General features: G+C 32.6%; 6 protein-coding genes across 6 annotated transcripts; 3 read left to right on the top strand and 3 right to left on the bottom strand.

Annotated features, from left to right (window-relative positions):
* Window positions 1–13,671: 13,671 nt before the first annotated feature.
* On the bottom strand, window positions 13,672–14,004 carry LOTGIDRAFT_58254 (hypothetical protein; the record flags this gene model as incomplete). Its single annotated transcript, XM_009048512.1, has 1 exon — window positions 13,672–14,004. A coding segment is annotated over one exon (333 nt), but the record flags the coding sequence as incomplete, so codon positions are not given.
* A 9,000-nt stretch (window positions 14,005–23,004) lies between these two features.
* LOTGIDRAFT_224775 (hypothetical protein) lies at window positions 23,005–33,211 on the top strand (the record flags this gene model as incomplete). Its single annotated transcript, XM_009048511.1, has 14 exons — window positions 23,005–23,226; window positions 23,695–23,747; window positions 23,909–23,952; window positions 24,161–24,271; window positions 24,690–24,857; window positions 25,294–25,413; window positions 26,344–26,522; window positions 28,077–28,227; window positions 30,228–30,346; window positions 30,820–30,897; window positions 31,110–31,185; window positions 31,455–31,535; window positions 31,909–31,973; window positions 32,812–33,211. The coding sequence occupies 14 exons, from the start codon at window positions 23,005–23,007 to the stop codon at window positions 33,001–33,003; spliced, it is 1,659 nt and encodes a 552-aa protein (XP_009046759.1). The 3' UTR covers window positions 33,004–33,211.
* Window positions 33,212–35,095: 1,884 nt separating this feature from the next.
* LOTGIDRAFT_138224 (hypothetical protein) lies at window positions 35,096–38,345 on the bottom strand (the record flags this gene model as incomplete). Its single annotated transcript, XM_009048510.1, has 8 exons — window positions 35,096–35,189; window positions 35,781–35,861; window positions 36,233–36,347; window positions 36,747–36,876; window positions 37,119–37,220; window positions 37,450–37,555; window positions 37,975–38,089; window positions 38,243–38,345. Coding segments are annotated over 8 exons (846 nt in total), but the record flags the coding sequence as incomplete, so codon positions are not given.
* A 4,291-nt stretch (window positions 38,346–42,636) lies between these two features.
* On the bottom strand, window positions 42,637–44,246 carry LOTGIDRAFT_237930 (hypothetical protein). Its single transcript, XM_009048509.1, has 4 exons — window positions 44,021–44,246; window positions 43,653–43,759; window positions 43,440–43,495; window positions 42,637–43,218 (listed from the first exon to the last, which is right to left on the bottom strand). Exons 1-4 carry the CDS (start codon window positions 44,087–44,089, stop codon window positions 43,097–43,099), a joined length of 354 nt encoding a protein of 117 aa, XP_009046757.1. The 5' UTR covers window positions 44,090–44,246; the 3' UTR covers window positions 42,637–43,096.
* An 8,851-nt stretch (window positions 44,247–53,097) lies between these two features.
* On the top strand, window positions 53,098–53,594 carry LOTGIDRAFT_138203 (hypothetical protein; the record flags this gene model as incomplete). The annotated part of the gene is given in 2 exon segments (XM_009048508.1): window positions 53,098–53,376; window positions 53,388–53,594. 2 exon segments carry the CDS (start codon window positions 53,098–53,100, stop codon window positions 53,592–53,594), a joined length of 486 nt encoding a protein of 161 aa, XP_009046756.1.
* A 58-nt stretch (window positions 53,595–53,652) lies between these two features.
* Window positions 53,653–69,181, top strand: LOTGIDRAFT_138232 (hypothetical protein; the record flags this gene model as incomplete). Its single annotated transcript, XM_009048507.1, has 22 exons — window positions 53,653–53,786; window positions 53,839–53,913; window positions 54,282–54,371; window positions 54,693–54,777; window positions 55,227–55,307; window positions 55,792–55,929; window positions 56,714–56,824; window positions 57,780–57,894; window positions 58,474–58,724; window positions 59,138–59,298; window positions 59,684–59,753; window positions 60,200–60,357; window positions 61,087–61,179; window positions 62,403–62,505; window positions 63,570–63,683; window positions 64,186–64,300; window positions 64,636–64,841; window positions 66,538–66,725; window positions 67,256–67,359; window positions 67,933–67,982; window positions 68,408–68,557; window positions 69,041–69,181. Coding segments are annotated over 22 exons (2,733 nt in total), but the record flags the coding sequence as incomplete, so codon positions are not given.
* Window positions 69,182–72,089: the final 2,908 nt, after the last annotated feature.

The raw sequence follows: 72,089 nt of genomic DNA, 5'->3' as shown, positions 1-72,089 counted from the left end.
TAAATCCATATTGAAAATATTTCACCTAAAATCCAAGATGTCTATCCCAAATTGTTTTTTTACGGTTATCACTATATTGATACAAGTTTACAGTATGTCACACTCAACAATACAAGATATAAATATATTTTGATCTCAATAATAGAGTAGTGGTCTAATTACCAATAATGGCCTATAGGCCATGCTGCTAACACATAATATACTTATTACATCCAACAACTCTTTCCATTGGTCACTTCTGGTTGCAGTAAAAACAATAGATGATTGTCATATGACCCCAGTGGTCGACCTGCTGTGGCCAATAAACCACGCAATCTCCTAAATAGGATTTCAGAAAATTCAAATATTGTTTTAAAAAATAATATGTCTAATCCTTAATGACCTGCCTCAGGGCTGTGCACTTTAATACCAACAGAGTTATTGCCCTTAGGTGTCTCAATATGGTCGTAAAGACCTGCACCCTCCCAACACGCCTGTAGGGTGTCTCTATTATCCTTTGATCCTTTTAACTGAAACTATAACCCTTGACCCCTCTTTAAAATGCTTGTCAATCAATGTCTTGTCAAAATAGTTTTGATAGTTACCAATTATATCTGATAGAAAACTTAAAACAAAAGACTACTTAAAGTTGGATGGACTGATAAGAAAGTGTCATTAAAAGACAACAGGACAATATGAAAACATAATGTTTTGTAAATAGACATTCTAAAAGTTGAAATGTAAACAGAGAGGTTAATAACTTTGATGAAATCTGAATTGTCAACTTTTCAACGAGTGTCAAAACATATCATTTTAAGTAGGCTATTGCTACATCATTTTTTGGAGAGGTTTTGATGATTTTTGATTGACAAGTTTTGTAGTGTTAAAGTGTAATATTACAGGAAAAGATTCACTGATTTCACAGAATTTTTTTACCATCAAAATTTTTTCTTAAATTGTTGTCAACCAATTCTGATGCTTTACAGGGATTTAAAAGAGATTTTGCAGGAAACTTAAAAGTGGTGTTAGCACAGTTCCAGCTTGCTGTGGTTCCTGTAACTCAAGAAAAACTTATAGCCTGAAGAACTAAAACTCTCTAAAATTATGTGGCTTTATCAGACTTATGATTGTGACATCATAATGTGGTCAAGTTCTTCTGGAATAAAAATGAATCCTGGCATAAAATCAGATCATGAAAATAGGAGAGGTAATTATTCAAATAAACTTATAGGATAATGCTAGTTAAAATATTGTTTGAATTACTAAAATACCTAAAATATATTTACTGAAAACGTCCCAAATACTAAAATCATATTCAAACATCAATTCATAAATCAATAAAATAAGTCAATAAAAGTTTGAAATTTGGAAAAAGGTTATGAATGGACTTTCCTTTCCAGTGGAACAAAACAAAATCATTTGTTTCATATAGACTCAAAACCATTAAACTTGAAGAATGACTGTAGGGGACAGTCTTGTTAACTATAAGAGTCAATATCCCCAAGTTCATAAAAACTTTAAATTTATATTCATGGATACAAATTAGAAATCCTAAAGGTGCAGACACACAAGCGGTCTTGGTCGGAGATTTTTGTCTCCGACTTGATCCTTGAGTAAAATCTCACGTGTGCCCATGCTTCCACGACAAGATTTTAGTGTCACCGACAGGATTTATAAAATCAAACAAGTTCGATAATTGTCTCCGATAGTTTTATCGTCTGCAAGACAGCCGGAAAAGAAACTATTATTTTGCAGAAGTTTTTATTTAATCTAATTTCAGATCAGAATAGAATATAAATACTTGTATTTGTTCCATCCTGGGCCGGTACATTTGGGAGAAAAAAACAAAATAATTCCGAAAACACTACCTAGAGAGTAGGTAGAAAGATGGTATTAATTAGTCTGATAAAAAAGTTGAAAACTGTATTTATTAACAGAACTCTATCATCTCATTATCCTGACTCTATGTTTGCTACAAAAATATACATCATTTAAAACGAAACAAGGTACATAATTAGTGGCTAACACATCTTGTTAAAAGTCTATAGCAAGTAATTGGACAGAAAAGCAAGCTAATTTGACAGAACTAATGCAAGGCTAGGTAGAATTTGGTTCCATTTATCATAAAGAACTCCAGCAAAACAGATTCAATAGTTGGAAACTAGCCTTTTTATATCATCAAATAAGCTTTATTTACAAAATTTGGCCGTTATCGGATTCTTGTGTAATGAAAGCAATTAGGCTCCAACATAGTGATATTGAAAACCTTAATTGGGTATCCAACAAGCACACTAATGAGGCCTTATGCGTCATCTAAATACATGTATATCTGGTCTGAATAACATACGCTACGTTAATTTGAAGTGAGAGCACCGGTACTGAAATCAAATCCTCCAACATGTTTTCTCAATAAAATAATCATTAAAATTTTGTTATGAAAGTCTTGCTGATTTCAAGGTTTAAATACACACTAGCAGATGACTAACACAGACACAGCCAATTAATATACACAGATTGTCAGGCCACGTATTCTAGAAATGATCTTAGCGCTAGGATGTCCTAGAATCAATGTACGAAGATAAGAATCTAGGACACCCTAGCGCTAAGATCGTCAGTTTTTTCAATTCGGGAACTTCTGCCAGAGCAAGAACCATAACCCTTACATCCCTTTAACGCAGGGTTGGAACACTGTCTTTTTGTTGTATAGTGGAATAGCTCAGTCGGTAGCAAAATTGATTGTCGTCTGCTAGGCCCTCAGGTGCTGTGTCTTCAATTTCTCTTCAATCTTAGAGACATTCTGATGCCTCTGCCAGTGCTTCAGAGTCGGCCCACTGTTGGCTTTAATGAAAACAGAATGTTTTCCCAATGAACTTTAAACTTCAAAAAGAACTTAAGAAAAAATTTGGGAGCCACCTTGACCACCATATTAATGAAGAAGAATTTTACTAATTAAGATGGTTACTATCCCTTGCATGGGAATGGTTTGATGCAGGAGAAGTGACTAAAGTTTTAAACTCATAAAAATATACTTGCAGGGGATGCTTCTTTAGAAATGACATTAAAATCTTTAAATCCTACTTTTCTGATACTTATCGGCTTTTTAAAGCAGGGAATGTGGTGAATATACAATTAGGGCAAATGTGAAAATGTGAAAATGTGGCATTGGCATACTCTTTTATGAAACCATCAGTGTTAAAGCAGGGAATGTGGTGAGTCTACAATAAGGGTAAATGAAACCATCAGTAGATATTTAAAATGCAAGAATGAACTGCTTTCTGGCTCTCAGCCCTTCAGCAGCCTTCATAGGTTGTCAAATTGTACATTACTGCAACAGTTTTCAATCAAGAAATATGGAAAGCAACTTACTTTTTACACAGAATATTTCCTAATATTTCTCCCATTATTTCTATAGCATCTTTGTAAGAAAGATTTACAATACTAAGTTTATTCTGATGATTTAGTTATAACAACAAGTTGGTGCTAAATTACTAACTAAAGAGAGCATTTTTAGTAATATTCTCCAATTTTCGTGTTAATTTCCCCAATTTGAAGGCACAGTTTTAGACATCAATAATAAGGAAAGGTCAAAATCTCAGCATGTTAATATAAATATTAAGATTATCATAAAGAAACCCTGGATAGAAATAAATATTCTATTCTACCATAATATTTATATAAATTATAAACATTTCATTAGTCTTGATATATTATATTTATATAAATATATTTTATACAAATTGGATGGTCAATACAGCTGGAGCCATACCCGTTGTTTTTAGGAGAAAATTGTTTTTATATTTCTTTAATTATTTCCGGTTGATGGTAAGGCTTTGTAGTGTGCAATAAGGCTTACTGAAACCTAGTTAGAACTCTTTATCATTTGAGTGACAATAGGTCAACATGTCAGTTGCTAAAATCATCCTGAGGAAATTTGTCAGGGCCTCGAATTTCTAAAAGAAATGGAGTTCCTTCTCCTGATTGTCGCACAATATAGACTGAAAGTACAATGTGAGAAATAAGCATTAGGCTACTTCGGGGGCCTATGTGGAGAAATCGTCTCTTACATGCCTGTGCCTGTGCTTTTCGTAATATTACTTAACTGCAATGTTACAACCTAAAATTCCTAACCCTGGATTGTTGTCTGCTATTGATTAGGTAAGATAAATTCTGATGCCTGTGTCAGTGCTTTTGACAGTCAGTTCTCACCCCCTAATACCTAACCCTAGTTATACAGACGGGACAATAACCCAACTGACTATGTGCTACAGGTGGTGCATGTTAAAAAGCTATCGTTAAACAATCTTGGAAAACATTAGGCTAACGCTAAAGAGGGAAAAATTTCCCTCACTGTACATTGCATGGTCTTGCTTGTCTTCATTAGCCTAACTAATTAGGTGCAGAAAAATTTCACCAGATGGTATGATGTAATGGGGCCAAACTATGAAACTTAATGTGATCTAGTATTTATTCAGCACTTTCAAGAGACAAGACGCCATTTGTTTGACCAATCGTGCCTTAGTTTAAAAAATTACACTAAATTTATCAGTTAAAGTGTACAGAGCTCACCATCAAAATTTGTCCAGAATTATCCACATTTGAAAGTTAAAATGACGCGTTATGTGAGACAACGCCATATATAGAAAAGAAATATATATAGAAGAAGAACGTAAAATTCCTAGTTTGAATTATTTTTAAAGGAATTATGCAATTTTTTATAGATTTCTAGTACTTCTGAAGACTATTTACATATATTCACAACCCAAATCAACCGCTGAAAATGGCGAACCATGTCCTTTAATTAGGCTAAATAAGAAGATATATACATATGTTTATTATTATTATAGTTATTGCCTAGAATTATACTCATTAAAACTAACAATACCTCCATTGACTAGAGGTGAAATGAACAGTAAGGTGCTTGTCTTCATATCTTCTAGCTTATGATATTCATCTCTATTCAATTACTCACTAGTTTTCTCACAAATTTTATTTACTTTATATAAATTGAGAGAGATTTTCTTACAAGATACATTATGTAACTAACAGTATTAAAAAGAGTTTTTTTGGTGCATTGGACACTTGCTTGCTAACTTTAGATCAGGATTTTCAACCTTTTTCTTTCTATTATCTCTTTCAAGATCCTTAATCGATTGCATTACCCCATTGTTTCTAAACCATGCCCCCCAGATCGTGGTAATACAAGTGAGAAAAATTATGTATTCATAGCTAAATATTGTCCAATCAAAAAGGCCTCCAGTTGTCTTGATAGTAAAATTTCAGCCAATCAAAACAAATCACTGGTTATGACGCTTTGTTTGCAAAGATAAACAAAACGAAAGCAGCCATTACATATTTTGATTAATATGTCCGATACAGAATTGAGTAAGATTTTCGGTAAAGAATTGAAGCCGAGAGAAAATCAAACCTTACTTTGGAATATTTACTTTGAAAGAATGTGTTCTTATCAATTCAACGGGCAACAACAAAGCGATGTTGTATTTTGTTTACCTGACCTCATTTCTGATTAGTCAGATTCAAATAGCATCAACCACATTTCCACACCCCCAAAATGAAGTGTAGTGGGCTTAGTTTAATATAGGTTAGAATTTTAAGAATTTCAATTCATTTTATTCAAAATTGAAAAAAGATAAAAGAATCATATTTTAAAAAGAAGACATCCTACTACCATGACAGACATACAGCCTAATAACCATTACTGACATACAGCCTACTACCATGACAGACATACAGTCTAATAACCATTACTGACATACAGCCTACTACCATGACAGACATACAGTCTAATAACCATTACTGACATACAGCCTTCTACCATGACAGACATACAGTCTAATAGCCATTACTGACATACAGCCTAATAACCATTACTGACATACAGCCTAATAACCATTACTGACATACAGCCTACTACCATGACAGACATACAGTCTAATAGCCATTACTGACATACAGCCTAATAACCATTACTGACATACAGCCTATTAACCATGACAGACATACAGCCTAATAACCATTACTGACATACAGCCTACTACCATGACAGACATACAGTCTAATAACCATTACTGACATACAGCCTATTAACCATGACAGACATACAGCCTAATAACCATTACTGACATACAGCCTACTACCATGACTGACACAGAGCCTAATAACCATTACTGACATACAGCCTACTACCATGACAGACATACAGTCTAATAACCATTACTGACATACAGCCTACTACCATGACAGACATACAGCCTAATAACCATTACTGACATACAGCCTACTACCATGACTGACACAGAGCCTAATAACCATTACTGACATACAGCCTACTACCATGACAGACATACAGTCTAATAACCATTACTGACATACAGCCTACTACCATGACAGACATACAGCCTAATAACCATTACTGACATACAGCCTACTACCATGACAGACATACAGTCTAATAGCCATTACTGACATACAGCCTAATAACCATTACTGACATACAGCCTACTACCATGACTGACACAGAGCCTAATAACCATGACTGGCATACAGCCTACACCCATGACTGACACAGAGCCTAATAACCATGACTGGCATACAGCCTATTAACCATGACTGGCATACAACCTAATAACCATGACTGGCATACAGCCTACTTACCATGACTAGCATACAGCCTACTGACCATGACTGGCATACAGCCTACTACCATGACTAGCATACAGCCTACTGACCATGACTAGCATACAGCCTTCTGACTGACCGTGACTGACACAGTTTGTTTCAAATATCTTTAGGCCATTCAATAGACACTCCTAAAGTATTTTTAAAACTGGTTGCCAAATTTAGTTCAGATAATCAAATCACCCAAAGTTCTAAGACTTTAATATAGAATCAAAAACACATACATGGTACTTCTTTTAATCAATTTCTAATCCTTGAATTAATTAAATTTCCTGCATACTTCTGGCATTTAATTCACAAATTAATTACAAAACCACACCTTTTTTAACTCTCTTAAAATAACTCTTCAAGTCTTTCAAGTTACAGGTGGTTTTTAAGAGAAGTGGTAGCCATTTTGAATTTGGATATAAATCCCAGATGTTGGTTAAAAACCAGGTGTGGAATGCCACTATCTCATTATTTCCTACTTTAATTTACTGATTCACATCACACATGATTAGCCATTTCCTCCTGAAGAACTAATGATTTTAATAAATTTCACTAACAAGAATTTATATTGAGGGCTGTTTTGAAATAGAAGTTTGCCAGGACAACCGAATTTGCCTACCCTTTTTTGATTTCCAACTGTCGAGGGATTAAACGTGCACAACCTGTACCACAGCACATCGGTTTATTGTCCCATCCAGAAGCTTTTTCAGACCCTCAGACCTGCATCACTGATGGGGAAACCTGGTTGAAGAATCTCAAGGTACCATCTCAACCTATGCCAGGATCAGATTAGCTAAGGACAGGGGAAGCTCTCTCAAAAGTGGCAGGTTAGAAAAGAATATACTTATGCTGTTGTCATGACCAAATATTCTGGCAGATTGAGCTCCGCGATTGTTTCCTATAATCTGTAATGCATTCTTTCAGAAGGGAAGAGAGAGGAGAGCAGAGAGAGGAGTAAAAAAAAAAGAGGATATAAATTTAGCATTTTTAAATATAGAATTTTCTGCTGTAATCCAAGTCATTTAGAAAATGGACAAGAGAAAACTGGTGCCAAGAAGAAAAATGGCAGAAATTTCTCTGCTGGATTTAAATTTTACAAAGTTCAACTTTCTAGATTCTTTTTAATGAAATAGCCACCTTAACTTTCAAGTTTTGACATATTAGGCCTACATTGTATAAATATATACCTGGCGCCAATGACAAAGCACTCTTTCAGGAAATACTGGAATACCGCCTCAGATAAATGTCTGATATAATACAACTCAATTAGAATCTTAAATGACAAAAAAATATATCTTGAAAAACATAAAAAGACAGACAAAGAGTGTCGTCTGAAAAATTTGTTGCCTTACCTTTCTCTACTGTCACAATGAAGTTGACGGAGATCCACTTCCTGAACTTAGCTAAACACACACAGAACGTGGCGCCTTAATGAATGGAATACAGTCTATAGAATACCATTAGATGACACAAGGAAAAAAATGAAGTTGATTATTTGAATGTTGGAACTAAATGAGACGCTACTCCCCTACAGTCTATAGTCAGTTTTATAATGACTCTCATTAGCAATAGTTTCTCTTCTGTATCTTAACACATAATACTCTGAATAAGGCCACTTGTTAAATTTCTTGGTGTTCAGTTCCCCATTAAGACTGTATTGGGACTGTATGATCATCTTAACATTTTAGACAAAATTTTATCAATCTACATAAGTTGATAGACAGAAGACAAAAAAATCAGGCCACATATTCAGTGCATTTGTTTTTGTTTTCAATCTTTTTGGTAGAGTTAAACAAATGGGAGAGCGTCATTCATGTTGCGCAGCTGCGCTTTATTTTTCTCGAAGTGTTGGTTGAAAAGAAAATCCACTTTGAGTGTCAAGAAAGTCATTTCATGACTTATTTTGAGTTATATAGGGTGGAGAGTGACTTATTTTAAGTTAGGATAAGATCATTGAGTTATGATAGGTTTAGGATAGGATCGCTAAGTTAGGATAGGATCGTTGAGTTATGATAGGTTTAGGATAGGATCGCTAAGTTAGGATAGGATCGTTGAGTTAGGATAGGTTTAGGATAGGATCGCTTAGTTAGGATAGGATCATTGAGTTAGGATAGGTTTAGGATACGATCACTAAGTTAGGATAGGATCTCTAAGTTAGGATAGGATCGTAAAGATAGGAAAGGTTTAGGATAGGATCGTTAAGTTAGAATAGGATCGTTAAGTTAGAATAGGATAACTAAGTTAGGATTGGATCACTAAGTTAGGATTAGATCACTAAGTTAGGATAGGTTCGTAAAGTTAAGATAGGATCGTTAAGTTAAGATAGGATCGTTAAGTTAGGATAGGATCGTTGAGTTACGATAGGATCACTAAGTTAGGATAGGATCGCTAAGTTAGGATAGGATCCCTAAGTTAGGGTAGGATCCCTAAGTTAGGATAGGATCATTGAGTTAGGATAGGTTTAGGATAGGATCACTAAGTTAGGATAGGATCTCTAAGTTAGGATAGGATCGTAAAGATAGGAAAGGTTTAGGATAGGATCACTAAGTTAGGATAGGATCGTTAAGTTAGGATAGGTTTACTAAGTTAGGATAGGATCACTAAGTTAGGATTGGATCACTAAGTTAGGATAGGTTTGTAAAGTTAAGATAGGATCGTTAAGTTAAGATAGGATCGTTAAGTTAAGATAGGATCGTTGAGTTAGGATAGGATCGCTAAGTTAGGATAGGATCGCTAAGTTAGGATAGGATCTCTAAGTTAGGGAAGGATCCCTAAGTTAGGATAGGATCACTAAGTTAGGATAGAATCACTAAGTTAAGATAGGATCATTTAGTTAGGATAGTTGGATAGTTTTGAGAATAGGAAGAATCTTAAATTTAGGATATCTTAATACCTGTCCCAAGTGACTAGGAACAGATTGTTTCCAGAATATGCAGTTAGGAAAATAAATCTCAATTTTTATAAATACTTTTATATCCTTATGCATAATAATAATCTATGTATCTATGGTATGTTTAGAATATACTCTAGATCGGGCATTCTTTTCAAGATCTGTCAATGAATTCTAAGTGAGAAAGCACTGATATGTTCAGAATCAAAAGACTGAAAATATGGGGTATTATTTAGAAGAAATTTTATGACAGTTTACAGTTTTCTTATTTGCTGCCAGTTGGAGACAAAAGTCACGTGACAAATCAGCATATGCAATTATCTTTTGAACAATGTCCATCATGTCACAGTTAATGATAACGTGACCACATAGCAATTTTTTTTTTCAACGGACAAAATTTGTAGTGCAAGGGTCTAAAAAATCAAGACTTTACTGACTCACCTTTGCTGTACAGCCCAAGGTCTGATGCAGTTACATAACCTTCAATTAATTTTCAAGTTGTGAAAGGTAAAATTTACATATTTTAGTCCACAAAGTTTTCAAGGAGGTCAAAAAATGCATTCTTTAGTATGGTTAATGCATTCCTTTAGCTTGTGTGGTCTTAAATTAACCAGATTGATGAGGTAATGAGTTTGAAAGGAAAACAGACATTAAACTAAATCATTAGACAGATTTAAAGCATCTTTTAATAACGTAGAATAGAATTGACTCAATAGTTGATAATGAGACCAGAAATTGTTAATCAAGATGTTTTTCTGTGAGAATTTTTTTTTTTAAAATGTCACGGATAACTTACCTTTGGAAATTTCAATTGAGATTCAAAGGCAAAAAAATTTTAATAATGATTTAAACTTATTGCTAAGCCAATCAGTAATAATGTTCACAGCTCACAGTCGAAATTTAAGCCTTCAAATCCATGTGTGTCCAGAATTATCCGTATTTGAATGTAAAAATGACGACTCATCAATTTAAGATACTCTGTGATATATAGAAAAGACATATATAAATAGTTTGAGATATTTTAGAAGGAATTACGTGATTTTCTTATATTTCTAGTACTTTTGAAGACTATTTAATATTTTCGAACCTAAAATCAACCCCTCAAAATGGCGCACCTGTCCCTTTAAAAGTAAATGTTATTTCTACTTTGTTTTAATATAAGTTATAAGCTTTATTTCACAAAAATGGAACGAAAGTCAACAGTTTTGATACACATTCTGGTACAAAAATGCTTGAAAACCATTTGAAAAGTTATGTTATCCTCATGGTCTGATATTATTCTTTTTTTTATTTAAAAAGTTGCTGTCAATAGTGGATACTCTTTCAAGTGATGGAAAAAATGAGTAATTAGTAAGATATATAAACAAATGAAATAATATAAACAGCATGGTCCCTTCATTATAATATAGAAGCATCAGTTTATAAGTAATTGAGGTAAGGTTCTATAGCACAGTCAGTTAGAGCGTTGGTTCTTTACATGATGTCATTTGTTACACTTAGCAAATGGTGGCTGTGAGTTACGATCTTGATCGTTGTGTGAAAGTCGGACGACCTTGAATAAGTCATCTTCAGTCATAATTCAAGTCTACCCAGATGTAAATGGGTGCGGATAATCCAGGAAAGATCAATGTCAAGGGTTTTGGCCAAGGACCAGCTGGTAGAAAGGATCCTTAACTGTGAACTTAAGTTGTTATCCTTGTAAAATATTTGTTTCTATTTTATGTCTCTCTTAATGTGTATATATATAGACATTGTCCCACTTCATTTAATTCAAGATATTTGCTCAGTTATGACAGGTTTTAAAGATTTTTCAGAGTGAAAAGTTGAATAGAAAATTTCAAAATAAAGTCAAGGACACATATAAATTTTCAAACGAGATCCTTTCTACCATCTGGTCCTTGGCCAAATCTCTTGATCTTTCCTAGATTATCCAACCCTATTTACACCTGGGTTGATTGGAATTATAAGTGAAGATGATTTATTCAAGGTCATCAAAACTACCGCTATTAGAACCCACAACCACCATTTGTTTTATGTAACCTATCAAAAGAAGTCTGGAACCAATATTATCTTTCATATATCTGCTTGACTATTCCCTTCAATTTTTTTAATTATGCTTCTGCAAACATTACCATGTACACAAAATGGTGGTCTCCAGTAAGGATGATGCATTCTGTTAAGTATTTTGATCTAATCACATGACTTTGTGGCCAAGAAGCAAATACATAAAGTCCTCTTAAAGGGATACTATGTCTTAGAATAAACATAAAATTTAAAAATTTTAAAATTGGCCAATAAGAGCATATATACATCAGTAGATATACCTGGTGTCATAAATAACATAACAGGATCCTTATATAATCCAATAAATCCAAAAAAACTTAATATAAATGCAATTAACTATTGAAAAACGCTTAATATGATGATTAAGCGTTTTTTCAATAATTACTTAGTTTTATGAATTTTCCAATTTTCTAGATGTTACAGGATTTCTTGTTGTACACCAGATAAGTTCACTGATGAATATATACTCATATTGACCATTCTTGTGAATTAAATTTTATGTTCATTCTAAGACATAGTATCACTTTAATAGGTCAGTTATGTTCGAAAATAAACCATTTAATTTTATCACTTGATAACTATTTCTAATAAAGACTAAAAGAACGCCAAACTCAGTTAATGATCCAAGTTTTTAGAGCGTAATTGGGCCTCATTATAGCAGTAAATCCCACCTTTATATTTCACACCATTTTAATTGGTCTTAATAATGAGATCTTAGAAAAGTTCAACAACTTTTTCACTCTATTTCTCTCATTCTTAATTATACCCCAATTTTAATGACCAATTAAGAAGACTTTGTTTTGTCTTAATTTTTTGTACCCACACAATCAAGGTAACTTGTTGTGGCTTTCTGACATCATGGCCTATGTCAGATACAAAATGGCTGATAAATTGAAGTAGACAAAAGCTACCATTAAAGATACCCACAATGCTGTAGCTGTACAGAGCAATGGATGCTTACAGCCGGCCCATGAATCCATTTCTTAGTTTACAAGTCTTCATCAGTACATTTCTTTCAAGTTTTGATGTGTTGACTAGACAATTTGAAATATTTGAAACGGTTTGGGTCTCTTGCACTTGTCCTAATGGTGCGAATTTATGAACTGTGTCTCTTAAAATACAACTCTTAATTGCTGTTTAAATTATCGAATTTTGCAATGGTAAATTTTTTAGCTACAAGTATGTATCTCGTACAAATGGTTCAAATTGATCTAGAAACAATTCAAAATAATTGCAGCGAATTTTCACCAGATCCACTCTGTTCTGAAAGTGCCAATGCAGATTCAATCTTTTATATGCACATCAGCTTTTTCAATACTAGGGGACCTTGACCTTGACATGGCAACAAAAAAATGTCCAGAAAAGAAGCAGATGTTATTATTTTGACTTGAAAGAAACCATTTCAATTACATACATTGAGCTCACAGAAATGTTTGTAATTTTTGTGAAACATTATCTAGCAGTTAAAGAAAATCAACAAATTTTATGGCTAGTTAACTCCGACTAAATGAGGTGTTAAACAACTTATATCAAATAAATTAAGTGGTGGTGAATGCTGTCCATATAACACCAAGACTAATTATTGGTATCCAGTAGAGGCATTAAAACTGTCAAAATATAAATACCATATAATTAACTCTGTGATTAATGGTGCTACTCTAGTTGCAGGCATCAAGTCTCAAAGAATACCTTGCAGTGCAAAGTTATGGTTCCATTTAATAGCTTAGATATGCCTTCATTGTCAGCAATTGCTTTTATCAATGGTCTTTAGTTAAGATAGTGGATCCAAATTTACCAAAGATAAAGAAAACTTTGAGTTGTAACCCTTTTTACTATTTTCAACACAATTGAGGATCAAGGAGCCAAAAAAAATAAAGCCAATATCAAAATCATTAAGTTCTCCAGAATTCTGTCTACAAAATACTACTTTATTTGATCTTGTTTAAAATTAATAGAAGAACAATATCTGATGCCATTCTGTCAAAAGTTCCTTCCTAAAATTTTGTTGAAATAGCTACTGAATATTCAGATCCAGACAGAAAAATGCTCACCAGACAATTACTCACGAGACAAATGTTCACTACACAAATGCTCAAGGAACAATTGCTCACCAGACAAATTCTCACCAGACAATTGCTCACCAGACAAATTCTCACCAGACAAATTCTCACCAGACAAATGCTCACCAGACAAATGCTCACCAGACAATTGCTCACCAGACAAATGCTCACCAGACAAATGCTCACCAGACAAATGCTCACCGAAAAATTGCTCACCAGACAAATTCTTACCAGACAAATGCTCACCAGACAAATGCTCACTAGACAAATGCTCACCAGACAAATGCTCACCAGACAAATGCTCACTAGACAAATGCTCACTAGACAATTGCTCACCAAAGAAACCAAAGCAACTGCTTACAATCATCTGAAGGTCTAGATGGTGGATTCATTTGAAAAACTTTTGAATTTTCAGAGCTGATAGCTGGGAGCCAAGGTTAAAATCTGCAAGAGTTGGATCGATCTCTGCTTCTACACTGATAACACAGTATCAAGATATTTTTTTTTACAACTAGAATCCTCAAAGAAGCAATCAGAGCCTCATTACACGGCAATTTTTTTTAAAAATTAAATACAAACGGAACTAAATTTAACAGAACTTAGAAATATATAGTTCATGACCTAGGCCCATGCTTTTTATGAGAATTCTATCTTCGTATCACCCTAACACTCTCATGGTGCCTACTTCCCTCCTCTTCAAAATTTTTCCACTCCTACACATATTTCAACCATTATAATTGATAGTCTAATCTCCATCAAGATATGATAAGAGAAAATATAAACAGAGAATATGAGATGTTTTGTACCTCCAACAGGGACTATATTTTATTCGTGGAATCACACAGCAGGCCTTCTCACTGCTGTACTAACATATCACCCTCCTAAAATAATAGATCGCGTGTGGTCAAAAAAACATGTCATATCCTAACTGTTCACTTGACTTCGCCAAATCTATATCCAAGGAGCTGCTTCTTGGAAATTTGAACGAACCTTTGAGTAAAGGTCTGAATTCTGTTCATGTGGTCAAAAAAGCCCTACTCTAATGGTCTGCTTCCTGTTCATGTGGTCAAAAGTCCTACTCTAATGGTCTGCATCCTGTTCATGTGGTCAAAAGTCCTACTCTAATGGTCTGCTTCCTGTTCATGTGGTCAAAAAAGCCCTACTATAATGGTCTGCTTCCTGTTCATGTGGTCAAAAGTCCTACTCTAATGGTCTGCATCCTGTTCATGTGGTCAAAAGTCCTACTATAATGGTCTGCTTCCTGTTCATGTGGTCAAAAGTCCTACTCTAATGGTCTGCATCCTGTTCATGTGGTCAAAAGTCCTACTATAATGGTCTGCTTCCTGTTCATGTGGTCAAAAAAGCCCTACTATAATGGTCTGCATCCTGTTCATGTAGTCAAAAAAGTCCTATAATAATGATCTGCATCATGTTTATGTGGTCAAAGAAGTCGTACTATATTTGATAGGCTAACGGTGTCATCAAACTGACGAAAGTTCAAAAGACTGTCGTTAGACCCTAACTGAAGTGGCTAAATTAAAGATAAAAAATAATTAAAATCGGAATGAAAGTTTGGTCTAATTTTAATTCAACTGTCTGTGATAGTATAATGCTTAAAGTTCATGACAGAGGTTTCAGGGCCCTACGACTCTGATTTTAATCTATTTTTGTCAAAACAAAATTTGTTTTGTCTCTTTTAATTCATTTCGTACAGGTAGGGTGGAGGTCCTGAGAAACACTGAACCCTGAGCCGTTCCATCAGCCCTTGCTTAAATGTGCTATGCTATAATAATCACAAGTAAGGAAACAATCAAATATGTGGCCTCTAAAAGATTTTCCAGGAAGGTTCTCCTTTAAATATATAGACATCAGGAATGGTTCGAAAACAAACAAGCAAATGTCAAATTTCAACATTTGAAATGATAATAAAAACATGCAGTGTTTAGACATGTGTACTTAACCTTACAATCATATGTTACTTTACATAGAACTTACATCTAACATTATAACATTTTATATATACATTGTATCCCAAAATAACATCTTTATTTCAGATATCTGATGCTGTTCCCCAGAATATTTCATGAGTAAACCCATTTATGAAAATACCTTTTTAAATGGTACTTAAAATTCTACAACCTAAACTTGAAGGTTTGACAACATTATTTACAGATTTTGAGATCGTTCTCATAATTTTTGAGATCGTTCTCATAATTTTTTGAGATCGTTCTCTCATCATTTTTGAGATCGTTCTCCTCATCATTTTTGAGATCTTTCTCCTCATCATTTTTTAGATTATTCTCCTCATCATTTTTGAGATCGTTCTCATCATCATTTTTTAGATTATTCTCATCATTTTTACTCATCATTTTTTAGATTATTCTCCTCATCATTTTTGAGATCGTTCTCATCATCATTTTTTAGATTATTCTCATCATTTTTGAGATCGTTCTCCTCATCATTTTTGAGATCTTTCTCCTCATCATTTTTTAGATTATTCTCCTCATCATTTTTTAGATCGTTCTCATCATCATTTTTGAGATTGTTCGCATAATTTTTTGCAATTGTTCAATCTGAATACTAAGTCAATCTATGCAGGTAGCACCTTGTTCATGAAGCGAATTCTCTTTTCGAAAATCCGCTCAATGATCATAATCTATCATAATAATCTTTATATTGTACCAGACTGACAATATTATACATTATAAACTTAAATACCTGACAATAAAATCAACCTTTATTACCTTTCAAATCCCTTCATCTCTGTAAGCTATTATTAAAGGGGTGTTATCACTTAAAATATTTTAAAAATTTTATGGGTTAAAGCCATAGTCTATAAATTTTATTTGAAATATTTGATTTTGAAAATATGACATTTTAAAAATAAAAACCACCAATTAATGCATGCAAGTAATAAAATTCATATTTTCTTTTTTTCTGTATTGTGTATACCATTGCCTATTCCAAATACTTAGCCAATTTATGGAAATCAGTCTCAATAACAGTGAACAACCATTAATATTGCTCAATATCAGCAGGGGATACAAATTTAAATTTATTAATTAAACTTACCGTTGTCTACAAACTGTTGACAGTTCAAAAAATTCACTTGATTAGCACAAATCCAAATTCACTTGATCAGAACAGATTCACTTGATAAGAACTGAACAAATTCACTTGATGAGAACTGAACCAATTCACTTGATGAGAACTGAACAAATTCACCTGATAATGAACAAATTCACTTGATAAGAACAAATTCACTTGATAACACTAAAGTAAAGCATCCAAAAAATGTACAATAAAACTCAAAAGTAGTATACAACAAAACTTTGCTATGTTACCTATAAATTTAATGCTTACCAAGGAATATATCCAATTCAATGGAATCTCTCCTTTAAAAGTCCATGTCTTAATTTAATCCTCAATATGATTTATTATCAAATGTCCTAGTGGGAACCTTTCTTAAAACTTTATACAGTCCATTACCCATCTTTAATCTAAATATACATCTATTTCCTTCAATAACCAATGTAATATTACATCATAAGTTAGGTTTACACTGCACAATTGTTTGCTTTAACAAATTAACTGTGTGAAATCATAATAGGATTAAATTTATCTTTGTATCCAGTACTTGTATCCAATTTCAAAGTCAAATACTGTCTTTTCCTTGTTTCACATACTTTACATATGGGCTGAATGTTAGACAGGACCATGTCCTTGTTTGTCATGACATTTCTTTTGGTGATAAGAATATTTACAAATCAGCTTTTGATTTTAAGAAAGCCTAAATTAAATTCTCTATATTAAGAGTTAAAACTATTTTTAAAATCAATTTACACAACGATTATGAACTTATGTTCAACTATGTTCATGCAAAACATTTCAGAAGATGCATCTAAAGACAACTGTTTGAATCTTGTAATCATCTTTTAGAACGATGAGTCCAAACACACTGGCTATAAAAGTCACATAGGAAAGGAAGCTGTAGGGTAGAAACACCATTAATGGGATTGTAAATTTCAATTTTCATTCCGACGTCTGTGGTTCTTGCAATTCCACCAAAACTAACGCATTTTATGACGTCACTAGAGGGGAGCTATGTATATATTAATAGTAGCTTCCGGTAGCTCCCCTCTTTCAAAGCGTTAGTTTTAATGGAATTGCAAGAACCACAGACATGGAAATGAAAATTGGAATGGTGCAAATTGATGCTATCAGTGTCCCAGATAGAAAACCTCTTTACAATCCCCTAACCTTCTGTATCTGTATTGTTTTTGAAAAATTAACCAAGATATTGTGATATGCTATGCCCTCCAAGCAATTCCAGGCTTTGCTGCCTACAGTCCTAATGGAGATTTCAGAAGCTACCAAAGAAAAGATCACTTACCTGCTAGACTATCCATAATGAAAGGAAAAGTTTGAAAAGATGACCACTAAGAGTGACCACTGTCCACTGTATAACAATAAGCTGTCAGATTGTTTATAAGAACAACATATTAACTTGTCATCTCTCACTTAATTACATCATACAAATACTATCATAATCTACATGATGTCCACCATAGAACTTTACTATAACATTATTATAGTATCATATTACACCACTCTCTGAAATTAAAATTCAAGACTCATTAAGAATTTAAACAAGCATGATGAAGGAAACAAAACAAAAGACACCTGATACCAATTTAATTTGAATAACTCAAAAATTTACATGTGATATTTTTCCTTTGATTAAAAAAATATATCACAGACTATAGTGGTAATAGTACCCGTGGGGCCATAACTAGGCATAGGTTTGAATCCTACTTTGAAGCCGAATTTAGTGCTTTCTATAGATGACTGGAGTGATCTCAAACCTTTTCACCATGTGGCATTTCTAAGGACATGGCTCCCCGCCAGAAAAGAGGTTGGCCTGGCTTTGCAGTAACTCCACTCCCAACTTTCCACTAAATCTGGGTTGGATACAGGTCTGTTACCAGCCCAATGTGCCAAAGAGGGCTGATTTGCAAGGGAGAGGGGGGACAATAGCTGATAGGTACTGATTTCAGCTTCAATTGAGAATTTTGCAAGGGGGAGGGTTGGGGGGAAAGGGCAAAGAAGAGGCACTGCCCCCTTGCACTACCATTGCGCCCAGCCCCCCTCTTAGTTAGTTGCTTGGTTTGATTTGGTTTTAATACCATTAGATGACACACTTCTGCACTTAAAAAAAATAAATTGGAATGCTAATACTGAACATTATGTGTATATCAAAGTTCGCTGCTAATTTAAACAGAAATAAAAATTCTCAGCCCTAATGATTTCTTTTTTCTACCAGAAAGTTCAATAAACTAGTAGCTGTCGATCTCAGGTTGAGAATAGGGGGGAAGTTATTTCAGGATATCTCTAATTGATGAAGATGCAAACTCAAGGAATTTGATCCTAATTAGGCGCGGTGGCCAGGTTGCAGGAAACACAGAGGTCTTATCTTAATTAAGAGAAGTGTGACAAATATAGCAAGTCGTTTATCAATGTAACTATCTTCTGCTCTAGTGCATGCATCATGTCTTTGTTTCAAATCTAATTACCTCCAATTTTCCTCCTGAATTAGCTTCCCAACATATGGTTCAATTCTAATTAATTCTTACTTGGAGAATTCTTTGAGGCTTTTTTATTACTAGCTATTTTCAATGTACAAAGCATATAATATATAACTTTGTAGATTAGAAGGCTAATTTTTTTAGACATTGTATTAATGGATGTATATTGGAAGCATAATTTTCAGTTTTACATATGATTACCCATCTTGCCATTGATCGAAAAATCATGACCTTGGAATACTAAAAATAATAAATTTACTAAGTACTAATGACAACCTAGAAGAAGCCTCAAAGGGAAGCTTTCGCATTGGGAAATAACTTTTATCCTTAGGAATGCCACTTTTTTGGAAATCAAACTTTTCAGTCAAAAACCAACCTATGCCATTCATCAACTGCATAGTAGGATTACCATTATATCTACCTATATACAATATGAAATAACATAGGCCTATTCAATTTGGGGTGAGGGCTCTGCCACTCGAGTAGGTTTGCTGGTACAGCAATCTAGCCATGGTCCAAAGCAGATACAGGGGTAGGGTCATTTTCTTGACATTTTTATTGATACAATGTACTATATTTTCTATATCGAATTATCCTCAATGACGTTTGAAGGTCAGCGAGAGCATATTGATTTTGCTCAGTTTTTAGACGTTTGCAGGCTTTTAAGAATAAGTACCGTTAAGATTAGAATTCCAAAACTGTAACCTGTAATTATAATCTTCAAATTTACAGTTTGACAACTGACAAGCACCCATATATTCGTCTTTTACATCTCCCAACGGCGTGTACTGGCCAAAGGGAAATAACTCCATTTTTACAATACACAGTTAGACCACCTTTATTTAATGTAGATTAAAGTGGGCTTGGGCGACTAAAACGATTGACAAAGCAATCAGGAATCCAGTCATATTAAACATTCTGCTATCATTGCCTACGTGATGTTGTATTTCCATGTCCTTAGAGTTAACGGTTTTCGTTGGATGAAAGAATCTTGACATGTAATTCCAATTTTTCTAGATTTTTTTTACTATTCGAAATTATAGTCTTTTTCAAGCAATGACAGTGCAAGTGTGGGTACACAGGGGCATTTGCTCCCCTAAGAAAATGGTTTGTTGCCCTAAAATATGTCTCAGAAATACCAAATCAATTCTATTTTTCAAAAATTTCTCGGAAGACCCCTCTAAGACGCTCTATGGAAGGCTTGCGACTAGGGCGCTTCTACAGAGCTATTTGGAACCTCACCCCCGACATCTCCCCCCACCCCCATTTTGTCAGCCTGTCGCCTATTTGTAACCTCTCGGAAGATTGGCTCAGCCACTGAATCAAATCATTCAAAAATGTTTTCAAGCCTTGACCTGTTATGTAAATGGAAACTCTCGGGTCTATGGTTTATATTTGTACAATTCCAATTTTGCTAATTCTAGAATTTGGCGTCATCATCGTAAAGACCATGTACCCACAAAGTTAAAGAACTGTCCTTGATAATAATATATAATAACGTGTTTTAAGATCACGTCGATATTACTAGTATTATGTTGACCTATATATATCAGGTAAATATAGATCATTTCATCTCTTTATTAGTAAGTTTACTAATCACGAGATTTTACCTAAAAACACAGGTAGTAGTCATGTGTGACAATGGGATATAAGCAATAGGATTCCTGTGTGAGAATGGCTTTAAATGATGGTGTTAAGGAATTATAGAATACTGTATTTGATTCGTTTTCATGCAATATGCAGTCATAATTGAGCTTGTACTTCTGAAAGTTTACGTACATTGTAAATCTATATCTAGGCCTAGCTATATCACAAATATTGACACTGTGCAACCGTATCAAATTTTGAGAGGTTTATTTCGATTTCATTTCATGAATATTATATGTGTATATTCAGATACCAGTGGTGTGGAACGAATAAATGAAAAAATTAGACGTGTTTAAATATATTGAATATTGATTTGATATACTGCAATCTTTTCAAGTGAAGGTTGGTCTGTGATATTCAACAATGATTTTTGACAGTGTAGTGGTGTGTTTTCATGTGCATAAAATTACAGTAACAAATTAAATTGTGAAAACACAAAGTTTGTCCATAATCGGGCCTTGGATATACCCACAAACTAAACTAACAAGTGTAGTCACCTTATTTTCGAGGATTCTAATGTTGTAGTAACTATTCGTTTGGACAAGGAAATGGAATTTTACAGTTATTTTTACAGTGTAATGTTTTAACATTCATTGTATTACAAAAGTCGTTTTGAATTAGAAGTGCTGTAAATGCAGTAACATTAGTATAACTATATAGGTCTATTGATAATGCTCTCTCGGTCAAAATATTAGGCTATGTCGTTTTATATGTATAAGGTTAATACTTTCTACTAGTATACACTGTAAAATTATCTGTAAAACACCGGGACTTTTTAGTCGTTTATGTTGGATTTTACATAGTGAACTACCAGATTATAATAAAAAAATTTGTGATTATAAGGAAAATAATATGTGACAGTTTCAGAAAAACACTGTTGAAATTTAATGGGGACATATTAATGTGTAATTAATGATACACATTGGGTGAAATAATAAATAGTTTCCCTGTAACAAAGAACTAAATTAGATGAGGAAAGTTTTCATTATGATCGGTAGGAGGTAACAAATGTAAAACATGTTGAAATTTTCAAATAATATCACCACTCTGCGTTTGTACAACATTTTGGAAGATGGTAATAGCTTGCGTGATTCAACGGATGATGTACAGGTAAAACGAATTTCATATTTTTTCGTGAAATAGGCCAATCTGGACTCCTCTTCGACCCAAGCATAGTCCAAACATGAGGACCGGTAGGCCTAGCTTTTTATGTGTATCAGGACCATATGTAAGCATTATACCAAATTTGTGTCAGATTGTTGTAGTTCCTGCAATTACAGAGATGCATAAACATTTATTACGTCACTATCCACAGAACTATATAATATCTTATAACCTTTGCGGTGGCAACGTCTTGAAAGTTTAATATTAATAAATTTGCAAGACCAATGGACGTCTGACTCAAAATTGGAATGCTGCAAATTGATGCTATCAGTGTCCCCGATTTGCATAAAAGTTAAGAAAACCTGATTACTACCCCTTTAAGAGTCAATGTACTGAATTGCTGAATTTTCACATCTGAAGTGGAATGCACGTGTGTTCAGACAGTGCCGGATTATGTCAGAGGTCATGACACTGTTGACGAGTAACGACTACAAGAAGCTGAAGATACGTTGTGATAAAAAAAAACAGCTATGGTAAAATGAATCTGTATAATGTCGTTTCTCTTGGGTAACACAGCATTGAATGATCCAATTCATTTTACACAATTTAATCCATTGAACCTTTCCAGTGGGTCCAGGGGATCAAGACTCAGTGATTCACAACCAGAACCAGAACAAGTTTCGCTTTGTTAGTGTCATCATAATTTGTAAGAAATAATTTGGAGCTCCTAGCTTTAAATACAGAAGTCATCAATTGGTTTTACTATGGCCAAGGAAAGCAAAGACAAATATCTATAACTATATTCTTTTCTAGAAATTAACAAACTAAATCTACACAAAAATGAAATTCATTGGTCTGATCAGGCAGTTCTCTCCAAGGAATATTACTTATTGGCAATGTATGGTGCTCTTTACAGTATGCTCCTATGATTAGATTTCCATAAAATGAGGAATACACTGTGTTAAGACACAAAAAACTAGACTGTATAGTAATGAAGATTAGTAATCTGTCTCTATTTCTATATGAATCTACTAATTTTCTTGCTCTTGCATTTCAGTGTCGAGATTTCCACAAGTTGGACAATATAACAGATATTTGTGATTTTGTGAACCAAACAGCAAGTTGTGCCATTGATGAAGGTTTTATTACATATACCTCATTTATATACTGTTATTTCTCCACAGAGCTGCTACCATTAGCTGTCTTTATATTGGTAAGTATCCAAGCGTTAAGCTGTCTTTATATAAGAAGTAATTACTACTTTTCCTTCACACATCTTTTAACATAGCTGTTTTTATATTGGTAGCTATTACAATAAAATGTTTACCATAAGCTGTCTTTATATGGTAAGTATTTACACAATTTCTACCATTAGCTGTCTTTATACTAGTAGGTATTAAGTATACACTGTCTACCCTTAGATGTCTTGATATTGGTAAGTATCCACACAATTTCTACCATTAGCTGTCTTTATATTGGTAAGTATCCATAAACTCTCTACCCTTAGATATCTTTATATTGGTAAGTATCCACACAATTTCTACCATTAGCTGTCTTTATATAAGTAATTATATAATATTTATTATATTGGTAAGTAGTTGTATCTACTTTGCCACACAATTGCTGATTTCCTTTACATTGGGAAGTATTTTCTTCATACTTCCTTTTTGATTTATTTCAGCTGATCTGGTGGTTATTGTTATTTATTGGATTAGCTGTAACAGCTGATGATTTGTAAGTACATTTACACTCTTCTGATACACCTGATACCACTTCTGTACTGTGTCTGCATTGCAAATGAATTTGGATTGTACCCAGGCCTGTAGCTGAAGGGGGGGGGGGGGATATTTGCCAACAGCAATGCCTTAATTTGAAAAATTTGATTTTATTTTCAGTTTTTGTCCAGCTTTAACTGTGATATCAAAAACTCTTGGACTTAGTCATAATATAGCAATATCCTTTTGAAATAGAAACATCTGTATTTAAAGGGATTGTAAAGAGGTTTTTATGTTTATCGGGGACACTGATACCATCAATTTTCACCATTACAGATGTCTGTGGTTCCTGCAATTTCACTAAAACTAAGTGTTTTGGGGTGAAAATAAAGAAAATGAAAATTAATGAGCCATTCCTTAACCTATTTTAAGGTGTCACATTTCTAGCTTTTGGAAATGGTGCTCCTGATATATTTTCAGCAATAGCTGCTATTGGTAATGCTAAAAATGGAGATGCAGGGTTGGCTATGGGTGCTCTGTTGGGTGAGATTATAAGATTTTTACTGACCTTTCAGCAAGATTCATATATCATCCAATATATTTTGGTAAAATAAATGGTGGAATATTTCATTTCATTGTGGAATACTTCAGCATTATAATTTGTTTCAAACTGACAGATTGTCTAAGATACTCGACGCTCGTCTTTTAATCTCAGAAGCTGTAACAATCTGAACAACAAAACAAAACCTGAAATCCAGAACAATGTATTAGTGAAACATTGGTAGCAGCTAATGAACTTTTTATATGAGGGAGTATATCAATCATAAGTGAGTAAGTATTTCATACTGAAAAGTGGTATCAGGTGTCAAGAAGAGTAAGCATAACCTAGCCTGCCACACCTTCCATTGCTGCTCTGAACCTAAGCTGGTTCCAATGTAACATTTGAAACTACCTCTTCCAGGTGCTGGAGTATTTGTCACAACTGTTGTGGCAGGAGTCATAGCTATAATTTGTCCATTTGATGCCATGCAGCGACCATTTCTACGTGATGTTATATTTTATCTGGCAGCTGTCTTCTGGACATTTTACATCCTGTGGAAGAAGGAGATCACAAAATATGAATCTATTGGTATGTATCTTAACTATTTTAGACAAGCATTTTGATGTTGTTATCTTTGGTGCCACCCTTTAAGTATTCTCTTGATATTTGAAATCTGGAAATCTGAAAAAGAGACTTGAAAAAAGGAACAACAAATTACAAGGCTAACAACTTAAAGATTCACAAGGATCCTTTCTACTAGGTAATCCTTGACCAAACTTCTTGGCATTGATCTTTTCCAGATTATCTCTGGGTCTATTGAAAATAAAGAAAGATGACCTATTCAATAAAAATCTGTACAAGCAAGACAATTCCGTCAATCAAAAATCTAAACTAAAGAATAAGCAAAATCGAGAGTAAAAGTTGTATAGTAGTGGACTCCTTCTAAGAGAAGTATCATCAGGTGTTTCCAAAGGAGTGAGCACAATATTTCAACAGTGAAAATTCTAATTTTTTTGTATTACAGGTTTTATAGGGTTATATGTAGTCTATGTTTTAGTTGTCGTTGTTGGTAGATATATTTATCAGAAAAGTAGGGGACAACCAGCGCCACCTGTAACAGTTGTCACCCAAAATACTATCACAGGTAAACTTTTCTAGCTTTAGTTTAATAAGACACATGCTCACTAATTACATTTAAATGATAAAGTTTTTTCTATACATTGTTGAAACTGCTAATGATGTCATTGATGATGATGATGATGATGATGTAGTTTCATATTGATAAGGGTGATGTCATTATCTGATCATGTATGATCACTAGACTAGACAATTGATAATTCCTGATGATGATGATGATGATGATTGTCAGTATGATATTATATTTAAGCAATTCAGACTAGACAATTGATTAATCCTGATAATGATGATGATGATGATTGTCAGCAATCCAGACTAGACAATTGATTAATCCTGATAATGATAATGATGATGATTATCAGTATGATGTTATATTTCAGCAATTCAGACTAGACAATTGATTATATCTGATCCTGATGATGATACTGCTGATTCTATATCTGTAGATCCTAATTTATCATCAGTTAATACTCTGTTAGAAGGTCAGTATTATAAGATTACAGACTTTCTATGTAAATTGATCAAACTATATTGTTATTATTATGTTTTTGTGTTGAAACACATCTAAATCAAACTTTCCCTTCAGATATCATAAATACATTTCTCATTTTAAGTTTCCCTATCTATGATAGCATTAGTCCCAAAAACTCTGACACTAGCTTTAGGCATTGACAGATATTATTTATAGCTTGTCGTCTGGTGAAAATTCAGAGAGAAATGTATTAGTTTTGCCATAGTGACCTCATATATGGTGAGGTCTTTCTGAAGGAAAATTGGAATGATGCAAATTAATGGCCCTCGATCACATTAAAACCTTTTCCTAACCCTTATTTTTGTCCTACCTGTATATCTTTTTAATCCTTTTTGATGACATGAATTGGCAAACCCACAAAATCCATATTATGGACCTAAAAATATTTCATAATATTTATTGTAGATGAAAGAAGACCATTGTTAAATACAGATCAAAAATTACCAGCATACGTAGACAGCACAGTATCTGTAGAATATCAACCATATAGTTCAATATCTCATTTCTTTAGTTCTCTTAATCCTATTGATAGTGCTGCCTGGCAGAAATCATCTTGCTTTGGTAAAATATATCATATATTTAAGGTAAGAGTTACTCAGTCATTATGGGGGCTTGCTTTTACAGTTTCTTTGATCATTGGTTTCCAACGAACTGTTAATCATAGTTTAGATTATTGAAAGGATATAGACATCAAAATACTTGATTACCAGCAGATGGAGCTCATTGTGAGGTATACATATCACTTATCAAAATTAATATCTGACATGAGGTTCTCTAGAAATTGGACCAAATTGTACCTCTTAAGCTAAGATTCCATGCGGACATAAATGGCCCTTGCGGATCCGTCATGCGTCAAATATGATTCCATGACGGGTGACGCATGACGGGTCCGCATGACGCCTATATGGAATCTTAGCTTTATACTGTTGACTTATGTGTTTTGGATATAAATTCATGATCAGGACAATCTGACATTTTGTTCAATTGTTATTGATTGATCTATGTTTGACTTAAGTAGACAGTTTCACCATTTTCTTGACCAATTGTACTTTAGAAATGGGAATTTTTAGCTAAGCTAATCAGTAACATTGTTCACAGATCATGCTCAATGTTTTAGCCTTAATTTCCATGTGTGTCCAGAATTATCTGTGTTTGAATGTTAAAAAGACAAATTTTCTTGAGACACTGACATATATAGAAAAGACTGCATCTATAAAAATAGAAAAAGAAATTCCCAGTTTGAGATATTTTTGATGGAATTGTTGGTTTTTTGTACATTCCTTGTTCTTCTGAAAACTATTTACAAATATTCAAGACCTAAATCAACACCCAAAAATTCTGAACCTGTCCCTTTAATGTGATAATATTGTTCTGAAAATAAGAGTCAACATATTGGGATAATGTATGGTGCAACAGAGGTTGGGAAATTTGATATTTTTCATTTAATGTAATAATTTATACTTAATGTCTGACGGAGGCTATTTTTGACCGGCCATTTTAGACTGACAAACGGACATGTTTGGCAAATATTACAAACTCAGCATCCATGTGTTACGCTGGCTAGGCAATATCTGAAATTTGTTATCTGAATATTTTAGTCATATGTAAGATAACCTTGATTATATTCAAGTAAGGGTCAATATGATATCTGATAAAATATGTGTTTTATCAACTACTCCTGATGATTGTTATATAGTTTTTTTAAAGATGAACAAATCAATATGATGTTAATCACAAGTGTCAAGATAATTTTTGAATAGATGTATTGCCTGTAGTGCTTACGATCTTAGTGTCAAGAGCAACAAAGCGCTTTTTCTTTATCATGTAACTGTTTAGAGAGTTTCTAGATATTCCCACCATATTACCCTTTGTCAATACTTTAAGCTTTCTTTATTAAACTTTGACGGGTTTGGTCTTGAAACTGACTCTGGATGTTGATTTCATATCATTTTATATATTGATGAGATCTTGGATATTTAGAATTAAGTTGGCCAGTGACAGTAGGAAAGCTAAATGAATTTGTTGATACCTAATGGAGCCATAGTTTTAAGCACATGGATCCAATGTAGTTCTGTTCTATGTCTAGGGTATTTTCTAGGAAGTCATCCATTTGACTAATCGTAGGTCTTATTTTTCAGAGTCCAGCGGTATTTATGTTAAAGTTAACTATACCAGTTGTAGATTATGATGTAGAAAATCATAACTGGTGTCGATATTTAAATGCTCTCCATCTTACCACTGGTCCTATGTTTGCTATATTTTCTACTAAATGTAAGTATTACAATTTGAGTTAGAAAAGGAAACAAATGCGTATAAATATGCAAAAATAAACAACATTAGGTTTAGAGACACTCGGTTTCAGAGTAGCGCAAGAAGTGCCAAAAATTTGAACATGAACTCTCTCGTTAAGAGTACTGGTTATAGTGGTATGCCAGTCATCACATTAAAAAAAATATCATATTCGAATACTCTATGTAATCAGTTGATTAGAATACAACTCAAATTACAATCTATAAGGAGAAAAGCTCAGTAATCTAAATCTATTAAACTTGAATAAAACTGATAGTGAGTTGTATTAAATTCTACTCAGGGTAATCAGTTGATTAAAGAATACAACTCGGTAATCTAAATCTACTAAACTTGAATAAAACTGATAGTGAGTTGTATTAAATTCTACTCAGGGTAATCAGTTGATTAAAGAATATAACTCAGTAATCTTAATCTATTGACCCAATATGAAATTGATAGTGAGTTGTATTAAATTCTACTCAAGGTAATCAGTTGATTAAAGAATACAACTCAGTAATCTTAATCTGTTGAATATGAAATTGATAGTGAGTTGTATTAAATTTTACTCAAGGCAATCAGTTGATTAAAGAATACAACTCAGTAATCTCAATCTGTTTAACTAAAATAAAATTGATAGTGAGTGATATTAAATTCTACTCAGGATAATCAGTTGATTAATGAATACAACTCAGTAATCTTAATCTGTTTAACTAAAATAAAATTGATAGTGAGTGACATTAAATTCTACTCAGGATAATCAGTTGATTAATGAATACAACTCAGTAATCTCAATCTGTTTAACTAAAATAAAATTGATAGTGAGTGATTTAAAATCAGTTGATTAAAGAATACAAATCAGTAATCTAAATCTAACATTGATAGTGAGTTGTATTAAATTCTACTCAAGATAATCAGTTGATTAAAGAATACAACTCAGTAATCTAAATCTTTTAAACTTGAATAAAATTGATAGTGAGTTGTATTAAATTATACTCAGGGTAATCAGTTGATTAATGAATACAACTCAGTAATCTAAATCTGTTAAACTTGAATAAAATTGATAGTGAGTTGTATTAAATTCTACTCAGGGTAATCAATTGATTACAGAATACAACTCAGTGATCTAAATCTGTTAAACTTGAATAATAATTGATAGTGAGTTGTATTAAATTATACTCAGGATAATCAGTTGATTAAAGAATACAACTCAGTAATCTAAATCTAACATTGATAGTGAGTTGTATTAAATTCTACTCAAGGTAATCAGTTGATTAAAGAATACAACTCAGTAATCTAAATCTATTAAACTTAAATAATAATTGATAGTGAGTTGTATTTAAATTATACTCAGGATAATAAGTTGATTAAAGAATACAACTCAGTAATCTAAATCTATTAAAATAACATTGATAGTGAGTTGTATTAAATTATACTCAAGGTAATCAGTTGATTAAACTCAGTAATCTAAATCTATTAATCTTGAATAATAATTGATAGTGAGTTGTATTAAATTAATTAGGGGTTGCTTCATCTATTTGATCAATTTGTCAAACAAATACTTATTTACCTATCAGTTTTGCTTTACCACAGAAGAAAGCTCAATTTAGCATATCCTTATCACTTTCAAAATGAAAATCTGATATACGGGTTTACCTCAATTGAATAAAATTCTTGGCTGTCCTTAATGCCAGTGAGATTGTTGATAAAGCAACAAGAGTTTAACTTCCATGGTCTGTTTTTTTTAATTGTGGTAGTACAGGATATTGGATTTCGATTCTAAAAAGTGACACACGTAGCAGAAATTGAGTTTTATCACCTTGCAATGTAATATTCAGACATAGTATCTATTTAATAGGTTCCTAACTACTCGAAAAGTAAAATAAGTTCTACTCATCACAGTTCTGTATGGATGCAGGCTAAGAATAAGTCAGTTGTCTGAAGAACCCTGAGTAACATGATTTAAGTTTTAATATTTTTAATATGTTTTCTATTAAAAGTAGGACTGAAGTATATATTTAATGTATATCCAGTATGGGCTATAATATTACCTATAGGATTATTACTAACATTATCAGTTATATTATCATCTAAACATCATCCTCAACCAATATATCATCCTGTAAGTTATTTTACATAGTTTAATATTATATATCAATGTCTACAATTGACAACCTTCTTCTTTATCAAGATCTACAATTCATGACCTTCTTCTTCTACTGTTGAATGACCACTGTGGGTGGGTTTTAAATCCTAACAGCCCTACTGCCAACCGCTTGATTTTTTTTAGAAATATGTGATTCCTATATTGATGTCACAAAAAAATCTGCCAAATTGAAAATGTTTCGTATGACATCTGCTATCCTTAAAATGAACAATATTTTTATTAGCGGTTGGGGCGGTTGGTATTTTAAACCCACCTGACCGTCATCATCATAATAATCTGTCACTTTAGGGTGTGCGCATGTAATGCATGCGAAAAGACGCTGCATGGCGTTGCTCATCTTCGTTAGTCCAATCAGGTGCTTAAAATTCCAAATGAACTTCTTATAGGAATTACAGTTCATGTTTAATAATGTATATTATATGTTTCAGTTATTTGCCTATTTAGGATTTCTAGTAGCTGTTATATGGATATATTGTATAGCTAATGAAGTTGTCAACATTTTACAGGTATTTTATAAGGTTTTTCTGCAACAATATCAAATAATGTGCACTATTTTCCCAACACAAAATAGTAAATGCTTTTTATATACAGGTATATTATATCCAAATTTTAAATAATATTAACTTTTCTCTCAATACACACTTCATGATGTTGTCTCTTAAGCAGCAGAAAAAGAAAATTGTTTCTCTCACAATGTGTTATGATAATTTATTTTCAGACTTTTGGTATAGTATTTGATATAAGTAATGCTATTCTAGGATTAACATTTTTAGCTTGGGGTAACTCTGTTGGAGGTAAGAAAATATACTGCAAATTTGACCTTTTAAAGGGACAACTTCACCATTTTTGTGACCAATTGTACTTTTAAGTCTCAGAAACGGAAATTTTTGAGCTAATCTATCAGTTATAGTGTTCACAGCTCACCGTTGAAATTTGAGCCTTCTAATCCATGTGTGAACAGAATTTTGACAATGAGTTTCAAAGAGCATTTTTTTATGTATTTTATAGAGCATATCCATTGTTGGCAGTTCCATTAAACATAATGTACTGTTCTGTATTACAGATTTAATAGCAGATACAGCAATGGCTAGACAAGGTTATCCTAGAATGGGAATATCAGCATGTTTTGGTGGACCATTATTTAGTATCCTTTATCTTTTTATTATAAAAAAAATAAATTTCTGGATAAGTTGATGACTAGGGGTTAATTTAGAGGTTTCAAATAGGCAATAATATTGGTCATAAAATGTTTGAAGGAATATTATATTATTGTATAAAATTAGCAAAGAAGGCCAAAGATGTGGGAGCTCCAAATTTTTTGGCAGAAAAGAGGATATCTGCACAAATGATTTCATAAAAATTACCAGAATTTCACGCAAGTTTTTTTCTAGTTTCAGTCCAGTTTTCCTAAGATCTTTGTGGCTTACCCCTACGAAGCAATTCATAATCAAATTATGATTTTGAAACTGGAAACACAAAATTTGAAAATTGCATAATACTTCCTTAACTATTGTTAGATTTATTATTAGGTATTGGTATACCATTTACTATTGGTACTATCAAACAAGGTGGTAGTTATAAGGTAAGATTCTTAGTAATTATCAATTGACTTCACTTTGGTCCTTTATAAACACATGAGCTTAGTTATTTGTTTTAAAATATCGCAATTAACTGACATACACCAATCATAAGTTAAATTCAGATGACAAATTCTATAAGATGATCTAAAACATTATTTGGTATACTGGTCATGTATTCTCGAAAAGATCGTAGCGCCAGGATATCCTAGAATCATTGTTAGAAGATACGAACCTAGGACATCCTAGCGCTAAGAACGTTTCGAGAATACATGGCCTTGAAAATGGTATCTTTTGCTTACTTAGCATGCATTATCTTCTGTTATCAGATGATTCAGGGAGGAAGGTTTACAATATAGTGTGTGCTTTCTTAAACTTGATTCTTTTTACTCACCCATATCTCTCTTGGTAAATTTACATTGTCATTTCCTTTTAAACGCCATAGAATCTAATCTAGCTTTTTTATGTTAAAATTTAAGCATTTTAAAGGGACAGATGCACCATTTATTTTTACCAATTGTAAATTTGTCTCAGAAACAGGAATCTTTTATTTGAGCTAATCAGTAATAGTGTTCACAGCTTACTGTCTAAAGTTAAACCTTCAAATCTACGTGCTTGAATATTAAAATGACGACTCGTCAATTTAAGATACTCCGTGATATATAGAAAAGACATATAGAGAAATAGTGAGTAAAATTCCTAGTTTGAAGTATTTTTAAAGGAATTATGCGATTTTCTTACGTTTCAAGTACTTCTGAAGTCTATTTACATATATTCAACACTCAAATCAACCCCCCAAAATGGCTGTAAAACATGTATTTTTTAACTTGATTGTAATTACAGATCAATCTGACATTAGAAGAATATGTATTAGCAGGATTCCTGGGATTCAGTCTGGTATCATCTCTATTAATAGTATCATTATCTAAATTTAGAATGTCACGTGGTTGGGGAGTTTACCTGATGATTCTCTATGTTGTATTTCTAGTCATAGCTATCTTGGCAGAAACTGGTGTCATAAACGCTCAAGTTTAATATGTGTAATTTGGTTCCTGCAATTCCACTCAAACTACATGTTTGATGATGACACTTATTGTATAATGTATGCTTTATCACATAAGGCCCTTCGTAATTAATTAGTGACATCATCTAACACATACATTAGTGGAATTGCAGGAACCACAGAAGCCTGATTGAAAATTAGAATGGTATTTGTGTTAGTGCAAATAAAATGACACTGGATATTAAAATTATGGCCAGTGCTTAGTGCTCAGTTTGCAAATCTTAACTGCGCTCAATTTCAAAATGTATTAACGCATTAAAACTTGAGATGCTCTATGCAGCAAGTGAAACCGGCGTTACAATGTGATGTCATATGCTTATAATGCAATATCTTCACAATGTCAAGCTATTACCAACTTTGACCTATACCTTGACTGCAATAGCCACCTTTCTTGTATCATGGAATACAGTGATTTGATTGGATTGTACGCCAGTAAATACAGTCAATCAAATTCTCAACAGACAGTAAACATTTTGGTTTACTTTTTTACAGAATTTCTGTCGAGAGCTTTTATTCGCTGTATTTGCTACAATCCAATCAAAATGCTGCATTTTGTAATACAAGAAAGGTGGCTATTTCATTCAAGTATTAGACAAAGTTTGTAATAGTTTGTTATTGTGAAGATGTTATTACAGGGTATATAATATTTATTTACTTACAGTGCTTAAAGTATTAAATTGTTATTTTGTTATAATGAAGATGAATTCCATATTTATAATATTTTTTTGTAATATTTATATTTGTTGAATTGATGATATATGTTATAGTCAACAATAAAACTTATTGTGACCTCTCATTGTGTTTACACTTACTTGGTATTAAACTTTATTTCTAAAGTTCTCATTGCTAGGCAATGATTGCTTACTATGAAAAAAATGAATTAGATGAAATAAAAGGCCTGCATTTGAGATTCAACTTTACGCGCTAAATCTTCCAGGATGGAACTTGATTGTTGAGTTCTGAACAGGTTTCCGTCTTTTCAAATTCTGGCCTTAATCAAATAGTACAGAATTGGTTGTGTCACTTTTTAAAAGTTCCCACCTATTTCTTTCTCCATTATTGAATTCTGTCTACATGTATTACTATGATGAAACTCAATATGAACCTAGTTCCAAATTGTTTTAATGAACATCAATTACAGGAATCCTGAATGTGCAGAACTCTCCAACCACCTTATCTCCTTTAGCAGACTTGCCAGATTAATGATGCAGTGTGCAATGAGATGTCGTCGTATATTTGCTTCATAATTATATAATATATAAGCTCTATGATTCAGCATGAGGCCTTGATGTAGTTATGGCTCTGATAGTTTATATATGCAGCACTCTTATTTGGCAAGAATTAAAGCAAACCATATAATATAAATGATGTTTAATAAAGACAATTTCATTGTTTAGATATAATATGAATCAAGATGTTTCTTCAGGTATAGTGACTTTCTGACCAAATAAACTTTTATATAGATCATCTCTGAAATAACAAAATAACTTGGATTTAAAAAAGTGCTAACGAAAACAATTTTTATTTACATATGGGGGCTACCATTTCAGGAAATGTTTGTTTCTACTACATAATGTTCACTATAAGGAAATCAATAATGAAACTGCTGAGCTTTTTAAAGAAAAGGAAATAAAAGGGATTAATGCATTGATTGTGACCTTCATTAGTCATTTATCTTAAAGGGACAATTGCCCCATTTTGGAGGGTACAAATATCACATTATTCCTTTAAAATACCTGAAACTAGGAATTTCACTTCCTATTTCTATTATGTCTTTTCTATATTGCAGTGTCTCAAGAAAAGACATATTTTTAACTTTCAAACGCAGATAATTCTGGACACACATGGATTTGAAGGCTCAAATTTTGACAGTGAGCTGTTTGCACTATTACTGATTATCTTAGCTAACAAAATGGTAAAAAAAATGGCGAAATCTGTTCCTTTAATGCACTGATTTCATACTTTTATAAGTAGCCTAGCTTAATACTTACAGATTTTCAAAGTAACCCTATAGTCTATGTGGACTCTCAAAATACCGTTTTTAGTCACACAATAATAATTCAGCTATAACAATAAAAATACATACCTAGCATCATCATTCCAGTCTGTAAAATCTACAGGTGCCATAAAATTAACTAACTTAGGATGTACATTATATCTGAAAATTATTATTGTAGATATTAACAAATCATACAGACTGTCACAGCTTAAACAAGCTTTTATCACAAAATTCCTAAATTATTTTAAGCATATTGTATCATCTTCACATTGTCTAACTATTACCAACTTTGTGTTATACTTAGACTACAATAGATCTTATTCACACGTCGGCCATATTGAATTCAGAACGAGGCTCATTACGCAAATCTTGAAAAGGTAACCTTATGTCACTGCAGTAAAATCGCCACCTTGACGTCTTTAAAGCCTCCTTCTCCAATTCCACTAACTCAAAACTAATATTTCACATCATTAAATTTAGAATTGATTAAGTTATTTAATGATACTATCAGATGAATTTTGCCTTCACACATTTTCTAGAAAGGAGAGTTTTAAGGCCATTTTTTTGCTGTTTAGTAAGTGTTTAATGACGTGAAATTGTTTATTCATTCATATAACTTCACCATCTTATCAATCGATGACATAATTTGTGTTATGAACCTCGCTTTCAGTTTTCAAAAACAAGGCGTGAATAAGGTCAAGTGTTTAAATGCAGAGATTTGATTGAGAAGATTTTTGAGGGTGTACATACCTTAATTTTCTACCTTTACTAGCTTTAGTGTCCACATTTCTTTTAACTTTAGTTCTACTTTTCTGTACTTCTAACCATTGTCTAAACAATAAAAACAAACAATACTTTAACTAAGACCTTTCTTCATATTAGTTGTTTTCTGAGACAAGTTACTGATATCTTAACATCTTCACAATGTCAAGCTAGGTGATTAGTAGATATCAAGCTATTATGAACTTCTTACTTATACCTTGAATGCAATAGGCACTTTTTTTGAATCACTGAATGAGGCAATTTGATTGGATTGTATGCCAAGCAAATATAGTCAATCAGAGCCCTTGACTGAAAGGATATGAACATTATAGCTTTCTGTTTCTGTCAAGACCTCTGATTGGCTGTATTCTCTAACGTACAAGCCAATTAAATCGCTTCATTTATAAGTATTAAGATAACTGATTTCTTTATAAACCTACCTGCCAAGAGCTAAGGGATCATCTATTTCTGAAGATTTTCTATCAATAAATTCTCGTAACATGTGATGATAAAAATCACTATCATCAAATATTTCTACATCATAATCATTTACAGCTGAGTTTATCGGCCTCTCATTTACAACCTTCAAAAATAATGACAGCATAAATATGATAAACATTTCTTATTCAGTCTCTGAAAATTGAAATTTTTTCCAAATTTTGTTTGGGACGAACAGCTTCTGATAGGTATTTTTGAAAATTGTTGGTTTAAATAAGAAACTATGCAATTTACAATTCCACGAGAATGATTCACAGCTGAATATTGACCAATCCTCTTAAAATCAGCCGCCATGTTTTACCCACAAACAACAAAGCGACAAATCAATTTTTACAAAATAAAAAGCATTAAAATCTGCAATTGGTTCTTTTGGCTTCTGTCTACTTATGTTAAGATAACATAAAGCAAAAATACACAGGTAATGACGTCAATATCATCTTCAACTATGAAATATACTTTGTTTGATTCTGACCTCATCATTAGGGAGTTCTTCTTCTGGTTTTTCTTCTTGTGTTGTACCCATTACTCTATAATCATTTCTCTTTAACTGAGTTCTTTTAATTAATCTGTCTTTATCACTTAATATCTGTCAAACAAACAACAAATACTGTTAAACATATTTGATATAAGCATAATATCTGTCAAACAAACAACAAATACTGTTAAACATTTTTAAAACTTTGAAAAATCTGAAGGTATTAACTCGACCTATGTCGGGATTGAACCCTGGACCTTCAGGTGAGTGTGCAAGCGTCTAACTCACTAACCCGCAATTAGAATCAGAGATTGAAATAGAATTTGTTGGTCCTCTCTTGAATAATGTCCTACCTGATCTATCTGTTTCAAAGCTGACTGATTAAAAGCACTAAAACCTTTACTTTTAATTTTGCCTGAAACTAACTGTGTCTTTGAATTCCATTTATTGATAGTCTCGTTCCTGAAATGTCAAAGAGAAAGAAATAACATCATGCCATATAACTTGATGCATAATATCCCTCTTTCCATTGAGAACAGGATGTCTGATTTTAATTCTAAAAAGTGATATGGATGGTGATTTATAAAGATCAACTCACCTAAATGGAATAAAGTCTTTATGTCTTTTAGCTAAAAATTCTGGATATTCATCTAGTGGAATTTTACGTTTAGCAGGAAGGACAACTTGTGGTGTAGTTTTATTCTCACCACCATCTTCTTCATCACTGGTAATTTCTTCATCATCTTCAGGAGAAACACTTGTTACTGCTTTCCCTTTTGTAGAAGGTGGTCTTAAAAAAATTCAAAATAGATTATGTTTACTTGTCAAGTAATTGCAACATATGTTGATTACTTATCACCATCTTACAGAAAGATAAATTAATTTGATGCTTACAGTTAGATGATTGATTACATCAGAGGTAATTTCCGAGCATGTGAATGCACTATGCAGTGTACAAAAAGGGAAATTTTTCCAGGACAACAGGAGTAGCATACTTTCTTTTGATTTCTAATTCGTCAAGGTATATTTAAAGTGCAGAGCTAGTATCACACACGGCACTGGTCCAAATGCCTTGATCCTTTTTTTGTCAACCATTCTAACCAATGACAGACGAAAATCTGGTTTAAGAAATCTAAAGGAAACTTTCTTAGGATCGAATCCCAACGCTGTTAATCAACTATGCTGAAATTTATTTTTTTAAAAACTTACACAATAATTTCTTGGTCTTGTTTCGTCACTATTTTGTTAGTAGCTGGGTTTTGTAATAATAGTATAGTTTGTAGTTGGACTAGTTTATCTAATAACGTTCTTAATTCATACTGGGCTAGAAAAAATACAAGATTAATCAATTTCAAATAGAATGTGTCAATTTTAGTCTGTTTGCTATAATGCTTATTGACCAAAACCTGGTTTCAACAAAGCAACTGTGTCAGAACATACATACCATCAGTAGCTAGATCGTTGAAGTCGTCCCCACCTAACTCAGTAAATAAGGACCAGATAGAGGGTTGTGGTAGTTGATTTATACTAGAGACTGTTTTCTGTAACTTAATTCTACTCTCTAATAATCCATCCCAAACAGCTGAAATAACAATAATAGAATTTTCATTTCAAGCTTTTTTATGTGCATTCCATTTTTTTTATAAACATTCTTTATCTTTCATTGAGACACGAGCACAAACAAATATGTTCACATTACCAAAAGTCCAAAAGTGAGAGCCTTTTGATCGTGGATGTATCCATTTTCTCAATACTTAGTATTCATATATATAGATAAAATAGAATGACCATAGATAGGAATCTAGGCAGTAAATTTTGTAAATTATTGACAGTTTTGTTTTCTCCTGGTGTGTAACAGTCAGAAATCTTGGATGACGAGAGCTTTTTTTTTGTGAGACTGATATGCTATCTTTGCATGAACGTTGTACTGAGCAGAAATAACATTATCTTCCAGCGAACACTAGGTACTGTCTGTCTTTTACATTTTGAATGACCCAAGATAACAACTTAACTCATTTAATCTCCATCCTATCTTTTTTGTCAGTTTTTTAACTTTAACTTAAGTGACGAATATTCATTTACTTACCCAACTGATTTTTAGCTGCCTTGCCTTTCTCTACATCTTCATTATTGGTATCTAATGAAAACTGTTTGATCCCATCTTTCTCAATAACTAAAAGAAAAAGCAAACAGCAAATTGATATAATAATTATTTCAGGAAAGCTTGGCCCAATTTTTGGAAAAACCCAACTTGTTGCAATATTCTACGTCAATTTTAACATTATTTTTTATCATCTACTTTTCTTTAGAATTTAATATCATATTTTGCTTTTTATTTTTTATTCATACTGTAGACATACCAGTTTTAGTTTTCTTGTTTTTAGGATCATCAACTTCATCAGAGTCTATTTCTTCATCATCCTCATCATCTTCAAGATCATCATCATCATCAAGATCACTTTCATCATCATTATCATCATCCATGTCTTCTTCTTCATCATCATCATCCCCATATTTCCCATAGTTTCCATCATCAACAAAACTGAAAAAATAATCATGTATCTTAACATTTTACAGTCTGATTAGAAATCCCATTGTATCATGGGTAAAGCCAATTGAATGGATTAAAGGAACATGCATTAAAGAAAAAAAACTCAAATCTTATTCATACCTGAATTCATCCTTTTTACCATTCAGTTTCGACTTTCCTTTTTTCTTTTCTGACTTATCTTCTTCTATAAGGAAATCTTTACTGAAGTCTGTTTCAAAGATCATCATCATCATCATCATCATCATCATTATCATCATCATCATCAGAAGATGATCTATAATGTGTAATGTAAATACATTTGCAAACTCGCATGACTTTATTTATACCTAGATTGAACTACATTCTTCCAAGTTACCAAATAAATATCTAATGTATGATAAACCACTGCTCCAAAATAAGCAAGAAACAGAATTCCACCAAATAGGGTAACATTACAGCCATTTTATGAGAATTTTGTCATCTTTGATGTCTTAACTCATCCACGGCTTAGTTGAGTCTGAATAAAATGATTGAACCCATACAAGGCTTCACATAGAGTCTGTAGACTGAATAGCATCACATGCCAAAACAGTTCATATTCTCATTCTTAATGATCAAATGACCCTAAGCTATTACCTATTAAATTGGTTCACAGCTTTCTTCAGAACGGACTGATAATGTTTCTCTGCATTCTTCAATTCATTATCATCATCTTCAACATTATACATATCATCATCATCATCATCATCATCCTCTCCCTCCTCCTCATTGTCATCCTCATCGTCAGACCTATCAATAACAAAAAATTATGATCTAACAATATGATACAAATGTTGTTGGGGCAATCAAGACTGATATAACCATGTACAATGAGGGAAATTTCACCAAAGAAACACTGTCCAGACATCTATAACAAGCACAAGACAAAGAAGCACTAAAAGTTTAATCTTTCAATGACATATCGGCTGTACATTGACCCAAAATTATAATACCCCTAATTCCCTTCCATATTGACTGATCCAAGATGGCTATTAACCCAATTCAATGTCGTCTGATGAGTGCATAACTGTACACTTACCCATATTCATTTAATGACATTGATTGAACTTTATTTTTCAGATTCCCATTGACTTTCCTTTTAGTTTTTGTCTTTTGACTACCAACTTCTTCTTCATCACTTGAATCATTGTCAAATTTCTTCTTTAAAGCATGTAACGCTTTTGTATTCACTTTTTGTTCTGAAATCATAAATTACGTATAGGAATTGTCTCATATTCAGTTTCCTTGTAGCTCTCATGATAATGGAGACTGTTTCAGATGTATAATCTTCATCAGGAAAGCTTGGTTTGAAATTCTAGGTCAACTTTCCGATATATGGGAAGTTGTAATGGCAAAGTAAGTAAACTCATTTATCAGGAGCAAGAAGTTAAAAGCAAGAATATTCTAATATATGGAAATGGCATTTTTTTGACTACAATTTATATATATATGGTGTCAAAATTTTATATAAAATTTCTCAAAAAATTCAGTTAACAAAAGAATTTGTATCAAGGCTTATATGGCCAGTGCTTCTATAGGAAAGTATCTTCTATAACACCCAACACAAATATTCTTTGTTTAATGTAATGTTTGAATTCTATTGAAGAAAAGATTTAGATACATTTTTTAAGATGCAATAGGGGTAAGAAAGACTAATACCTTGGAGATCAACATCAAGTAACTTTTGTCTTGATATTTTTTTACCCACATATTTATTATCTTCTTCACTCAATAATTTAACAGACTTGGTTCTCAGAGCACTTCTTTTAGTATGAGAACCGAATTTATCATGGCTGTCTATTTCATCACCTCTATGAGCTAACTTGGCTAATGTTACTGAAATTATAACCCATATCTAGTATTACATTAGTTATTATACACATTATAGATATCATACAGTTGATCAACTCAAAAAAAAGACTTCTGTCACTCTTTAGTTGTCACAGATTTAAATCCATTCAACTTTAATATTGTTTGAAATAGTAATGATAGTCTTAAAGGAGCACCTTCACTATCAGTTTGACCAATCATACCTTAGTTTCAGAAACAGCAATTTTTTTAGCTTACATAACCAAACCCATCTGTATTCATAATTATTCACGTTTGAAAGTTAAAATTCGACTCAAATTTTAGTGAGATTCTGCCATATATGAAAACACACATATAGGAATAGACAGTGAAATTTCTAGTTTGAGGTATATTTTAAGGGATTATGTGCGTTGTGCGTATTAGTACTTCTTCAAGACCCAAATCAATCCAAAAATGATGATTGTTCCCCTTTACTGGGAGGGGATCTTCTTCTTATATTCTAAGGCAACTTTTATTTTCATTATGGGTGATGTGACGGAAAGATTCAATTCTGAGATCATTAGGTTCCAGGCAAACATGCTCTCTTGTCTTTCAAATGTTTAAACTATGGCAGTGTAATAGCTTACTAAGTAGTTGGAGGTGCCTTAGGGTCAATCCTCTTGAATGTATCTAATTATTGTAACAGTGGCTACAGCGAAGTGTATTCAATAATTTAAAAATAAACCACGCCCACTTTTAAACAACACGTGGGTTTGTTTACATCCATGTGGCACTGAATCTAGCGAAGTACGACCTTAATTTTCAGAAAAACATACTCAGTCAGATCGAGCATAGTACATTTGAATAATATATACTCACGATCAGACAAATCGTCTTCGGGATCTTGAAATATTGGAGCAACATTTGCCAAGTCAGAAAGTTTGTCTGCAAGAGTAGCCATCTTGAAATAAATACGAAACCATTGCCAGTGTCACATTGAAATCACTTTGTTTTTTCGCGATCGTGTTAACACAAAATTTTTAATGAAAGAATTTAAAGAAAAATTGAATAGCGTTTTTGAGAATACTGACCACTTCAATACTTTGAAGTCTGAAAATGATACTTTTGGAAAAATGAGTAATACGAAAATACATTTTTGATATGGAAGATAACTTTTAGACTCAGACCACAGCTAAGTCTTTTTGTTCTGTACGAAGCCGTATAGAGATATATACGGCTCTGGTTCTGTAGTGATAAATGCTGTGAATAATCACTTCTCAAATTAGAAATTTTAACTCTCTTTTTATTTTCAGTTTGCCTGCATTCAGTTCTGTCCATATCTGCCCTGACCCTGCAACGTCATTTTTTATCTTTTCACATTTAAATTAAAATCTGTTTAAGATTATAGAATAGAATTATCCCGTATTTCATTTAAGTCCAAAGACATAACTTGGAAACTATGAATAGGTGTAATAAAATTATCCATAGAAAGGTAACAATTAATAACTCATAAATTTACATCATATTTTATTAAAATATTCATAATGAAGTATATTCATTTCACATTGTAGAGTGTTCACACAGACATACATACTCACATACTCTCACACACTACTTTTCAAAATTTTATTTAAAGGGATTGTAATGAGGTTTTCTAAATTTTTAATGTGTGTCAATAGAAACATTTGCACAGTTCCAATTTTCATTCAGACGTCTGTGGCTTCTGCAATTCCACTTGATGAAGTCACTAATCATGAAAGGCCTTATGTAATACTAGCACATTTTGCAATTAGTGATGTGATCAAACATTTAGCTTCAGGAATCATAGAAAATTACAGGAAACCTCTATACAATCTTTTTAACTTCAAAAATTATTTTTAATGGAAAGTTTACACATGTGTCCTCAATAATTTTTACAACTTCCATAACAAGATGAAAATGACAATGAAGAAAATGTCTATAATGAAATTGCAATCATGACTTGATACTGGTGTCTCTAGATCTATAAACAATGCCTTTCCTAGATAATTCTCGTACTATTCTTGGTGATAATTTACCAGTCACTGATATAGCATACACTCCTTTTACACATCTACCTGTAATACAAAAAAAAAACAATAATATTCATGAGATATTGCCATCAAAATTTTGCTTGAGTAAATTTCACCTATGTAGCCTGAAGCATGGTTTGTCTAAATTTAAATAAGGATCTACAAACAGATGTGACATTAGTTTCCAGAATGTTATCAGCATTTTCCCATGCATATATTCTTGATGAACGGTATTAATTGCATTGCATTATTCAACCATAAATTACCTATCCTCTGCCATTTGGCAACCCAACTATCTTCATTTCCCATCATTGCAATCATCCTAAAATATAAAATAAACACACTTTAAATGCTTGTACAGTTTATGAGTTTACCTTTTCAGATGTTTGTATTTGCCTTTACATTGATGTGTGCAAAACTTGTAAGCAATAATAATTTTCAAAATAAAAGCACTTAATAGCATCTACAAATTTCCTTACCCATCAAAGTTAGAGCTGGTACATTCATAGACATTATCTCTGTTATTTTTCATATGAAGATGTTCATCACAATTATCACATCCATCATATTCAAACTGTTCAAAAGTCTGAAAAAAAAACAAGAATAATCTTTAACAAGACGAAACCCTCTGAAGGTTATGGCTGTAAACATGCTTCCAGGTGTATGTAGGTAGGCTATGTTAACACCAACAGAAAAAATTTCCAAATCACTTCAGTTTCACTGTTTCAGTGTTTCAGTCTGAGTCTGTTGTTTTATTTTTTTTATTTTTCAGGGTCAATTTATGAATTTCAAGCATTTGATTGTTTGTTTACTTCTAATATCACTTCTAATATCACTTCTAACCAACCTTTATGAGTGAGCACATTAAACAAGCCCTCAAATGTCTTAAATCCTTTGGCACAGTTTCTAAAGACATGTTTTCGATTCCTTGTTTTATTTCATAAACATTTCTGATAGAGTAGCCTCCCTTACCTTCATTTTTGTCAGCGCATGGATACAAATTAATTGGTTATTTACATGATTCAGAATATAATTATGCAAATCCAAAGTCACTGAAAACACAAAAATATGAAATTCTACTCTTTGAAGAAAATTTTTATCTCATTTCATTCTGAATAATAATAATTTATTTGCCGGAAGTTCTTGACCGGAAGTAGCAGGTATTCTCTAAAGCAGTTGTTCGGTTGTTCCGCTTGAGTGGTTTCATATCAGTGTTATCTTTGTTGATGTCAAAATAACGGAAGGTGTTTATATTACCTACTTATCTTATCTATATATGACCCACTTTTACTGGTCGACCTGTCATGAAGTAAATAGTGTCGCCAAATTCAAATGATTCTATCTTATGAATGTTACAAGCTCAGCTGATCGAGGCGACATGTGTAACACACCCCTCTTCTCTTCGGCTAGGCTCGTATCTGACCGCAATTACACAATGTTTTTAATCTCATTTGTATATGAATTGAAATATTAAATCCTAAGTAGCTCTGAGAATCTAAGAGAGATGTCTGTAGAGAAAATTATTACTTGGAAGAAGGAGGAGAATTTCCAGTATGAAATATAGGTCAATTTTAGAGATTGTTATGAGTAATTATAAAAAAAACAAATAGGCTACTATAACACTCCGAACTGCTAAATGTACTGCTAAATGATACTTGCTAAATGATACTCGAAATCAAAAATAACATTTTGCAATACATTAGTTGCAGCAAAGCAACTATTAGGAAGTTTCAATCATCAAACCTTGTGTCTTTAATTCATTCACAGCCTAGAAAACCTTTTTTTCATGCTTTACTTAATTTGCTTTTTTTTTTTTTGTTAAAAGGAAAGTGGAAGATAGTCATACTTTAAACGTCATGCAAAATACTCAATTTTACCGATATATGCTTATTCAGAGTAATAACTTTTCCTTATACTAACTTTTGACCTTTGTATAAACTGTCATATGATGAATGAATATGTCATACCAAGTATTTCCCTTGACTCATAATTAACTTTATTATTCTATTATATAGATACTGTATTGGACTTTTGTTGTCGGTAAGGGATTTCCTATCATTTGTTACAGAATCAAAATGAATGGAGTTTAATGTCCTACTCTTCTGTACTTAATTGAGCTCATGAAGATGGACCTCCATGCAGTGTGCAATGAGGGCAATTTTGCCAGGACATTTTGAGGGATCTTTAAGACAGCCTGATGAACACAAGGTTTTTCCATCCCAACCCTTCCGACTTGCTTTACTGACAGGCGGGGTTGATTTTCGTCTTGAAACCTGTATATGTAAATAGTCTTCTAAAGTACTAGAAATGAACGAAAATTGGAAATAATTCTTATGAATTTTAGTCTATGTCTTTTCTATACATGGCAGTGTCTTACAGATTGGCTTAGCTAACAAAATTGCTGAGAAGTTAAGGTACGATTGTTAAAAAGAAAAGGCCCACCTATCCCTTAATATATATATCTGCTTACATTAAAAAATGTTCATACAAGATTTCAAACATGATATCAAATAAAAAGGAATTGATATAAGTAATTATGTGAAAAGTTAAAAAAAACATATGACCACTTCTCCATTTCTTTGAAATTGCCTTGGGTTGACAAGGTCTGTTGCCATAGTTTATTTGATTGAAGTCAATTGACCATGGCTAGTTGAGTTTTAGATAACTATCTGTAATCAAATCAACTAACACAGATATTTTACATTCTTACTTTGAACTTTATACTAAATTTAGAACTGAATACCTTTCAAAGAACAGATGTTGTTCAAAAAACTTTGATCTTCTTGTGCATAATATGATTCAACATGGTTTATTATGACCATTTAAACTATATGAAATTGTTCCCATTTACAGTTATAGCCTTAAACTGGGAAAAGATTTCTAATTTTGACCACAAGCAAGGCATGTCCAGAGGATAAAGTTGTCATTTGGTGACCGTTAACAGTTATTTAAAGAGGTATTCCGCTTTTTGGTAAAAAGTTTTCATTATAAAATGTCGTAAATTATAAATGAAAATATTTCTATTTAAGTAAGCTATTTATATCTATGTATCTTCTTGATCAAACTGAATTTGTTTCAAAAAGGTTAATTAAAAACAGAGAGTATTATTGGTCGAAACCTTTTGAATACGTAATACAGATTCCAAAAAGAATAACTAACTTAAAAACCTTATATAATGTTATTAAATATTTTTGGCGTTTAAAAATTGACGGCTAGATTCATTTAGTTCAAACTTTCAGATACATTAAAGGGTACATCTCTCTAGATTTTGATGTAAAGTTTTCAAAAATTTGAGCAAAAAAAATTTTTGACCTTCCAAAAAAGAGGAATGACCCTTTAAGACTATTGGTTATCTGTTTGCTTCTACAATGATTGGTTTACAATTTCATTTTGTTCAAATTAAAGCTGATTTTTAAACTGATAAAATAAAGTGGTAATTGTATATGATTAATCTCTTTTCAGAAAGAATTGAATTACATTAAAGATGTGACCTAATTGATTGAATAAGTGGTATTAATCAGCAGATTGACCAATTGACCATTTGACCAATAATAAAAGGGTATTGAATTACATGTGGTGGAAAAGGATTACAACATATAGGAGGGACAAATTGCCTTATACAGTGATGAGCCATTTTGTTTCAATTACCAGTGGATTTGATGTTGATTTATTAAAATTGTGAAATGGATGAGAACTGTGCTTGAAAATTTAAGGTTAAAAACTGCCAAATGAATTAAACTTGCCAAATACAGTATCATTTAATGTCCAGAATGGGTTTTTGTGGATCCGATTCAGACGCATTCAGCGTGGAAAAGGGAGTGGTACAGAACGAATGCTTCGTGGACGTCCTCAACATCATACCTCATGCCTTACTTTTACTCATCTGTTGCTTTATCGTGACCGTCTGGAATCATTCTGTGATTGGAAAGTTCAAGGTCAAAACTTGGGTTCACTTTCAATGTCACAATGTAAGATGGCTACTCTCCTTGTGTCTTATGTTGATCAATATTGTAGAAATAGCGGAAGGAGTTGTGTCTGATTCTTATGATCCAGACACAGTCAACTATCATTCATTCATTCCTCAATGCGTTGCCTTTCTGGGCACCATCATATCCATAGTGTATTACCATAACGTGGAGATGTGGAATTCCCCAAAATTTCTGCTGATCTTGTTACTCTACTGGCCAAGTGCTGGTGGATTAAAAGTATTAAAGTTGTTGTCTGTATATAGAAACAATATGACTATTGAACATCTTAGATTGTGGTTATGTTGGATGGTTATTATTTGTTATGGGTTGTTGTTACTTATTGAGTTAAATGTTCTTAGATGTCAGGTAAGTCACAATGTTTTTCAATATCCGTCTGCTATCCTTTTGTTATCCTCTAAGTAACTAAAAATTTGAACCATGTTATGTGTAAGCTATCCCAAAAAATCTTGCAGTCAGTTTACGTAAGTTCACAACTAGAAGTCAGCTAACATTTGACTACTAGCTGAAAGCCAGCTAAATCAGTCCAACAGCTAAGCCACAGTTACAAAGTTAGCTGCCATGTGACTGATAGCAAAAGACATCTAACGTCTAACATCAGTCACAGCTGAAAGTCAGCTAACATCGGATTCAATCTAACCTCCTGCTCAAAGTGGAATCTGATCTTTTGTCAGGCTCACCTCACAGCTTAAAGTCAGCTTACACGGGTCTAACAGCTAAAAATAAGTTGATATTGGGCTCACAGCTAAAAGTCAGCTTACACCAGTCTAACAGCTAAAAATAAATTAATATTAGGCTCATAGCTAAAAGTCAGCTTACACCAGTCTAACAGCTAAAAATAAATTAATATTAGGCTCACAGCTAAAAGTCAGCTTACACCAGTCTAACAGCTAAAAATAAATTAATATTAGGCTCACAGCTTAAAGTCAGTTAACATCAAGCTCACTTACATCAGATTCACTGCTAAAAGTCAGCTTTTACTGGGATCACAGCTGTTTATTGATAAGATTGTTATTTTTGAAAAGTAGAATGTTTATGATATAACCGTGTTATTTCAGAGGTATTCATTCTTTAAAACACCAAGAAAGAGAAAAGCTCCAGAAGATTTAGAAGATACTCGTTATATTCAGTCCTATGCTAATTTTCTATCTAAAGCTGTATATTGGTGGGTCAATGATATCATGGTATCAGGCTATAAACATCCTCTACAGTTAGATGATCTTGGTGATCTTCCTGATGTAAGTCCTCTCATTCATTTCTCCATTCATTCCTCCATTTCCAATTTCCATTTCCAATTTCCAATTTCATTCATTCATTCATTCATTCATTCATTCATTCATTCATTCATTCATTCATTCATTCATTCATTCATTCATTCATTCATTCATTCATTCATTCATTCATTCATTCATTCATTCATTCAAAATGATAAAAAGGCCTTTATGTTTTTAAATGTGACTCAACTTTGCCAAGAACAAAAATTATGCAATATACATACGTACATCATTTCAATACACCGTTATTCAAATTGTATGATGTCTTCAAACCAATATTGTCCTCATCAAATTACTAATGTTTAATTATTTTCTGATATTACAGAGTGAAAAAGCCAAAACTCAGTTTAAAAAACTAAGAGTTACGTTTGAAGAAGAAAAGGTAAAATATCAGAATTAATTTGTTTTATTCTTTACATTTCCTTGTACTTATAGTTGATTCTGGCTTTGGTTGAAACTAGCTTAGACATTATACTGCAAAATTTCCAGCACAGGTATCATGATGCTTTAGGCTGAAATTTAACATTTCAAATCACCAGCTGGGTATCCTGGCCCTGTATTCTCGAAACGATCTTATCGCTAGGATGTCCTATAATTAATGTTAAAAGATAAGATCGTTTCGAGAATATGAGACCGGATATTTGACTCTATTATTATGTGTCCATCAAATGAGAGCATCTTTATCAATTGAATAGCTATCAAAAGGGTTCATAAGTAATATTTGCTTCATTGTACACTCCCTGTGATTGTGTATGTAGTCATGTGATCATTATTGTTTCAAATTTATTTTCAGTTTAAAGCCAGTCAGAAAGATTGTGATCCATCCATAACCAAAAGTTATTTAAAAGCTTTTTGGAGAATGTTATTGCTAGCAGCTGTTTATAGAGTATTTGGTGATCTCTTAGCCTTTGTTGGTCCAGTCTCAATTGAGTATATTGTAGATTATGCATTTGATGTTCGTGAAATGTCATCCAGTGCTAATGTTACAGTTCCTTTTTTGGTAAGCAAAACCAGGAACAGTTGTTTCTAAGGAAAAATATCCATCTTCATAAGTTGAACAAAATACAAAAAAATAAAACAGCTCATTCATTTTTATGCATCCACGTTTCCTTATCAGGAATAAACTTGTTTACGCCAAATTCCAATTTAAGGGCTTGTATCACTTTAAAATTAAGACTTTAATGGATGAAGTTAAACGTAAAATGATACCTTCTCATGTTATCAACTGTATACTGAAAATGTCATGCAGACGTTGGAAGGGAACATTTAAGATCTGTTATAGAGTTGACTTGAGATGCCTTCTGCATTTTTGTGCAGACGTTGGAAGGGAACAGATCTGCCATCACACTGGCCTGAGCACCTCCTGGTTTAGCTTATGTCATTAATTCTAAAGCATATTTTTGTTGTAGGTAAGACCTAATGTAACTGTAGAGAGATTTATGTGGAATGGTTATGTATTATCAGTAATAGTATTCCTAGCTTTATTAATACAAAATACATTACTACAGAATCATCATTATATAGTTATCAGAGAGGGTATACGTCTTAGATCAGCCATTCAGGTAAAGTGCTGAATTATTGATGTGCTCAGTTTTTTAGTGATTGAGATGTAGGCCTGTGTTTCATGAAGATGGGCCCTGGTTATTTGGCTCTTCTAGTATCTCATATCCTTATAATTGACTCAAGTACAAGATATTGTCATCAATTGAATGGTCATAGATTCTAAGCATTTACATCTAGCAGCAACTTTGGTTTTTCAGTTTTCATTTTACTCAGGTCTACTGAATTGATTAGATCTCTCAGATGATGCCATTTGAAAATCCAGTTTATCTCATATTTTTCAAGCTAAAAGAAAAATCTATGCCCCATTCAGGTAACAAGAAGTGACCAGCATAGAGTTTTTCAAGTCCCTTTGAAATATATGGCTTAGCCACATTTCTAAACAAAATCTCCTGACAATGGATTTAAAATCTGACACACATAACAAAATTGGCTTCAGATCAAATACTTTACAGATTCTATAGTCAGAATAGTTTTGGCTAACATCATAGTTTCTTGATCTGCAATTGGACAATTTATTTCAGGATATTCTTGCAATTCTATTTCAGGCATTAGTATATGACAAGGCATTGAAAATGTCCACATTAGAATTGAGTGGTGGAAAAATAACTGTTGGTAAAATAATGAACCATTTGGCTGTTGATTCTATGTTTCTTATGTTGTTATTCTTCTTTATTCATTATTTATGGGCCATTCCCATCCAGGTGAGTAGTGATATATTATAATTATATTACTGTGTATTTTCAAAATGATCTTAGTGCTAGGATGTCATCTTAGGTCTTAACTTAAAACATTGTTTCTAGGATAGCATTATCAATAAGATAATAAAATATGTGTGACCTGTTTTCTGTCACTTTTAAGAAGTGAACATTTACAATATATATACCACTGGAATCTGGAGATCTTTAAAATTCATCGAAAGATAAGAAACTTTATCAGAGGCCAGATGAGAACAAACTTAGATATTCGGCTTTGCACATTACACACCAGTGCTTATAGACTAGACTCTCACCACAGTCATTCTCCAACCTTGAGCTTTAGAATCAATGCCTACTGTCTGACTACGCTGAGCTTTGAATTGAATTTTTTCTCTCATTCCATAAATATTCAAAATACATTTTTCTACTGAAATATAAGGTTGAGTGATTTTGCATTTCCCTCCCAGAAAATTCACATGATAATGTCCTACTTTTCGGACTAAATTTTCCCCAAAACTCTAAGTAGTATTTTGTAATTGATATTTCAATTCATAAGAAAATGATTGCCAAAATTCAATTCAGAAAGCAGTGTAGTCAGAGAGTAACATATGTATTGAAATTGAGCTGATTCTTCGAAAATAATTTAGGCTACTTCGACACAGGATCGTTTCAGATACTACTATTGTCTATTTGATATACTTGTGTATTATAGGTTGTAATTGGTCTAGCATTCCTATATTTTAAACTGGGTATAAGTGCTATAATCGGAGGTTCTGTGGTCATACTAGCAGCACCAATCATGTATGGATTAGGTGTAGCTATGTCCAAATTACAGAAAAGAGTCATGGTAAGCTATTCAATACCTACAAATGAGTTTCATTGATCTGATTTAAGTGGTTTTGTTTTTAACTAAATCTATGATCTAACATTATTTTTCTTTGAATTGTGTTCACGCAATTCAGTTCAATAGGGTCAATAGGATTTAATTAAAAGACTATGCTACAACATTTCCCCTTTACATTTCAGAAATACTCAGATAAAAGAGTAAAGCTGGTCAATGAGACCATACAGAGTATCAGAGGTATTAAACTCTTGGCTTGGGAAGATACCTTTGTCTCTAGAATAGAACAGGCTAGAAAAACAGAGATCAGTTATCTCTATCCACAGTCTTGTGTCCGTGGTTTAATGGCATTTGTTGGTATGGCATCACCGGCTATTGGTGCAATGACAGTAAGTACCAGCAGTTTATTTTGTTTAAATTTGACTCAAAACAAATTTTTTGGAATGATCTATTCAGAGGCCATTTGTGCTCACTTGAAATAATTTTCAGCCATATTTGAATTCTGTTATGCCATGTCTCTCATTAATGATCAAGACTACTTGATCAGATTACCAAGTTGTCAGCGTCTGCCTTTACCATTTACAATTTACCAAGGCTGAGAAGAATTTCAAAACTTTGACCAACAATAATTTCTGTCTTTCAGACATTTCTGCTGTACCCCTTCATAGAAAATGAACCTTTATCAGCAGGCAAAGCACTGTCAACATTAGCTCTGTTTAATTTATTAGCTCAACCATTACAATTATTGACCGTCTGCTCTAATGCTATAGCTAATGCTAAAGTCAGTGCTAAAAGATTAATACCATTTCTAACTTCTCATGAAGTAGAAGGTGAAGAAGAATTGACTGGGCGTCGGACAGCCAGTGTTGCCGTAGCTACAGATCATGAGGTAATGTGAAGTTTTTACATGAAAACTTATTTTGTGGTTGTTCTGTTTTTAGCTCTTATTTTCCAGTTCTGAATTTGGTCTGGACAAAATTGATACTTTTGTAAGCAATGTTTATCCATTATAGGAAATAATCTTAGAAGAGTTGTCAACAGATGAAGGCAACCATAAATTATTGAGTAAAAAAAATTCTACAGATGAACGTTATGGTAGTCAAAGCACAGTGGAGTCACGTACTCCATGTCACAGCAGGCAAAACAGTGGGGCGTCCATCTTTGAAATGTTTGAACCGAAACGTCACAGTCTGGGACGGAATTCAAGCGATCATTTTCTGGAAGTGAAGCACACGCCTTTAGCTAGAAAAACTAGTGCTCCAAGTCTAGGTTATGATGGCGTAGATAAACAAGTGCGCAGACGGCATGCCAGTGCTGTTTCAATGGACGAAGAAACAGAGACTAAAGATGAAGTCATCATTATTGAGCCTAGATTAGTTCTAGAGATAAATTCTGGAAACTTCTCCTGGGATCTGGCCACCAAGTCTGTCTATTTATCTGATATCAATCTCAAGATTAGGGGAGGTAAGTTAATAAAAAATATTATTTTGATGTTTAGATAGGAAAATAAACATAAATGATAGCCCTATCATGATGCTGCCTGTTTTGTGAATAGCCCAATCATAATGCTGTCTGCTTTGATCAGCCCAATCATAATGCTGCCTGCTTTGATCAGCCCAATCATAATGCTGCCTGCTTTGAATATCCCAATAATGAAGCTGTCTTTTTTGATTATCCCAATCATGATGGTGCCTGTTTTGAATATCCCAATAATGAAGCTGTCTTTTTTGATTATCCCAATCATGATGGTGCCTGTTTTGAATATCCCAATAATGACGCCGTCTTTTTTGATTAGCCCTATCATGATGCTGTCTGTGTTGAATAGCCCAATTGTGATGAAGACTGTTTTGATTAGCCCAATCATGAAGCTGCGTGTTTTGTTCATCCTATCATGATGCTGTCTGTTTTGAATGGCCAAATCATGATGCTGCCTGTTTTTATTATCCCAATCATGATGCTGCCTGTTTTATTCAGCCCAATCGTGATGCTGCCTGTTTTGAATAGCCCAATCATAATGCTGCCTGTTTTGAATAGCCCAATCATGAAGCTGTCTGTTGTTTAGCCCAATCATGAGCAGAAACGTGAGACATAAAACTCTCATTTGTAATGTGATTTGATTTAGTGATGTAAAAATGTTTTTGATTTCAGCTAAACTAACTGTAATAGTAGGACCTGTAGGTAGTGGTAAATCATCATTATTAGCTGCTATGTTAGGTGAAATGGTGAGAGTTTCTGGTAATATAGACTGGGCCAGGTAAATATTCTCTCCATTACACTTCCTCCAAATCAAGCTGAACCTGTTAAAGAAATAAACCAAGTACTAACAATCCTAACCACAAAACAAAATCTGAAATCCAAAACAACATTTTGGCGAAAGATTGGTAGCAGCTTTAATGAACTTTTCACATGAGAAAGTATATCAATCATAAGTATTTCATAATGAAAAGTGGCGCCACACCTGTCATAGCTGCTGATACTTATTTGCATTCAGAAATGATCTCAATCTGACATGTGTGTTGACTAAAACATTTTTCAGAACATTATCCGTCCTCAACCAATTAACATATAATATCTCATGGAATAAATCTTTTGAACTTTGTGGTCATGTGACAAAGCAACAATAGGCAATGTTTCTTTGGAACATGGTCCACTGTGTGTTGCTTGAACAATAAACAATGTTTTCTTGCTTTCAGCAGACGTTAATATGCCGTCTACACTCAAATTATGTTTGTATTGATTTCAGAGGAAGTAATATATCATATTGTGCTCAAACAGCTTGGTTATTACATGCTACAGTTAGAGATAATATAACATTTGGTCAACCTTTTATATGGAGAAGGTAAAAATGGATAACTGACACAAAATACCAACTTTTCTACAGATTTTAGTATTTTTTATTAAATTTTAGGGGAATTTTAAAATGCAATTATGTAGTGAATTTATCAGAAAAATTAGTTTTTTTTTTTGCTGGGATTTTGCATTTTGTCTTCCTTATTGTGGTTAGCTTGAAAAAGTAATCCCGAAGACTGTTCACTTAAGATTTAGAGGCTTTCGAACACGTCATCCGTCTTATTTTCCTGTCCTCAGCATTTGCCTTTGTGAATGAAAACCAATTTAAACAACAGCTATTTTTACATGCTTCTCAATCTTATATTTGTAGATATCGTAAAGTGATACAGGCCTGTAATTTACAACCAGATTTAGATTCATTTCCTGCTGGCGATTTAACTGAAGTAGGGGAAAAGGTGGGTACTATGACCTTTAGATTATTTGGTTATTTGTCTGGTTATACTGATAATGAAGTTATTTACGTTATTTTATAACCAAACTCCATTATATGTTTTTTCCCTGAAAGTGTTTCTGCTGATCATTATAGGCTCTTTGTATACCTTGTGAAAATCCATGTTTGTCTTTCAGATATTTTAGTCCTTTTGCTCATATTATAGTTGTGAGTTTTCAATGAATGTGATGAACCTTGGTGGACATGTCATAGCTCCTTCCAATATTTATTAATTCAGTATGAAATACTCATGAAATTTTGTCTAACCTACTTTACTGCATGCTGCAATCAATGTACTTTTCCATCATATATAATGCATTTTACAAACATGCCTAATTTTTCTAGAGCACAAATTCTTATGTGGCATCCTATTTTTGTGTTTTGCAAAGTTAAATTGGCGTTTTGTTGTTATAGGGTATTACTCTATCTGGTGGACAGAAACAAAGAATAAGTCTAGCTAGAGCTGTATATTCTGAAACAGATGTAGTCATATTGGTAAGAATTTTATGCTATATCACCTAGATTTGGATTTGGATTGACATCACTTCCTTGGTTACATGGAACAAATGGTGGTTGTGGGTTCTAGTCTACATGTAGTTACTTTGAATAAATTATCCTTCCTCATTATTGCAGTCAACCCAGTTGTAAATGGTTATAGATAATTTAATAATCAATGCCGAGGAGTTTAGCCAAGGACCAGTTAGTAGAAAGGATCTTCATAAACCTTAGTTTCTATCTTTTTAGAAAAAAATTATTTCTTTTCTTCCTTCACACAGAGACTTCATGATCAGGTTTTCTAGCATTATAGAAAACCACAGACAATGGGTGAAAAGTAGCAATAAGGGTTCTTATCTAAAAGTGTTCCTGATATGCTAACAAACCTCTTATAAATCCCTTTAAGAAAGAAGATCTCAAAATGTGTTCAATGTTGATAGTTAAATAGTTTGATAGTGAACATAAAAATATTTGTTTTTTTTAGGATAGTCCTCTATCTGATTTAGATGCTCATGTATCCAGACACGTATTTGAAGAAGCCATACTGAACAGGTTATTAAAACGTAAAAGAACAGTTATTTTAGTGACCCATCATTTACAATATCTCAGCTATGCTAATCAGGTATGTCTATATTTACAATATCTTAGCTATGCTAATCAGGTATGTCTATATTTACAATATCTCAGCTATGCTAATCAGGTATGTCTATATTTACAATATCTTAACTATGCTAATCAGGTATGTCTATATTTACAATATCTCAGCTATGCTAATCAGGTATGTCTATATTTACAATATCTTAGCTATGCTAATCATGTATGTCTATATTTACAATATCTTAGCTATGCTACTCAGTTATGTCTATATTTACAATATCTTAGCTATGCTAATCAGGTATGTCTATATTTACAATATCTTAGCTATGCTAATCATGTATGTCTATATTTACAATATCTTAGCTATGCTAATCAGGTATGTCTATATTTACAATATCTTAACTATGCTAATCAGGTATGTATATATTTACAATATCTTATTTAAAATTCAGATCGTGGTATACCATTGTTATGATATGGTCTTGCTAAAGCTTATATGCTGACATTTGTTTCAGATAAACAGTCCTCATCAGGACAGATAATTTCGAAACTTTAAAAAAAGATTGACTTAAAAGAGTATTAACTAAGATATGGAAATCTATGAACAGGAACGGGAAACTGACAACAAGAATATTCTAAACATTATCAATGTGCTTATGTTATGTTGTGCTTATGTTATGTGTTAAAATCTGTCATGACTGCATGTTTATAAATGGTGGTTCAATTACTAACAAATGTTAAGTTTTAAAGATTATTAAGAAGCTATTCTGTGCCTGAAATGAAAAAGGAATAAAATTTATATTTTATAGGTTATAGTGATGAAAGAAGGAAAGATAACATTACAAAGTAAAGTTAGTGAAGTTAAGAAAATTGATCCAGAATTATATGAATCTTGGAGGAAAGCTATTAAAGAAGCTAAAGTTTCAGAAATTAGGTATGATATCTAACACAAAACAGATTCGCTATTCTTTTAATCAGTTTGACTTTATTCTCAGAAACAGGAATTTTTTATCTAAACTAATCAGTAATAGTGTTCACAACTCATGAAATTTTAGCCTTCAAATCTATGTGTGTCCAGAATTATCTGCATTTGAATGTTAAAATGATGATTTGTCATTTCTTGAGACATCTGTGAAAGTGAAATTTCTAGTTTGAGGTATTTTTGAAGGAATTATGCGATTTTCATACATTTAAAGTACTTCTGAAGACTAATTACATATATTTTTAAGACCCAAAATCAACCCTGAAAATGGTGAATCGGTCTCTTTGATACTAGGCTATTGTTTCAAAAGTGTTCCACCCTGCAAATATGTATATTCTATTGGCATACCTCTTAGAAAACCCTTAGCATATAAGCATAAAATGTTTACATAGTGCATGTAAATTCTTGCATAAAAAATGTATGATCTCACAAAGACCACATATGTTTGGATGTAATTTTGTAGAACTAAGTTAAAAGAACCTATGGAAGATGATAATATTAGAGATAGAAGATTAAGTACAGGAACATTACCATCAGAATCAAAACAAATAAATCAGGTAATAAACTTCAGGGTGTCCTCGAATTGCTATTATATACGTGTAAAGAATGTATCCTCTGGAAAAGGAAGCTTCATTTAGAAATAAATGGAGTTTTACGTCCTACTTTCTGCACCATGTGGGTTAATGAAGACAGGCCATGCAGGGTGCAATAAGAGAAATTTTGCCAGGACAGCGGCATTAGCCTGCTCTTTTTCGATTCTAACTGTCGAGGGATCTTTAATGTGCACAGTCTGTAGCACACAGGGCATCATCAAGGTAAATTAATGGGACCAGAAAGCAGTGTGATTGAATATTGCATTTCTAAACTAACACAACCTCCTATCTGTCTTGTAGAATTTATTAGCACCTACCATCAGTAGACAAGTTTCTCAGATGTCTGTTATGACAGAAGCCACAAATGAAGATGGTGAAGCTTCTGATGAAGAAAATAGTGAAAAAGACAAAATGGGTGAGTTGAAGATGTTAGAAATACATCACAAATTTATATACCTTAATCAACAAACTCCATCATGGCTTATGCTGGGGGCACACAAACAGTTTTGTAGCCAATTTTCATTGCTGAAAAGAAACTTAAAGGAGCAGATTCACCATCCATTTGACCAATTGTACCTTAGTTTTAGAGAATGGCATTTATTTAGCTAAGCAAATCAGTAATAGTGTTTACAGCTCACCGTTGAAATTTGAACCTTCAAATCCATGTGTTTCCAGAATTATCTATGTCAAAATGATGACCTGTCACTTCTTGAGGTTCTGCCATATATAGAAAAACATATATAAAAATAGAAAATTCCAAATTTGAGGTATTTTTAAACGAATTAAATGTCTAATCTGTCCCTTTAAGTAAAATCTCCCATGTGTCTGCACTTCCACAAGGTTATCATGGTGCTGACAGGATTTATAACATAAAGCCTAGTTTGATTAAGGCATAGCTACAGATAACGATTTCAAACTTTCAACCCAGTTTTAATTATTTTTTAGATATTATAGTTTCTATAAATCTTTTCCATTATAGTCCATGGTAGTAAAGAAGAAGTAAAAGGAACATTAGTTAAAAAAGAACACAAAGAAACGGGAGCAGTCAAACTTAGTGCTTATATAAAGTATATGAAAGCCTGCACCATAGTACTGTGTCTAATAGTAATAGTATTAACTGTATCATACCATAGTGTATTAGTAGGTTCTAACTTCTGGCTAGGAATCTGGTCTAGCGCCGGGGAGAAACATCAGATGCGTGTCACAGCAACAGCTGGTACCAATGTTACTATAAAGGTGTGTACTGTTTAATTCCTATGACCATTTAATAATGCTTTAGTGAATATATTGTTGTATCAACAGTGGTTGTTTTTTATTAGCTTTTATTTTTAATATATCCACTTCAGTTAGGGTCAAACGACAGCCCTCTTGGACGTTCGTCAAATTAACCTTTTGACCTCACTTGATGACGTCTGCTTTAACCAATCAAATTTCTTCCCTCTCCATTTCAAATCATATTGCCACCCTATGGCATTTAGTGACTTGGTGTTTATCAGGTAAGGTCAAAAGATTATTTTGACAAACGTTCAAGAGGGCTGTCGTTAGACCCTAACTGAAGTGGCTATATTAAAAATTAGAGCTCATAAGAAAATAGAACAAAAGTTTTGTCTAATTTTAATTAGATATTGAATGACTAACATAATAATTTTATCTTACAGCATTTTGATAACTCTCCTTATGTAAGAGTATATGCAGCTCTATCTATGGGGGCATTATGTATAGCATTAGTTACAACATTAGTCTTACATTACGCTGGTCTGTTTGGAGCTAGGGTGTTATTTAATGGAATGTTAAAAAATGTTGTACAAGCACCTGTTCGGTAAGTACCCAGACTTTGTTTGAAAAATGCAGGCCAAGAAATCATTGGCCATTGTTCATATGGCCTTTTTCGAGCATTTAAATCAAATGAAATGCAATGGAACTAATTTGATAGTTATTTATATTTTAAAAGGATAGTAAAAAGGGTTTCTAAACTCAGTCAGACTGTTTTTGCAATTCCACTAAAACTAAGTGTTTTATTACATACCTATATTTTATATGGGAGCAAAGTTCAATGATTTTGAGCTCTTCTTAGCAGTAAATGAGGAAGGAAATGTTTACATATGGGGAAGCCTGACATCAATCTGCAGATTGTTGGTCATCTCAGATGTTATTTGAGAGATGTCACATTTATTCATATCAATAATATTTTAAAAATATTTCAGGTTTTTTGATACCAATCCCAGTGGTAGAATATTAAATAGATTTTCTGGTGATATAACTAACATAGATCAGGTAAGGTTCATGAGCTGAAATATATTTTCAATTTTTTTCTGAGCCTATCAAAATGCTTTTGACCTTTACTATGTTAAAAGGCAACTCAGGCCCATAGCAACAACAGGGTCTCAGGGGGACCAAGATTTTTAAAGGAAGGGAGGGGGGGAATACTTTGTTACTGAACAATTCAATCGAGGCATCTAAATTTTTGGGGCAAAAATATCTTAGGGTGTGCTTGGTTTCCCTTTAGCTACTGCCCTGAGACAACTGCCTAGGATTTGATACATTTTCCACATTGAAACTTTAAGTATAGCAGCTAAGGACAGCTAAGTTATTCAACAACATTTTGGGTAATTTTATATCTTCTGACTATGGAACAAAATGAACTATGATAGTTTTCTTTGTAAAATTTGCTCAATCAAAAGCCATAAAGCAGCTAAAAATCAGATGTTAATATATTTCAGAAATTAGCAGCTAATATAGAGGGAGTATTAAGAACGTTATTTTATACATTATCAGCTATAGTAGTTAATTCTATAACTACACCATATTTCTTACTAGCAGCCATTCCATTAATCATCTTATATTATTGTTTACAACGCTTCTTTAGAAGTACTGCCAGGTAATTACACCTGTTCTATTACTAGTGTGGTTCCCATTTCTAACATCTTCGCAATGTCAAGCTATTACAAACTTTGTCTTATACTTTGACTGCAATAGCCATTTTCTTGTTATGCTGAATGCAACAATTTGATTGGATTGTACACTAACAAATACAGCAAATCAGAACCCTTGCCAGAAAGACTGTCAACATTATGGCTTATTGTTTACCTACTTTCTGATTGGCTGTAATCGCTAGCGTACAATCCAATCAGATTACTGCATTTACAAACTTCTGTGACACAAGAAAGGTAGCTATTGCAGTCAAGGTATCAGACTAAGCTTGTCATTGGGAAGTTAATGTCTAATGACATTTACAGAACAATTTTTTTTGTACCTGGTATAGCTTCAGAGATTTTACTTCTGCTGGACTGTTAGAATTAGATTGGTATATAATCCCAGTATAGGTTTAGATGATACCTTCAAATTTTTCATTCTGTTTTCTTATTAGACCTTATTTTTAATGTAGCCACTTCAGTTAGGGTCTTACGACAGCCTTCTTGAACATTCATCAAATCGACCTTTTGTACCCTCTCCATCGCTGGGATTTTGTGAAGCAGTGTTTATTAAGTTAGGTCAAAAGGTTAATTTGAGGAATTAAACTGGTTTCCCACTGTCATTCATACAGGTTGAAAAGGCAATAAAATGAGGCTTTGCTGTATATAATCCATTTAATTGTTTTTTTTTCTAGAGAGTTACAGAGATTAGACAGTGTAACCAAATCACCAATATTTGCTCACTTTTCTGAAACACTGACAGGTCTACAAACTATAAGGGCATACAAGTAAGTCAATTTCTATCTTGAATGCACCTTATATTTGAAATCACATCAACTTTCTGCTATCATATCCAAAATTGCTTCATTCTCCTCTTAGAGAGGCCAAGTTACCTAATATCTAATTTTTGAAGGAAGCAATATATCTGACGGATATTGTACCTCAGACTTTTTAAAAAAAAACTTGAAAAACGTAAAGAATGAGGTTTTTTTAAATCCCAAATTGTAGGTGATTGTTGCTGTTAATGGATATCTTGTTGTATTGTATAGTCCTGTTCACACAAGCGTTTTAAAGCCTTAGAGCGCATAGACGCGTCAGACTAAAACCACTTTGAACTGATCTCAAATTGCTGTAACGAAACCCCTTTTCAAACTGATTGAAACCTGCTTTAATAGTCGCGTTTCCTGACAGTGGGTTTGACCGGCTTATCACACTATAAACACAACACACATTTAAATCATGCGCAGTAGCTATTTACACACAAGCTTCCATTCTAAGGCATGGAGAAAACCTGCTATTGATTCACGGGTATTTTGTTTGTGTTACTGCTTGTGATGTCTGCAAATAAGAAGGGGTGGTCCGAGCGACTTCTCTTGCTACAGATATATATGTCTGATTCTCAACATCATTCTCAACGCCAATTCTGCCACATTCTTTGAATGAACACCACCATAAAAAAGAGTTTTCGTTTGGCATCTCTTGCTCATGTTGATTCTCAGGCGCATCCATTTTGGAATGAATGACCTTCACCGTCAAGGGTGCATTACCCGGTTATAGCACTGTCGGAGTGACGCATTTTGTACGGCATCAAATCACTTCAGAATGTAGTGTGACAATACCAAATTTAATGCGCTAAACGAAAGCAAATTCCGAGGATCGCAGCATATGAGCACTTCCACTATTATCCCTTTCCAGATGTATATTTTGTATTGCACTTGTAACCTTTAATATGCTATCTAGAAAATAATGTACTTTTATCAGTAAATGAGAATCATTTCAAAATTAGAAAAAGTGAGTGAAATTAAAATCTGATCAAGCAAGACAATTCCGTTAATCAGAATCTTGACCAAAGTATGTCAAATTAAGAGTAAAAGTTGTATAGTAGTGGACTACTCCAAAGAGAAGTACCATCAGGTGTTTCACAAAGAGAAAGCATGATCTGCTTCACGCGCCACACCCACACCCACCAAATAAAATGTGTTGTATAGTGAGTGTTTTGTTGTATTTGTAGAGCACAGAGTGAGTTTCGTAGAAGAGCAATGAATATTATGGATAGAAATATCACACCCTTTTTATTTCTTCAAACAACTAATAGATGGCTGGGTATTAGATTAGTAAGTATCCAATGTTCAGGTGTACATTTTGGTGGCTTAGGTTGACTGCAAATAATGGCTGCAGAGTACCGTCATGCATTGACATTGAAATTCATTCACATCTTCACAATGTCAAGCTATTATTATGCCTTGACTACAAAAGCCACTATTCTTGTATCACAGAATGCAGCAATTTGATTTGATTGTATGCTACCAAATACAGCCAATCAGAGCCTTTGACAGAAAGATCATTAATGTTATGGCTTATTATTCACCTGATTTTCTGCCAAGGGCTCTGATTGGCTCTTTCACTAACATACAATCTAATAAAATCGATGCATTTACAAATATGTTGGTAAGATCTCGACCATCTTGAAGATTATTTATCAAGAATAACAACATTACGTTCTCAGGGATTCTGTCTACCAGCTGGTCCTTGACAAAGCCTCATAGTATTGATCTTTATTGTGAAATGACCCTGCATGATCCCTCCCATATATTGATATAGCGAACATTGTTGTACCCCATTACCCGAGTATATTACATACTATATTGTTCATATCATTTGACCAAAGGTATATTTGTCAATTGTATTTTGTTTTGTCATCAATGTGCATGATTGATGATTTTTTTTAATGGAACACTGACCATCAAAGGGAAAAGTTGGCTAGAACCTTTTGTAAAGAATGATATATTTTATTGTTGTGAGCATTCTTGGAATTTTGGCATCTCTCACATGATAGGTCAAGGACACTTCTATTTCATTAAAGGGACAAGTTTGCCATCCGTTTGACCAATCATACCTTTCCTTAGTCTCAGAAACTCAAATTATTAAACCAATCAGTAATGGTGTTCACAGCTAACTGTCAAATTTTGAGCCGTAAAATCCATGTGTGCACAGAATTATCAGCTTTTGAAAGTTAAAATGACAAAAGAGAATGTTTCAGTTTGAAGTATATTTGAAGAATAATGTGATTTTCGTAGTTCTAGAACATTGACATATATTCAAGACCCAAATCAACCCCCAAAAATGGCGAACAATGGCCTTTAAGAATTGTAAGATAGTTTTCTGTGGTATTTTGTAGGACTATATGGGTTGTTTATTAGTATTTGTATCAGCTATAAGTAGTTTGACGTCTGGTATCAAAGGGCAGATAAATCCTGCTTTTATTGGTTTGTCCATCACTTATTCACTCATGGTAAGTACTGAATGTTTACACAAAACACTGGACATTTCCATTTTTCTGACAGTGAACATTGTTAAATTAGCTTGTTTTTATACGCCCACATCTCTCTATGTGGACGTATATTGTCGGCACCCTGTTCGTGCGTCCATTGGTCCGTTCGTCAACATTTGCTTGTAAACGCTCTAAAAACTAGATTTTTTGTTGGAATCAAATGAAATTCGGTATGTGTATACATATTCATAACACGAAGATCAAGTTTGAATTTGATCTATTTTCGACCGTTAGAAGCAGAGTTATTACCCTTGCCCCAAAATCTTGAATATTTACCATTGGCATGCCGTGGTGGGCGTATATGGCTGTGGGCCACTATCTTTATTAACTGAAAATGGAGTGTACTAATTTCTGATTAAGCAGTTTGAACTTGTTTGGTTCTGACCTTATAATGGCTATTAATATTATTAGTTGAAACCTTCAGAATAAGTAGGAGACATGTTTCTTTAAATTACCATTCTAGATGTCAGGACTGTTAAATTGGATTGTAAGAACCTCAGCTGAAGTAGAAATGGCTATGAATGCTGTAGAGAGAGTTTTAGAATACACAAATATCCCCACTGAAAACACCAATAATGGTAAGGGCTTTTAATTGGATTAAAATGTAATTAAAAAATTTGAAGGATTCACGTTTATTTGAAGTGGCTTCGTAGAGGCACATACTCATATAATATTCACAAATTAAGTGTGAGTGGTCATATTATTTAAGAAACAAAGTGTATGTCAAAACATGTTGTTTGGCCTGAAAATCACATGAAATCTTGAATAGTTATGTCTAGAATCCCTTATAAATGGTGTACCTACTCTTGAAAGTAAAACAAGGTTAACTTGGATTATACACTATCAGTGCAATTGTGACTACACTACACTGATACACTGGAAACTTTTTAACAAATGAAAATTGTTTTTTTAGAAGGGGAAGAAGAAGAAATAGATAAGAAATGGCCAGAGAAAGGTTGTGTTGAATTTAAAGATATCAGTTTAAAATATGATAGCACATTAGAAACAGTTGTACAAAATATAGATCTCCTTATTCAACCAGCTGAAAAGGCAAGCAATATTCAATTTTCATCAACTGGTTATATGAATTTAATACAACTCACTACCAATTTTATTTTAGTTTAATAGATTTAGATCCACTGATTATCCTGAGTAGAATTTAAATGCAACTCACTTTCAATTTTATTCAAGTTTAATAGATTTAGATTACTGAGTTGTATTCTTTAATCAACTGATTACCCTGAGTACAATTTAAATACAACTCACTATCAATGTTAGATTTAGATTACTGAGTTGTATTCTTTAATCAACTGATTATCCTGAGTAGAATTTAATACAACTCACTATCAATTTTATTTTAATAGATTTAGATTACTGAGTTGTATTCTTAAATCAACTGATTACCCTGAGTAGAATTTAATACAATTCACTATCAATTTTATTTTAATAGATTTAGATTACTGAGTTGTATTCTTTAATCAACTGATTACCCTGAGTACAATTTAAATACTACTCACTATCAATGTTAGATTTAGATTACTGAGTTGTATTCTTTAATCAACTGATTATCCTGAGTAGAATTTAATACAACTCACTATCAATTTTATTCAAGTTTAATAGATTAAGATTACTGAGTTGTATTCTTTAATCAACTGATTATCCTGAGTAGAATTTAATACAACTCACTATCAATATTAGATTTAGATTACTGAGTTGTATTCTTAAATCAACTGATTATCCTGAGTAGAATTTAATACAACTCACTATCATTTTTATTTTAATAGATTTAGATTACTGAGTTGTATTCTTAAATCAACTGATTAACCTGAGTAGAATTTAATACAACTCACTATCAATTTTATTTTAATAGATTTAGATTACTGAGTTGTATTCTTTAATCAACTGATTATCCTGAGTAGAATTTAATACAACTCACTATCAATNTTATTCAAGCTTAATAGATTAAGATTACTGAGTTGTATTCTGTAATCAACTGATTATCCTGAGTAGAATTTAATACAACTCACTATCAATTTTATTTTAATAGATTTAGATTACTGAGTTGTATTCTTTAATCAACTTATTACCCTGAGTACAATTTAAATACAACTCACTATCAATGTTAGATTTAGATTACTGAATTGTATTCTTTAATCAACTGATTATCCTGAGTAGAATTTAATACAACTCACTATCAATTTTGTTTTAATAGATTTAGATTACTGAGTTGTATTCTTAAATCAACAGATTACCTTGAGTAGAATTTGAATACAACTCACTATCAATTTTATTCAAGTTTAATAGATTTAGATTACTGAGTTGTATTCTTTAATCAACTGATTACCCTGAGTAGAATTTAAATACAACTCACTATCAATTTTGTATTAATAGATTTAGATTACTGAGTTGTATTCTTAAATCAACAGATTACCTTGAGTAGAATTTAAATACAACTCACTATCAATGTTAGATTTAGATTACTGAGTTGTATTCTTAAATCAACAGATTACCTTGAGTAGAATTTAATACAACTCACTATCAATTTTATTTTAATAGATTTAGATTACTGAGTTGTATTCTTAAATCAACTGATTACCCTGAGTAGAATTTAATACAACTTACTATCAATTTTATTTTAATGGATTTAGATTCTGAGTTGTATTCTTTAATCAACTGATTATCCTGAGTAGAATTTAATACAACTCACTATCAATGTTAGTTAAACAGATTGAGATTACTGAGTTGTATTCTTTAATCAACTGATTACCTTGAGTAGAATTTAATACAACTCACTATCAATTTATTCTCTTTGTAGATTGGTATTTGTGGTCGTACTGGCAGTGGGAAGTCCTCGTTAACATTAGCCTTATTCCGTACATTAGATATAACAGCTGGTCAGTTATTAATAGATAATCATGATGTTCGAAACATACCATTACCTATACTTAGATCTCGTATCTCTATTATTTCACAAGATCCTGTATTATTCAATGGTACAGTTAGGTATGTTTTTAGCTGCACTTTTACAAGATATATATTGCGATTGTGGTTCCTGGAACATCTCCACTTTTTGGTACTTTCTTATGTATCTAGGATATGTTATTAGTATACCTTCATATTTTAGCAAAGATTTAAATAGTCATTTTTGACCCGAAATACTTGTTGCCAGCAAAAGATGAGCTCTTGTCAAATGAAAATGAAATGAATGGAGTTTTACATCCTACTTTTCTGCACCATGCAGGCTAATGGAGACAGGGCTCTTGTCAAGGCATTTCCTCTACTTATGTTGTCCATAAAAACTTGTAGCCAATTTAAACTTAATATAGCAGCAAATTTCATTCAATGCAACTGATCTTGATTAGAATAACTTAGTTATTTTTTTGACTAACCCTGATAGATTCCATATTATCTGTGAACAAAAACATCATTACCAAGTTGACAAACACAAAGGACCTCAAAAGATGGACAAGGGAGTATGCATTGCTTCAGTATACAAAATAAAAGAAGAACAAATTTTGACTGGTATTTTTCAGGTTTAACTTAGATCCTTCTAGTACAATTGAAGAAGATAAACTATGGTCAGCTTTAGAAGTTGTACAGTTAAAAGATTATATTTCTAATTTACCACAAAAATTAGGTAACTTAGTTGTTTTCAGAACCAATGTTATAAATTGCTAAATAGACATAATTAGCATAATTGTTACTTTAATTATTTCCATAGAGATATAGACTGTATTCATACATGGGCCATATTGAATCCAGAACGAGGCTCATAATGCAAACATAAAACGGTTGTCACTGCCAAAATCGCCAGCTTGATGTCTTTAAAGCCTCCTTTTCTAGTCCTAGTAACTCAAAACTAATCATATTTTACATCATTTACATCGACTTTTACAGATATCCCAGTAAGGGCAGTTCTAAGCTCTTTTTCTCACTGTTGATTAAGTGTTTAATGACGTCACCTAGGCTATTCCTTCATATGATATCACCATCTTTTCAATAGATGATTTGCGTTATGAACCTGCGATGTGTTTAAAATGAGGCTTGAATAAGGTCTATGTAGGCTACATGCTTCATAATGTTTTAAAACGATGAAACCCTACAAGCTGTGCAAAAATATTCATGAGTAGTTCAGCCAATCTAGTCAGTTGGATAACTGTGATTCTTCAGTTTAATATGGACACTAATCCTTTATTTTGTGTTTATACAGATGCTGAAATATCTGAAAGTGGTGATAATCTTAGTGCTGGACAGAAAAAGGTATGATTACCATTCGTTTCAGCGGTCTGGGTCGGAGATTCTTGCTGTCGATAATTGTCATGAGTAAAATCTTGCGTGTGTCTGTGCCTCTACCACAGGATTTATGATATCAATCAAGTTTGATATTTGTCTTTGATGGTTTTATCATCTGCAAGACAAACTGTCATCATCCAATCAGATTCATTTTCCTTTCAATTGCATACTCTGCACGTGATTATCGACAAGGTGGAAAACGACTGATTTTTGTCTCCTTGTGTGCCCATGCCAGTCGTTAAAACTCAAGACAAGAACCTAATTGTTAACAATAGTCTCGGACCAAGGCCGCACCTTTAGTCAAAACATGCTCAAAGCTTTTGTCAATTTAGTATCAGACTGAATTAGAATGATGTAGATGTGTTATATAATGTTAGAATATTGTATTTCAGTTATTATGTTTAGCGAGGGCGTTTCTACGTGATTCTAGGATTATTATATTAGATGAAGCTACTGCCTCTATAGATTTAGAAACAGAGAAAAAATTACAAGATATTATCATGGATCATTCTTTTAAAGATAAAACAGTTATAACTATTGCTGTAAGTTGTCTCGTTTCATTTTATTTTTCGTCAATTTAGCTAGGGTACAAAACTTCATTTCAATTTCTTTATGTTGTTAAAGATGGGTTCCCTTATTTTCATAAATGAAAATGAAAATGCTAATACTTATACTTATATGGATAGAAAGTAAATTTGTTATTATGAAAAAATAACAGTTTGTCTCACATGTCCATAATTAATTCATAATTAGTGAGTGAGTGAATGATGAGAGACCGTTCGAGAAAGGTCAAAAAGTCTTTTTTTGGTTTTTCCAGACTGATTTTCACTACCTCTATTCCCCCCTTATACGCCCCCAGACCCGCCTAAAATGTATTTGAAAAAAATTTGGCAACGAAACCTCCCAATTAATAGAACTATGTAGTTCTACAACTGTCACTGTTTGAGTCCTTTGAATAACATGTTCACTCTCAAATTTGTGCTCTCTAGTTAGGCTCATTTAATATATTGATATGTATATTTCAGCATCGATTGTCAACTATCACTAAATATGACAGAATAGTTGTCATGGAAACAGGTCAAATAATAGAATGTGATACACCACAGAATCTACTAGATGATCCTGATAGTAACTTCTCTAGATTAGTCAGGGAAACAGAAAAATAGTATTCTGGTACTAATACTAGTAGGTAGGCCTACTAATAAGATACTAACTCACTCCTCATCTAGATAATTCTTATATGACACTTAGGTGTAGGGAACACATTAATTAACAGAGCACAATTTTCTCAATGTAGATTGTTGAAATGTTGTGTACAATAAAACTAAGAAATAGTATACCATAACATTGTGTTTTGTTAATTGATGTTTGTTATTTACTAATCAAGAATACAAATTAGAAGATTAAAATTTTAGTTCATGGAAAATGATACTTTGACTATCGATCAAAATTCAGGTTTTGAATATTTGATTTGGATTTTGACTCTATAGTTTGATTTTTGATAATGTCTGAGCTGTATACATGTACTATTTTGTCTTCTCTAAATTTATTTTATTGGTTGAAGAAATAGTGGCCTGAAAATAAATTTAAAAATGGCGTTTGAAAACAAAATAGCTTAATCAATATTTTTACTTAAGATTTTTGGAGGGGTGATATCCCTTATGATAGAGCTCATTTCCGCTATCTGTATCACTTTCCAAAATGACAAAGGATGAAAGTAACATCAGTTGTAGTATACATAGACTGTAAATAACATTTGATTTTAGCAGACAAGACGTCTGATTTCCATTTTGATAAGTGATATGTAAAGATAAAATTGAGCTCTATCAGCTGACAAAGTATTGATATGAAATCGTTGTATATAAAAATTCTCGTTTGGAGACTGAAAAGCTGAATTTAAAGGTTATTTTGATGAAAATTGCAAAAATATGTACAGGGTAAGGAATAGAGATATTCCATGTTACAATAAATAAGCACAATGTGGTGAAATTATGTTATGTATTAAGAGAAAGTAATAATATTTTTTTTACAGAATTTGGGAATTTTTGTTGTTGTTATATGTATTTTTATGAGGAAAAGAAGAAATCTCAAAAATGTGGTTGATCATGTCCATAGTAATGTTAAATGTTTTTTTAGTGTATTGTTTTGGTCATAAATGTTTTGAAAATAATGCGAAATCTTAAAGATGAGGTTGATTATGTATAAATTAGATCAAAACTTTGATATTTTCTTTTAGAAATAATAAGAATAGACCTTATTCACACTTCGTTTTGCAATCATCAAAAGAAAGGCTCATAATGAAGTCACCTGTTAAAAAGATGGCGACATCATATGAATGAATAACTTATGTGACTGAACACCCGGTCAACAGCAAGAAAATAAGCTTAAAACTGCTACTTCTCAGAAATGTGTGAAGGTAAAATTCTTCTGATAGTATCATTAAATAGCTTAATCAATTCCAAATTTAATGATGTAAAATATTAGTTTTGAGTTAGTGGGATTTGAGAAGGAGGCTTTAAAGATATCAAGGTGGCAATTTTACTGCAGTTATACCACGTTACCTTTATTTTTTTGCATTATGAGCCTCATTCTCAATTCAAAATGGCTGATATCATGTGTGAATAAGGTCTATACACTTTGAATATGCTAGAGTAAATGGTTATTAGAAATTTGATATTACATGTAGTTAACAAATTTGTTATGTTATTTGTTTTTCTTATTAAAGTCTTTGTATAAAAATGAGCCAAATGTATGTAATTTATTATATTTTAAGTCTAATTATTTTTTTAACCTTGCCATTTGTAGCTCAAAAGTGACAACTCTTTTGTACCCTGGATTTCTCAAAAAATCATACTACGCAAATTGTTAAGTTTAGTTTTTTGTAAAATTGCTTAAAGGTTTGCCATCAGTCCTTTTCAAAATCCATATTTCTCCAAAATTGTCTTTGTTTGAAGTTAAATAGACGACTCGTCTTTTCTTGAGACTATATCATATAGAAAAGACATCTATAGAAATAGAAAGTGAAATTTCTACTTTGAGGTATTTTTGAAAGGATGAAGAGATTTTCACTTCAGTGTTTCTGATACATTCTGATACTTAGAGAGGCCCAGTCTTATTTCAATTATTTTTTTGTTTTAACAAAACTTACAATGGTCTTGAGGGTAGATTAAGTCAAAAGTATGATTTTTTAAGAAACAGGGCCCTACTTAGTATGCCATACCACAATATCTTAAACCACATATACTTACCTCTTATATTCAAATGATTTCCTGAATTTCTTAATGAGATAAGAGTTGGCTATATTTGATAGTATAATCAAGGAAAGACCCATGCCAAGAAGTTTTACCAAAGACCAGCTGTTTGACAGGATCTTCATGAACCTCAGTAACTGTCCTTGTTTTTTAGATAGTGCTGACTCGAGGTTTGAGATATATTTCATCTGAAATATTCTCAAAGCCTAAATACTAGAGTGGTTCTAAGCAAGTCTGCAAAGCAAAATTTTAACACAATGATTTTCATGATTTCAATTTCAAGGAAACACAGGAAACCATTTTTTGATATAAAACTCATTCTCCACAAATCCACATAGTTTAAAATTTTAATGTTTATTATATCATTTTAACTTGTGCAATTTTACAATATATATTTTTGTTATTTATGGCAAGATAATTTGGTATGTTTTGCCAAAATGTTTAAGAGTTTCACCAAAGAAACCTTTTTGTATCATTTTGTTATATTTGAACAAAAAATGCTGATATTTAAATGCATCGAAATCCAAAATAGTGAAGACCATAGTTATTGCTATTATGTGTTATTTAGATAAATTTTGTGTATCTTTCTAGTCAGTATTAATAGATAACAGTTGATTAAAATTAGAACAAAATTTCGTTCTGTTTTGTATCAGCTGTTATTTTTAATATAACCACTTCAGTTCGGGTCTAAAGATGGCCCTCTTGAACATTCATCTGTATGATTTTACCGCCAGCCAATCCAATTTCTTCCCTCTTTAATGCTGGGATTTTGTGAGGCAACCAAAAGGTGCATTTAGTGCCTAATGCTTCTCGGAATACACCT

The sequence above is a fragment of the Lottia gigantea genome (assembly GCF_000327385.1).
Source record: "Lottia gigantea unplaced genomic scaffold LOTGIsca_123, whole genome shotgun sequence".
NCBI lineage: Eukaryota > Metazoa > Mollusca > Gastropoda > Lottiidae > Lottia > Lottia gigantea.
Note: the sequence above shows the minus strand (reverse complement) of the source record. Positions and strands in the feature narration are given on the sequence as shown.

What these genes read in the sequence shown, in the direction of transcription:
- LOTGIDRAFT_237930 (XM_009048509.1), bottom strand. Translation starts at nt 44,089, where the DNA reads ATGTCTTTAGAAACTGTGCCAAAGGATTTAAGACATTTGAGGGCTTGT. An exon ending in ACCAGCTCTAACTTTGATGG is followed by an intron (nt 43,496 to 43,652) that starts GTAAGGAAATTT and finishes TTTATATTTTAG; the next exon opens with GATGATTGCAATGATGGGAA. An exon ending in TGCCAAATGGCAGAGGATAG is followed by an intron (nt 43,219 to 43,439) that starts GTAATTTATGGT and finishes TTTGTATTACAG; the next exon opens with GTAGATGTGTAAAAGGAGTG.